At 42.2% G+C, this 70,885-nt stretch overlaps 5 protein-coding genes across 6 annotated transcripts in view; 1 reads left to right on the top strand and 4 right to left on the bottom strand.

Moving 5' to 3' along the window:
- Positions 1-8,896, top strand: part of LOC120785913 (C3a anaphylatoxin chemotactic receptor-like) — a 9,927-nt gene extending 1,031 nt beyond the window's left edge. The window contains exons 1-3 of one of the 2 annotated variants that reach the window (XM_040120893.1): positions 2,958-3,271; positions 4,577-4,763; positions 5,967-8,896. In XM_040120893.1, the coding sequence (XP_039976827.1) occupies positions 3,189-3,271; positions 4,577-4,763; positions 5,967-6,881 (1,185 nt within the window). In that variant the 5' untranslated portion in view covers positions 2,958-3,188 and the 3' untranslated portion in view covers positions 6,882-8,896. Of the gene's footprint in view, positions 1-2,957; positions 3,272-4,576; positions 4,764-5,966 lie in introns of those variants that run through there. The other variant, XM_040120894.1, reaches the window with a different exon arrangement.
- A 2,528-nt stretch (positions 8,897-11,424) lies between these two features.
- On the bottom strand, positions 11,425-18,243 carry LOC120786466 (chitin synthase chs-1-like). Its single transcript, XM_040121938.1, has 16 exons — positions 18,197-18,243; positions 17,889-18,063; positions 17,550-17,593; positions 17,233-17,420; positions 16,616-16,816; positions 15,939-16,054; positions 15,203-15,371; positions 14,563-14,742; positions 14,187-14,465; positions 13,882-14,062; positions 13,476-13,510; positions 13,293-13,357; positions 12,907-13,017; positions 12,582-12,796; positions 12,397-12,475; positions 11,425-11,511 (listed from the first exon to the last, which is right to left on the bottom strand). The coding sequence occupies exons 1-16, from the start codon at positions 18,226-18,228 to the stop codon at positions 11,425-11,427; spliced, it is 2,157 nt and encodes a 718-aa protein (XP_039977872.1). The 5' UTR covers positions 18,229-18,243.
- Positions 18,244-30,059: 11,816 nt separating this feature from the next.
- LOC120786465 (chitin synthase chs-1-like) lies at positions 30,060-39,510 on the bottom strand. Its single transcript, XM_040121937.1, is given in 22 exon segments — positions 30,060-30,856; positions 31,489-31,585; positions 31,704-31,918; positions 32,012-32,122; positions 32,427-32,491; positions 32,588-32,622; positions 32,716-32,893; positions 32,993-33,271; positions 33,411-33,590; positions 33,764-33,932; positions 34,118-34,233; positions 34,339-34,539; positions 34,664-34,915; positions 34,975-35,029; positions 35,120-35,294; positions 35,471-35,632; positions 36,054-36,143; positions 36,316-36,499; positions 36,959-37,838; positions 38,245-38,433; positions 38,774-38,909; positions 39,485-39,510. Coding segments are annotated over 22 exon segments (3,891 nt in total). The 3' UTR covers positions 30,060-30,760.
- An 11,300-nt stretch (positions 39,511-50,810) lies between these two features.
- On the bottom strand, positions 50,811-55,604 carry slc39a7 (solute carrier family 39 member 7; the record flags this gene model as incomplete). The annotated part of the gene is made up of 7 exons (XM_040122539.1): positions 50,811-51,172; positions 51,664-51,860; positions 52,235-52,351; positions 52,628-52,762; positions 52,968-53,048; positions 53,893-54,061; positions 55,395-55,604. Coding segments are annotated over 7 exons (1,164 nt in total), but the record flags the coding sequence as incomplete, so codon positions are not given.
- An 8,107-nt stretch (positions 55,605-63,711) lies between these two features.
- LOC120785903 (major histocompatibility complex class I-related gene protein-like) lies at positions 63,712-68,495 on the bottom strand. Its single transcript, XM_040120869.1, has 7 exons — positions 68,308-68,495; positions 67,813-68,082; positions 66,621-66,899; positions 65,553-65,855; positions 64,837-64,938; positions 64,465-64,482; positions 63,712-64,278 (listed from the first exon to the last, which is right to left on the bottom strand). Exons 1-7 carry the CDS (start codon positions 68,354-68,356, stop codon positions 64,229-64,231), a joined length of 1,071 nt encoding a protein of 356 aa, XP_039976803.1. The 5' UTR covers positions 68,357-68,495; the 3' UTR covers positions 63,712-64,228.
- Between the last annotated feature and the right edge of the window lie 2,390 nt (positions 68,496-70,885).

Genomic DNA, 70,885 nt, shown 5'->3' with positions numbered 1-70,885 from the left:
AGACTTGTGGTTTTGTCAGACGGAGCAGGACTCGGGACTGAAACTGTGTGTGGGGGATGAACTGCTGTGTGGTTAGCAGCGCCGCCCAGCGCAGCGACGCTAACAGACCCTCGCGGTTTCGTGCAGTGCACCGGTGCCTTCTGTTGAACGCCGGTGCACGCAAGCCTGTGTCAGAAAGAAAATGGTGGTATTTTGACATTTATTGGAGAGAGAAGCAAACAGGAAATGGACAGTGAGAAAGAGGGGTATGACATCCAAGGTCCCTGGACGCCTACAGAGCTCAACCAGGCCACAACAAGAACAGCCTCCGAAAACATTTCGCCTATGAATTCCAAAACAAACAAAAAAACAAAAAAAAACAAAAACAAAAAGAAGACTGAGGCAACTCCATCAACCGAGCTAAGACTAAGCATCAGGTTAACTTTGATCAGAACTAGCTCATGGGAAATCATCATAGTCAAAATGGGGGTAACAGAGCAAATTTTCCGACGGTCTCTCCCAGAAGACATTCATAGTGTTGAATTCGCTTGTTCACATGAAAAGTGACAGAAATACTGGTGTCAAGAATAAAAAAGAACGCTAGGCAGAGGAGCTAAAACCCAGGCCCCTTTCTCACCTCCGCACAGCGGAGCAGTCACTGCACGCGGCGGGTGTGAACGTCAGATTGTCCCATTTCAGACACGCACCCCTTGCTGTGGAACCCGTGTCGGTCTCGCGGCCTGCAATTTCCCTGGGTCGGGCCCAGTGACACATCCAATCCCTCTCAACGTGACACAAGCGTGGACTGAACGCCATCAGATTAACGTAAAGGCGGCAGCAGCGTGAAGTTAAACGCGCGGAGAGAGCGAGACAGAATGCGGAACCAGATTTGCTTTTTTTCTCTCTGAGATCAATCAGTCGTCGTCTCTTATGCTCTAATGCTAATAAACCAGTCAATCAAACAGTGTGAAAGAGCCAAAGGAAACCCCCCCCACCCCCACATACACACACACACGAGCTTCCTCAATCTGTCTGTAAATGCTAGAGAATAGATCTTGCAGGGTGATATTGTGGTTTAAGGTTGATCTCCTTCCTGCAGTCGAGCAGAAACCCAATTATTTTATGCAACGGATTACTATAAATAACATTTTGGGTGTCTTCTCTTTCTTCTTTCTTCTCTTGGAGGTTTCACCTCCATATTATTGGTTTAGATGGCGTAATGAGACATGGAATTTACAACCTGTCTGATCACCTGTAAAGGTCTCAAATCTGACTGCCAAAACACACAAACACGTAATAACTTACCTTAGGCTGTGTAAGTAACTACCTTGCCTAGTATCATCAAGTCATAATTTAATCCTTTTTTCATTCCGTTACTCCTCTTTCTTCCCCCTAAAGCAGCTTCAAGGTTGGGAAAATCCTCTTGTTGTAATTCCAGACTACTCGGCAGAGCCACATATACAGTCGATTCTGTATCAGCTTATTCCAGCTCTTTCGGAAGATCCCGTGAAACATTCAAACCGGAGACAGTTTGTTTTCTGCCGCTGCATCAGTTCATCACGAGGAAGTACACATTTTCCTCAAACTGCCCGAACGTCTGCCACATTTGGAAACTTTGAGATCTCTGACACATTATGACCTAGTGGGTAAATGAGGTTCAGGGCTTAATGTCGTCACGTTGTTAGCCGACAGGCACGGGTCCTGCTGTCTGATCATCGACTCGTCCACTCATCCAGCTCTCCAACGGTATAGGTAGCAGATGAAGTTAGCTCCACCTTCACGGACTACGACATTAAGGTAGCACCTACGTACGCATTGGTGCATCGGTGATAACGATCGGCAGCATAATAACAATAGTCAGTCATAAGACTTTTTGAGTTTGTTTTTACTTGAGTAAAGCGTGAAACAGATAAGTGTCACTTGAAATGCAGCATTTTGTATGGTGTGGTATCGTTGCTTAAAGGTGCTCCGCTGAGTTTTCTTGCACAGTAAACAAACACGTTTATCTCTAAATTCAGTGTTTCTCACCAAAACGCACCGTGTGTGGTCTTTAAGTCCAGCAAGCATGTTGGCCGCACTTCCTTTCCTCCTTGTTCCATTTTGAAACCTGAATTGTTTACATCGATCTTTACTTGCTGGCCCTTCTGTTTCTTCCCTCCCCCTTGCTGCCTTTCTTGGCACACCGCAGCCTCTGTGGCTGTAAAAAGGTGGCTCTGTGATACCACTGGCAGAAATGTTTGCAGGAAACCAAACCAAATGGGGGCCCACTCACAAAAAGATTGCTCCAAGATCGCTACTAGGAGCGAAAAACTCCACAGGGTACCTGTAATTAGATGATCTAAATACTTCTTTAAATGCTTCCAGCAACAAACTCCCCCCCTGAACTTCGTCACATGCTCCCTTGGGTTCGTCAGATTATTTAGGTCACCTCTGCCCCCAAAAATACTGATATTGCACAGTTGAAGGAAGCTGTTCACTTGCTTCACAGCCTTCCTCATTTCCCCTTCGAGGGCAGCAGCCTTACTTCTGTGAACTGCAGAAACTACCTCAGTGCTTGTCTGCTGGACCCTTTCTTTTCCTTTGAAGGTCAACTGCATTTGCTGTCACCGGTGAGCTCACTTTAAATTGACTTATTTTCGGCTAAAAGGTTTGCTGTTTTCGGGTCGGATTTCACTACATGTGTCTCTAGGTCTGATAAAAAGGACTCTGACCACAACGTGAACTGTCTGAAACCTGCCGGTAACTGGTTGAGCCGATAATACACCCACAACTCTGCGTCTGCATTTTATTGTTGCTCTCATGCTCAACAGCTGGTCTTCACGGCCCAAAAATCTTTGATCTGACTGTAACTTTCTTCATTTTCATTTCAGGGAAAGTCCTTTTTTTTGGTCATTTATGTCAGAATTTATGGCACTGTTGTGAAATTGAGGTGCACATGCAGGTTCTTTATCTTCCAAAAGTGTGAACATGTTCATTTGCAGTTACAGGTTACAAACCCTGATCTTTCCCTGACGTTGTCCAAAGTGCCTCTGCTGCCCCGACCCAACCGCAGACGGGACCGTGGATGCGAACTCTGGTCTCCGGTGTGTCAGTCGCGCGCTTCATGGGCCCGTCATGCCACCTCCTTGTGAATGTGGCTACATTCTCTGAACATGGATTTAAACACTGAATAAGTTTATTAGCTGTCGTGGAGGTTTGTGATTGTTAAGATGCTCGTCAACAATTCTGAAGAGAAGAACCTCCGCTGTCTCAGTTGCAATAGAGGTGACATTACTGTAAAGGAGAAGGCAAGGTAGCCTGACCCACATCTCTCTCACACACACGTACTGCAGTTGTATTGTAAGGCCGCGCAGACACACAACTTGACACATTCTCACACACTGAAGCACAATGACTCAGGCGCCTACATCTGACTTGTCAACATCACACACACACACACACACACACACACACACACACACACACACGGTTTATTCACAAACCTGCGTTGATTCATACAGTCCCCTAATGTCTATTTCCAGAGCATCATATGCAGACAGTGATCAGAAAGTTTGACTTGTTTAAGAGACGCCGAGTCCTATTTTTTTAAGAGCTTGTGACTCTTATCGTATTTTCCTTCGTCAAAACTGTCGGGAAGTGGAATGTTCTTAGCATGAAAGTAAAGGAGGAAGTGACCCAAATCCACACAGCATTGGTGAATGTAGCTGCTAAAATAGACATGTTCTTTGGCCGATGAACAACCTGCATTTAGTCTCCTCGCTGCTGCGGTGAAAAATAAAAGAAAACAGGAAGGAAACACACCAAACTTTCTTCATAACCCACTTACTACATTTAATCTCTTGCTTCCAAAATCGAGTTTATTTTCCCCTTTCAAACATGCGACAGTAAGATCATAATGATCTGAGTGATGGTTGGGTGTCTGTCAGACAGAGGGAGAGCCAACCTGACTCGCATTGTCTTGTTAGCTGGTCTTGGTAATAGACCCGTATGAAGACTTGCGGCTGTCACTCTGTGTTTCAGCTGAAAGCATGTCACACAGGTTAGCCCCTTGCCTGCTGCGTCATTGCCTCTTGCTGTGTACAAGTGCATTATGGGAACAACACCCTCTCCTAACATTCGGCGCTACTGTCCAGGGACCTGCAGAGAGCCATGATCGGGTCACGGAGTCAGCTGCTTTGATTTTACTGTATTTCAGCTGCATTTCTGAGGCGTACCGTGCGTTTTCTGTGCTGTCGTTGTGTAAAAAATTTACTCAACTTGTGTTTTTCGTTCTTGCCGGGGATAAAATATATTTATTGTCCAAATCCCCCTCAAACTCTCCTACTGTAACATCTGCTGAACATCTGGCATCCCTTAAAGTTATTTATGAAATAACACTGCCTTTGTTTTGTTCATTGGTGCTCAGGAATGATTTGAGGACACAAATGAAGTAATAAAGTTCTGTATCTTGATATAGCCTCTAACTGATCTACTCTGACCAACATGTCGCCAACAGTTCTCTGACTCACCGTCTGTTAGAAACAGGAGTTAATATAATGGTATATTTCTATAATTGCTTGTGTTATTATTATTATTTTTTTTTTCTCTGTGTTTGTAGCCACGCGATGTCCCCCAACGCCTCTGTGCCGGTCCACGTCCTCAGGTCCTCCAAGAGTGACCCGGCGACAGCGGTGGACATCGACGCCATCATGGACAACGTCACAATTGTTCTCTACGCACTGACCATCGTGCTCGGCATTACAGGGAACTCCATAGTGATCTGGGTGGCTGGATTCAAGCTCAAGGTGGACATAACACGTACAGTATATTGTGTTAAGCCTTAGCCTATTCTGCCGGCGGAGTACTGATGTAAAAGGATGTTTGCCCGCGCTGGTTGGAAAATGTACGTAATACATCATTAGTTATACTATATACACTCACACTGGCCGGTTCTCTGCATGGGGCACTTTTACTACTGCTACTTTAAGTACATTTTCCTGACGTGCGCTACATGCTTTTATTTAAGTGACATTTTCAGTGCCGGACTTCTACTCGTGACAGAGTATGTTCACAGTGTTGGTACGGGTACTTTTACTTCCTCCACCCCAGGGCTACACACGTGACATTGTGCTAACAGACTGCGCCTGAGGCTAAAGCTACAGTCTACACCAGCTGATTCATACAGAAGATATGGAAATAAGCAGCCATGTTTGTGTTTTGCAAGGTAGAGCTTTTTAGCCCAAGTACTATAGTAGGATCTTATGAATAAAAATGCAACTGAGGTGTAATTTGATCCTACTTAACTCTTGGATGGTTTGGATGCTTACTTTTAAAAAAAACAAGCAGCACAGCGGTTAGATTTATGCTTTTAGGTTTGCGTTTTCCATCAGTGCGCTTCCCTTTTAAAAGAGAAAATGGTTCGCCGATGAGAAATAACCGCTGAGTTTGGTAAACATGACAATATCCGATGCAAGTTTGGCTGGAGATGCTGGAGCGTTAAACTCACCCAAAACAAAGAGCAGAAAAGAGCCGCCAGGGTCACTCAAAACGCTGATACAGGTGCATCTCGCTCCTGAAGGGAGCACAGGTCATTTTCTAACATGACCCCGCAATCAAAAATGAGTCTAAAAAACAGACGCCACACTCTGAACTCTTGGGACACCAAGAAATCGCTCTTGATAGAGCCCCATGCATCGTGTTTCGGCATTTAGTGAAGTCAAAAGCTTGACGGACGCGCTGTGCCTATTGCCGAGGTATGATTGGACAACAGCTGTTTGGGGGTCTGGGTTAGTGATCCGTCAATTCTTTTTACAGTATACAAGATAAATTATGGCTGCATTACTGTTTTTTGACAGATGCTGTGTTGCTGTTCAATGGGGAGTTTTTTCTTTTTTTGGGGGGGGTTAGCTTTCAATACTTTGATCGATGTATGCGATACCTAATATTTTTCTTTTTCTCGTTTCCTTCTTCTTTGTTCCCGGCATGCTTTCTCTTTACTTCCTCCTCAGCCGAAGGTCACCAACGTGTGGCTGGTGAATCTGGCGATAGCAGACCTGATCTTCTGCTTCACACGAGTCTTTTCCCTCACCAAGAAGCTCTTCTTTGACCACTGGCCCTTCGGCATCTTCGTCTGCAAGTTCAACGGCTTCTTCAAATACGCCAACATGTTCTGCTCCGTCTTTCTTCTGGCTGTGATCAGTCTGGACCGAGCGCTCTGCGTCTGGCAGCCTGTCTTCACCAAACGACGCCGCAACCTGTGGGCCGCGAGGTTGGTGGCTGTCTGCGTCTGGGCCACAGCCATCTGTTTCAGCACTCCGTACTTTGTCTTCCGTCAAGTCTACCTGGGGAAGAACAACCTGAGTAAGTGCTCTGTGGACAAAAAGGAGGCAACAGAGGGGAACAACGGCACCAAAAGGGCTCTTTATTCCATCCGCTTCATGTGTGGCTTCATGCTGCCTTTCATGGTCATCCTCATCTGTTACATCCTGGCAGGCATTGGCATCCGACGCACCCGTCTGTCGGGGAAATCGCGCCCTCTGCGTATATTAGCATCACTAGTCATTGCATTCTTCCTGTGCTGGGCACCATACCACTGCCTCCTGCTGGTGAAAATGGTGGACAGCAAGAACAAGGTGGTGAAGATCTGGCACCCTGTGGCGAAGGGCATCGCCTACTTTAACAGCTGTGTTAACCCGCTGTTGTACTTCTGCATGGGGCTGGATGTGAGGGGGCGGTCCAGGCAGAGTCTGTCAGGGGTGTACAGGAGAGCCCTGGCAGACGACGTGGACGGACAGACGACTCATTCCAACGAACGCTCTTTGGACGACAGTACCGGTTCGAGACACACTACTGCTGCGGTGGCAGGAGGGAGTAAGGCGACAGGGGGTGTACCTAAAGTTCGAGTCTCTCCCAGCGAGCCCTAAAAGCCCGGAGGAGCGTACAAGTGGTTTTTCATGTTTTAACCGGCAGCAAAGTGGAAGTTAGAGCATCTCCCGTTTCCAAAGAAATAAGTCTAATCTATTGATTCATACCATCTAGATCATGTTCATGATTATAAAACTTTTCGTAGTATCAGTACTGGCTGACCAAGGGTGCCATGGGTGATACAGTAGGGTAGTAAAAGGTTAAACAAATTCCCCTCCCTCCAGGCATCAGCCGATTTCAGTTTACTTCAGTAAGGTACGAAAGTTGTAGAGATCTGAAACTTGCTTGAGGTGCATAAACCATCATGATCATCTCAGGAATACCAACGCGTGGTCTTTGTTTTTGTGTCAGAGGAAGACGATGTTATGATCCCCTCCTCTTTCGCTGTCTTTAACAACCACTGCTGAGTGTTCACTGAAGCGTAAAAGCGTTTAACTCTCTGACGCCCACATCCCCCATGAGGTGTCAGGCGTAAATACGCTGCTGTTCATTCTACATAGATTATTTTTATAACAGTGAATTCTTTATGAAAATAACAACAAAGCAAGGCAAGTTTATTTGTATGGCATCTTTCAACAAGGTAATTAAAAGTGCTTTATGTTTTGCTTGTCTAATGGATTAGATTTCGCCATGTAACACCCACATAAACCCACCAATACAATCATTCTCTACGGGCAACTTCTAGGACTTTCAAGTGTTTGAGAATTTGAAAGAAGCCACTGCTCCTAAACTGCATTGCTGCAAGTAACCGTAGAGCGAAGAGGCCGACTGGACAAATGTTCGCAAAACAAACATGGCATACGTCGATATACTGAGGTCATATTTCCCAGTAAAAGGTTTTTGAGTTGCGTTTTGATGAATGTAAATACAACCACAGATGAGAAGTGGAACTGTGATGAGTCTGGAGGAATAGGAAGAAAGGTGGAGGGAAGTGAGAGTATTACAAGGAAATAAAGTAATAACTTTAGTCATGACACTGTCTTGGGTGCAGAGAACACGCTGAAGGTGAAAGTCCATTGCATTTCAAATAACTGGTCACTTGGTTTCTATGCATATTTTCATTTGTACGTGCTCAGCAGATTACTTACACATCACAGGGACCTTTTATCTCACTGTTCTTTAGGTTTTATGGCGTTTCTGCTCTGCTGATTTTTGTAGCAGCAGAAACATGTCGAATAACATGGATTTAAGCTCACAGTGTTACACTTAACGTAACATTTTCATAATGTGATATTACTTTGTACATACTGCTATTAGTTTATATGCAAACTGTAAAATGAAAATAAAAGCTTTTAAAGTTGTGGGAATTTAAAGTTGTGTTTAAACTGTTTAATTGTGAAAAGGTGTCAACACAAACGCCAGAGGCTGAAACAAATTTAGCACTATTGGTGGGCCAAGTTAATAGTAGAGACGTTATCTGTTGTAGTGTCTTTAATGGTTTAAAGCTGAAAAATACAAGATCCCTCTTGAGTGTCTGTGTTTCACAGCAACCCTGTCTAAACTGTTTTCCCAATTACATTGTGTTAGCAAATGTAATCGCTGGCTGGCTTATATTCAGAGGCCAGGCTGGTCTCACCAAATTGCGTACGAATAACAGGCCAATTTTCTCAAACACATTTTTTTTTGGTTTTTCATGCCACATCATTTCTCTACTAGCACCTAACCCCAACCACAGCGGCACTAAATCACACGCGAAATGCCTAAAATGCGTAGAAATGGCATACGTAGTGTTCCCGAAAGTGGCCTGCTATTCGAACGCAGTGCCATGAGATCACACACAAAGCGTACGACAGTCACACCAGAGTCCAGGGTCTGCATCCTCGCTCACACCTGTGGCTCTGTTGAAGCAACAAAGGCATTTGAATGGAATGGTTTTGGTTAAATGTAATTAAACACATTGTGTCTGAAGTCACTGTGAACTACCAGACCAGGATCTTTCCCCAGATTTAATCAGGTGCTATGAGTGCCTCAACATAACCCTAAAAAGGTTGAGTAACCCTGTACTCACTACAAGTGACAAAGCTCAGCCTTTACGAAATTTGTTTACTTTAAATAAAACCATTACTTCTGAAAAATGCAGATACAGTATTTTTTTAAGAAAGGATATTCTGCCTAATAACTTATCAGTGTGGTATGGTAAGTTGCCTCCTAGTACTTAGTTCCTCTTCTGAAAAGCTGAAATGAGAGACGATATAAACAGAAAGATGAAATAGTGAAAAGAGGATGTGATCGTCTTGCTTGTCACTGGACCAGTTAAAAGGTTGTGACACCGTCATTTTAATTTCTTATACATCAGAAACATCTTCAAATTGCCCCCCTGCCTTTCAGGGGGGGTCGCGAACAGACTCAAATAACACTGGACTGACGTATGACAGTGTGTGCTACTCTCTTTCTCTTTTATCAGATACTCATGCACCGACTCAGAGTACAGTTTCTATACATGGCACACAGCTCACATCTACAACTAGCAGCACAAGGACGGAACTAATAATTACAGATAAAGAGAGAAGTAAAAAAGAAATATTCAGAAGAATTTGCAATGAAAAGAGAACAATACAAGAGCAATTAAATTACAAGGCAAGCGATAATCAGAGTACACACGACCAGTGTTATAAACTAACAGTGCAGTACTGTCTCAGGGGAAGTGACATAGTGTATATATATCTATATAATGTAATTAAACAGTGTAACATATTCAAATAATACAATATAGTATTATGGAGTGGAAAACATGTGGTGATATGTACAAATGCTGCTCTGTAAACACATTTAAAACCAGCACACTGACATCTGAAATACAGTAATTCAAGCTCAACAATGGAGCGAAGTACATAGGAAAGATCGCCAGGGTCAAAAGGAATGAAGGCTCTTTTCATGTTTTACATTGTGTTTGGCCGGGGCTGTTCAAACATTACAAACTGTGGATTTATCCAAACCTGTTCTCGCTAGCAGCTGTAAAAATTCAGTTCAAAGAAAAAAAATCATGCTGAAAGACTGTGTACAAACCGATGTTGTAATCGATGGTTATTTTCATTTTCAATTCCTGTTTTAATCTAACACTTGATCGATGAATCGTTAAATAAAAAATGTGGTGGGACATGCCCACCGCGGAAACCCAAAGCGACATTTTGATATGACATGTTATTACCAAACAACAGCCCAAAACCCAAACATATGCCAACTACCAATGACGTAAAAGAGATAAAACCAGCAAATCATCACGTTTGAGAATCAAGAACTAGTGATTATTTAGCTTCTTTGCGCCAAGAACCCCTCCAGGCATGTTTTATTACACATAAAAAATACTCTGTCATTTCTGATATGGTTTGTCCAAAAAAAAAAAGCTCCCTTCAAATTACATCCAATCATTTTTTTCATTAAAAAAACCTGATTCTATGAATATGTACTTTTTTTTTTCTCCTTCTTCTCTGAAAAGTTCTTTCTCAGAGTGTGTGCGCTGCGGGTTTCAAGTCTCCACATCACACCTGTTTAAGTTGCATACTTGACTGTTGATGGGCTCCAAACCAGCTGCGCTGTCACAACATAGTCTGGTATGTACATCCCTTACATTTTAGGATTCAGGACGAGCACAGGAAAACTTTCCCCCCTTCAGCGGATGAGCGTGAAAACAAACTCTGCACGTACATCGTTCTGCGCAGTGAAGCTCAAACATCACAATAAGCAGCGAGTGGAAGGGAGCAAAATGACTTAAATGGCAAAACAAAATTCTTGCCGGGTTATTTTCTGTAATCGACCGAATGCTTCGGCACTTTGTACAAACTTTAGAGGAGAAGTCAAACTACGAGTCCCAGGGTGCAATTCAGTGAGAAACTACACCACAGGGGTAAATTTATAAAGATTAAAGACCATATTAGATCAGAGAAGTTCATCACAAAGTGCTGTAATGAGAAACAGGGACGCTGTCATCATTGATTATTACTTATTATTACTTGACATACAGAATAGAAAAATATATTTCCTTCCGTAGGAGAGTCACTCGTGTAACACGCTCCATAACAATAACTTACACAATCAGGATTAAAGTGATTAAAGTGAAAAATGACATAAAGTCTGGTTTAATTCTCTCCACATCGGCCCTCAAAAACTTGAAATTTAATCTTCATATTGTGCTGCACTGACAGTCAGTGCAGAAGCCTTACAGTAAAAGACGCCTGAGATTAAAAGTTAAAAAAAAATGACTTCCTATCATTCAGGCAACGTGACAGTCGTTCTCTCGTGACAAATACCCTTTTGTTTTCCCTTGAGGCGGCCGTTCTCTGAATCTGACATTAATCAAGTTGCTCTCGGTATTTTTAATCTGTAATTTTTCTACATTTTGTCATCCGCATGCGTGGACTTACCAATGAAACGTGTTTGAGTTGAGCTCATAAATTTAAATTAAATACTTCCATGAGGGTGTTTTCATTAAAAACTGAAAGGAATGAGCCTAAGATGTCAGTCATCAACGGTACTTTGTTTAGGCTACTGCCTTATTGGTGTTGCTTAGGGGATTTCATTTGCAACAGCATGGCTGCTCTTTGTCTACACCAGAGTTCCGTGGTTGTAGTTTCTGTTGAGCACATTAGGATACGCCACCTCGTCACTGTCAGCATCTCCGTGGTCCTTTACCTGCGGAGGTTTCAGAAGATTAGTAGATATCGACGCCACACTACTGCACCCAGAGCAACAACTTGGCGCTGACGGCCTGCCGAGAAATTTTTTTTCCATTTTTCCTAACCGTAATGTCAGGAGGGCGGGGTGTGACACGCTATGCTGCCGTAAAGACTTCCTTCTGCCCTGATAACAATAGAGGTAGAGCTACCGGCCGTGGCATCAGTGGCAGTGATAGAAGTGGCAGCAGTGGAACACGTAGCGCGAGCAATGACAGCAGTAGCGTGACTAGTGACTGTGGCAGTGGTAGAGATATTATCGGTGGTGACGGTAATGAGTCAGTAGCAGTAGCAGTGGTAGTGGCAGTGGTAGCTGTAGGGAAACTAATAGCAGCGGTAGTGGCAGTGGTAGCTGTAGGGAAACAAATAGCGGTGGTAGTGGCAGTGGTAGCTGTAGGGAAACTAATAGCGGCAGTGGTAGTGGCAGTGGTAGCTGTAGGGAAACAAATAGCGGTGGTAGTGGCAGTGGTAGCTGTAGGGAAACTAATAGCAGCGGTAGTGGCAATAGCAGCGGTAGTGGCAGTGGTAGCTGTAGGGAAACTAATAGCAGCGGTAGTGGCAGTGGTAGCTGTAGGGAAACAAATAGCGGTGGTAGTGGCAGTGGTAGCTGTAGGGAAACTAATAGCAGTGGTAGTGGCAGTGGTAGCTGTAGGGAAACTAATAGCAGCGGTAGTGGCAGTGGCAGTAGTAGCTGTAGGGAAGCTAATAGCAGCGGTAGTGGCAGTGGTAGCTGTAGGGAAACTAATAGCAGTGGTAGTGGCAGTGGTAGCTGTAGGGAAACTAATAGCAGCGGTAGTGGCAGTGGTAGCTGCAGCAGTTGCCGTGGTATAGCAGGTGTGAGTACCTCTTTGACTTGATGTTTTTGTTTTTCAGGTTTGGACTCTGTGCTCAGAAAGGCCACATAATGGATCAGGGTGTAGATTCTGGGGCAAAAAAAACACAACATGGCAGTTAAAGTTAAAAAGGAATGACTGATCTATTCAAAAAAAAAAAAAAAAGTTACTCTTTTGATTTGATCCGACTGGTTACCTGTGGTACACCATGGCTATGAACTGGATGACAACCAGTAAGGCGAATGACAGAAGGAACATGAAGCCCAGCGGGTCGATGTACATGTACTCTCCTGTGAACTGCAGGTTTAAGTCGACCTTCGGCAACACGATGCGGATGTTATTTCCCGAGAGCTGCATGGTGAAGGTCGCTACGAGCCAGAAGGCGTTGATGATGAAGTAGGAAAACACTATCTGGAAATGAGGAGGAAAAAACACGGATGAACGAGTTGAATTTAATAACACATATCGAATAAACAGCGTCATCGTGGGATTTGACAGACGTGTGAAGTAATTGGCCTTACCTTGTTTCTCAGATCCCTGAGTCTATCAGTCATAATCTTCTGTTTCTTTTTGTCCTCAGGAAGAGGCTCCAGGTATTTTGCTGTCAGCTGTCTGAAGAACTGCTCCTCACGCTGCAGAGAAATACAGACACTCTCTCAGTTAAGTGTTAAACTGTACATGCACATCACGCCGCTTAGATTCACAGGTAGGACAGGTAAAGGATCATGCCCAACTAAAGTTTCAAATTATATAAGGAAGTGTTAATATCTTAGTATTTGATATATATATAAGTATAAGACTCAACAATGAATAGTGGTCACAGTCAAACAGACACCAAATCACACAACATTACTAAGAAGAACACAATTATAAAGTGATGAAAAAATAAATAAATAAAAATACACACCCGGTCAAGTATATCCTCCTGCAGGCGCATGTCATCAGATAAACTCTGTAGCTGCGTGACCCAACCTGGAGAAAACGAGCGACGCCGGAAAATGTTAGCTGACATGAAAGCCCGTGAATCGGCAATTTTGCAAGAGATTTCAGGCTAAATTTTTTTGCAAAATGTTCCCATATTAGAACTTACACTGGTTAGGGCAGGTGAAAGCTGGCTCCTCTTGTCTGAAAGAAAGTACAATTCAATTCAACTCAGTTCAAGGCTTACACCTCAGGATATTGTTTAATGTTTATTCACTTGTTATGGATTATACAATTTTAGCAAACATTACATTTGATGCTGAAGTTAATTCAAAGAATATATTTTATGCTGCAAAACGCCAATTGGGAATATGAATTTGCCTAAAACACGCTGCACCAAACCTCTCTTTTTTTCATGTTTTTCTTAATTAGGTAAGTGATGACTATTAGATTAGTTAACAACTACCAGCAAATAGTTAAAATATCTAGTCGTGAAACCTTGAGGTTGGTTTCATGCTGTGGAGTGGTTACACTTTTCTTGGCCCTCCGGTCAATGTTCCACCTCCAGATCTTACCTGTGCTCCTCCTCTGGCCACGTCTCATCCCCCACAATTGTGTTTTGGGGCTGAGGTTCAGGCTCTGCTGCCGCCACGGTCAGGGCCTCCTTACTGGCAGTGACCTCCTCTGCACTGCCTCTCCGGCAGAGTTTTTTACAGCATTTGGCCCGTGAGAGGAAGTGCGTGATTGCGTCTTTAGCTGCAAAGGTGAAAATGAGTTTCAGTTCAAGGCAATTAGGGGGTTGTTATTGTTCTCAAAATATATACAAGCGCAACAATCCACTCTAGTCATCTTTAATGTTTCAACTGCTATCAACTATTACCTTTCTGGTCTTTAGTATGTGGGGCGGCGGCTTCAGGTCTGGCCGCCCCGGCAGCGGGCGCCGTCTCCCTGGTGCCCCAGGACACATTGTTCATGTTGACCATGGAGTAAATAGCCAGCAGCAGGTAGGCACTAGGGATGCAGAGGATGTAAAGCAAGCCGTAGACCACCAGGCCGGCCTCCTGAGGATGCATGAGCGCAGTGATGAGGTAAAAGCCGGCGAGAGCAATGATGAAGAGGCTGCTGGGAGTCAGGATGGTTTTGTCCTTCACGATGTTGCCTGAGGGCGGATAAATAGATGGAATACGAGATTCAGAAACGAGAAAGCTTTTAGTTTTAGCAGTCTTTGTTGATTGTCCAGTTTTTGTCTAACATACCTATTATTACAAGTGCTGTTATCATCATGAGGAACGCGTACAGGATGCTCAAGACTGCTGCAATAAGGATCTGAGTGTCTGACTTGATCCTGAAGCTGATGCCGAGGTAGACAGCAGGAGGTATCACAGCCAGGACCAGAGCGGCGTTGGGATGAATTTTAAGCAAAATTGTCAAACTACCTGAAAGGAGAACAGGAGACAAACATACAGTTGTGTTACTTTGATCTAATCTGCTAAATCACAACCTCCTTCATTCCGTTAGTGGTTTACCACCTGAGCAATGAATGCTGGTATTCAAATGTGAGTTAAAATGTCTTTTAATAATGATGAATAATGACAAGAAAATTAACTCTATCACCTATTTGAACAGGCCATTGATAGTTAAACTGTTTCGACTGCATAGTGTCAAAGAAAAAAATGATAATGTCAGTACATATTCATTGTGAATTGGTTGCTGTCACTGTCTTGTTTTTTCCGTGAGGCACCGCGTCTTGATGTTGATTTTATTAGATTTTATTTTGAAGCAGGAAGGAAAGGGTTATAATTTTCCACGGGATCATGTTTCATGTTTTGTTTTGTTTTTGTTTTTTTAAATTTAGCACAAGAACAACATTAATTCTAACACCAAAACAAGCCTGACCTGCGCTCATAAGGACGACAGTGGAAGGCGCCAGGATGGATGAGGCCAAGCCGAAGAGCAGGTAGAGCATGTAGACTCTGGACATGGACGGGTTCCTGCTGGTAATCAGGCTGCCGGTGCCCAGCAAGTCCACAATGTTTGCCATGGTGGATGGTCCCCATCGACGGCGCTGAATGCCGCAAGTGAACATCATGTGGTAAAATGTTAAATTATTAGACCAAATGGCCGCATTGTCAGGGTATTTCTGTGTTTCTGCAGCTTGCTAAAGGTTCAGGCAAAGAACCAGCATGTTTTCGGCTAAAGGAAGAGTGAAAAATTGCTGCTTTTGGCACCATGAGAAAACCATTATTAGTATTTCTGTCTCCAGGATCAGTCTTTACTCAGTCTCTAAAAAAAGTTATCTCAGAAATTTTTTTTTTTTTTTACATATTCCCACTTTGAATAACTACATCTTATTTCACAATTGCATAATCACAGAGATAATGCCAAGATTAGAATAGGATCATTGTAACTGGACTTCATATTGACACAACACCGTAATTATCTCCTCAATGAAAAAGACTTTGCACAATAGAGTTCATTCCTTTTCAGAAACCAGAACAGGCAAGGCACAGTAGCAAACCTGGAACTTGTCCAGGGGTGTTGCATGAACAGTTTTCAGCAGCAGTGATCTCCATAACAGCCAGCCAAAATAAGCAGAATTAGAAAAACAATTTTGAGCAGTTCTTGTAATCACCTGGTTGTAAAACTCCTTAAACTCCTCTGGGGCGTTGGTGAAGGCATCCGAGGCTGCGTTGTACTCCACCCTCCATCCCTGCTTCAGCAGCAGAGTGCAGAGCCAGCGGTCCTCGCCTGCACAAATGATTGCAGAGACTGTGTTAGTGTAAGTTTGAAACGGACAAAATATACATAATAATATGAAAAATATATCAAAAGTGTTGCCCCTTTTCAGAGCCATTAGAAGCAGCTTGCTTTGTGCTTTAGACACAGACCCCAGCTGCATTCTTCAAGTATGCAAGGCTACTGTGCTGAAACCTGACTCACCCTCTGACTGTATAGGTGGCATCAGTACAGTACAGTTCAATTGAACATGATTCAGTTCTGTTTTGCTTTGTTTTAACTGGGAGCTGAAAATGTTTCCACCACATCTGGTCAGTTTTGTAATACAGCAACATCAGCTTGCGACCTTAATATTAGTGAGCCTTTAATTATCTAATTTGATTTTTCAGCAGACTCACCAACCTGGAAGCCAGTTAGCTAGCATCTAACCCTTGGAAACCCAAACTTTTACAGTGCAATCTTGTGCATTTACTCTACGACTGTTGCATTTAGCCACAGTCAGTTCTAGGACTGGGCCAGAAGAAGCTATGAAGCGTCTCTTTTCACCGACTGCTCCTTTGATTTTTCTGTCACCTTGGTCGTACTGGATGTAGTGTTGAGCCTTTGAGGCCTTGATGGTGTATTTTTTCATCACGTTGTCGTCCATCAGCGCCGCTGCTCTGAACAGACTGAAGCAGCCGGGGCTGCACAGCACGCAGCCGAACACGTGCTCCGCTGTTTTGTGAAGCCAGTGACCCACAGCATATTCAAACTTCTGGTACCAAACCATGGGACCTGCCAGGGAAACACAGAACTGTTATTACATAAACTAGGGCAAAGTTGCTAACGAGTAGACTCCAAAAAGCATGAGGTACGAGGAGGAATGATAAATTGACTGTACCATCTTGCTGCATTGATTACAGAGTATAATTTTGGCTTTCCTTACGAGTTCAGCAGTGAGGTCTTGCATCATTATGCTCAAATTAACTTTGGATTTAGGTCAATTCAAAGTACAGTATACACTAACCAATTGATCGCCTGCTTTTTAACCCAAAACACATAACACCTTCCTAGATCCAACTGAATATTTAGGTGCAATAGTCGCTGCCTTCTATCCCAAAAAAAGCATGGCAGCCATTTTTATTGTTGATAGAGTATTGTAATCAGACTCATTTTAACCAGTTCGCCTTTCTTAACTCTATTTGACCAACCTGACCCAGTGGGGTGGATCCGGCCACACACTGCCCCGACCAGCGGGTACAGTCTCATACGATCGATGAGCAGCATCACAGCAGCCGGCTGGAAGTCTGTGTCCCCATCTAAAGCCAGGAGGTAGGTGTTGTGCTTCTCTTTCTGGAGAAACTGGCACAATTGTACTGCTTTGCGAATGGAAATATATCTATATATATTTGTATGCACAGGTTCATATTTGCATGCACGTGTGTGATCCTGTGTTTTCTCACATCTCACCTGAAGCTCTCTTTTCAGCTCAGACTCGTCCTCTCCTTTCTCCTCCGTTTCATGATACTTTGTCACAACTTTCCAACCCAAGAGGTAGTACAAGTACATGACCTGTGAAATGTCAAACAATGTTTGGCACAGCCTCTCTGATAGAGACACATCTTTACGTGTCTTCACACGACTCATTTGCAACGGTTTTGATCAGACTTAGCACTTTTCACATTATAATCCACTAATTTAACAGGTTTATGTTGGATATGGATGGTAATAATATTTGAAATCCACCTATCTCCCTGCACAATGCCAATAGCCTTCTAAGGTATATTTTTATGCTTCAACCAACACGCTTAAGCTACAGAAGTTTTAAACTGGATCGAAATAGACCTGTATTGCATAATTTTCCCACCTGAGACCATCTCTTCTTGTGGCGGATGAGTTGTTTGTCCTTGAAGTGAACAACCAGACTGTTACCGTGAGGCATGGTGACCGCCACACGCCCCCCGTACGGTGTCCTCACGAGCTTTTGATCAGGGATCTGCGGCCGCTTTCCAAAGAGGCCTTCATCGATGTTCAAAAAGATGCTGATGGCAGAGGATAAAGGAGACTTCCACTTCATTTAAGGAAACAGTGTGTGAGAATGTGAACCTTTCAGAGATCGCTTTTCAGTCATTTCAATTTTCGGTGAACAAACTCTCACAGTTTCACATATTTTACCTGTAAACTTCTCTGATAATTTCCACAAGCATCTCTGCATATTCATTGACATGCCGCCCCTGACTCCCGGGAACATCTCTGAAGGCATCGTCAAAAAAGATGTGGCCTTCAAAGGTCACATCACTGGTTTCTCCTCCCTTCTTTGGATTGTACTTGTCCAGTCTAGGGAGTTCACATGAAGCTACTATGATGATGTTGAAGTTAAATCAGAAATCTATCACAATGAATCTGGAGGTAGTCACACTTCAACAGAGGTACTTTGTTAAAATGCCCCAAGGCTGTCTACTTTTTCCATGAATTTTCAAGATTTGAAAGCCCTAAAAGACAACTCAGGTGAAGAGACTTGACTGTACAATCGGAGATGGTTGACGAAAATTCTCTGGACAGCCGTGCTTACGTACCAACTGTCCTTCTGGATGGCAAGTGTTAAACTTAAGTGCCCTTGAGCACAAAATCCAAATGTATGGTTCCTCTACAGCTGCCAGCCAGTGACACTTTGAATAGTTCATATAATGCTGTGTATTGGCCATTTTTCAGAAAACCTACATGTACGTCAGCGTGGTAACAACCAAACTATTTACAAAAAATGTAAAGCTAAGAAAATTACTTTGCTAAAATTGGAAGAAAAATCACCCTCCATAACATGATTTTTTTTTAAAGGGAAACTTACCGAAATATTGAAATGAGTGCCTTCATCATCTCGTCGTAGGTCTCATGCCACATTGTCGCACAAAGGAACACTTTTACAGGGTCTAGTGGTCTGAATCTGGAAATGACAAAATTTGCATTGTAAAGAAAGCAATGCAAATTTTCAATACTTTTCATTCCAGTAAATGAATACATACACATCTGCATCCCTGAGCTTCATCTCCCGACTTATACCATATCCTCACACCAACATAAACCTCTGAACGAAAGTACGCTCCGGGGTTAATCAGATATCTTTTGAGGGATTTTTCTGTACACACTCTCTGAGCACCTGTCTTGGTGTTTTGCACACCTGTTGAAGGATTTGTTGATTAATACAGCTGGAGATGCCAGACAGGTTTTTGACTACATCTGTTTTCTGACTTTGTTGGCAGGATGCCTTGGAATCTTTTAGTTGAACATGAGTTATGGTGCTTCTTGGTGCCAGGTTTTTGCAGCTTCTGTTTAAAGGTCAAGCCTGTATTTACTGCATGTTTCCATAAGTGAGTGGTTCTCAAGTATTATGTGGCAAACCTTTCTTCCCTCAGACTTGCCCAGATTTGCAAAGGCTGTGCCACAGTTAAATGGTATTTTTCTACACAGTTAAAATAAATTTTCAAACAACTAATCTTAGCCTTAAACTAACCAGAAAGCAGAACCCTTGACTAATCTTAGCTCAAGATCTGTCTTAAAAACTCACCACACCACCCACACTTACTGCTTGGGTCTGTCAATCATCTGGATGTCAAATCGAGTGTTTAGAAGCAGCGATTGCTCCAAAAAGGTTCCCTCATAGAGCCTCCTGATGAACAGGTCTTGGGTCCTCTGGATGCGATACAAACTGAGGTACCAGAGGTGAAGCGTGGCCAACACAAGACCGAGCCACCAAGACACAGCTGAGCCTGAGGGAAGAAGGGTTGAAGGATTAAAGGAAAATACCAGCCTTAAAGTACACTCTTAATCTTGGGTAGCTGGAGTTATTTTATGACATGATAAACTTGCCACACCAGCTTCTACTTCTCTTAGTTATACCCTACATTTCCCATAATGCCTTAAACCATGAGAATAGGTGAGAACTCTCTGTGGGCTTTACATGAAGATGCTGAGAACCGGCAAAGGTCATATACTGTATGTTCATTACCCGTGAGTAGGCCAATGTCAGTTATTTTGGACATGTCCAGGAAGCACAGGGTGTGTGTTACATCCAAAACCAGTTGTGGGAACACACTGCCATTCAGGCTTCGGTCTCTTCCATCCACAACCACACTGCAGTAACCTGTGAAGTTGATGCTTGCAGTCCCGTTCAGACTTGTTTTGTAGTCCTGATAGTAAACAATGACGGGGATGACGAGCAGTGCCATCACAGCCAGTGAGGCCAGGTACAGAGGCATGATGAAGCATCGTCGCAGGGCATGCATCTTGCAGGCTGCCACAGCGAACCAGTGGCATAATGCCGAGGAGACCAGCTGGACCCCAACAGTGATGGCTATAATCCGTGTCTCACGGCTCGGGATGGAGGTCACGATGTCCCAGTCCATTTTGGCCAGAGGGACGTAGGCTCCGAGCACAGAGGCGGTCACCGCAATCCTGAGCAGGCTGGAGAGGATGTGCAGGATGTTCTGGCACTTTGTCACGTCTATACACAGGTTCTGGAGGAAGACGGAGCTGCTGTTCTCACCGATCACTCTGAGGTAGTTCTCCCACCAGTTGAAAGACACCAAGAAGGACCCACCAACAGCCAGTCCCACCCAAATGGCCATCTTGCTATCAGTAGGGTCCTTCATGATGTATAAAGAGAGGAACAGGACATAACCGAGCAAAATGAGGATAAAGGCGGTGATGGATGGCAGCAGGAGGCGGTTCCTTTCCATGGCAGTACACTGAGCGATTATCTGTAGGAGCGTAGCGAGGACGGCTACACCGTTCAGTATCGTCACGTTGGTCACGATGTCCAAGTGGGGCATCGCCACGATGGTGAGAATTGCTGCACCCACAGACACCAGAAACTCAAAGAACAGAACCTGAAGAAGAACAAAAGCAGAAGAGTAAGACATTTTAAAATATATTGAAAAAAAAACATATTATTTCTTTTACATTTTCCTCAGGATTTGCTTGGTGCACATATTCTGTTTCAGCACAAGTTAGACATCACTGTAAAAGGGTTTCACCAGTCCCTAACAGGTAAATATAAAAGAGCAACTTTTGGGCTGTTTGTTCAGGCAGCTGAGATACTTTCTGTATAAATTAAATGTTATGTCTTGGTTTGTGATATTAAATTGAACCCTAACAAAATCATTTCTTCGTGTTCATTTGACACCTAATAACTCTCCGTTTTCACTTCCAGAGCATGTGAAGCCACTCAACTGGTACTGGTATTACATTTTAAGTTTGCATCACTCCAGTCATCAAAAAAATTCCTAGCAGTAGTTTCTTTTTGAGTGGTAGTTTTGCATTTAAATACAACTATTTTGACCTGTTTGATGTGGAAATTAGGTGCTTAGGTTGCTGTGTAGCTGAAAAGAGAAGGAGGCAGTGAGTTAAGACATCTTGTCAGGGTTCTCACCAAAGCTACTGTTCTTCTGGCCGGCAGCTTTGAGGATTTGTAACATGCCTTCCAGATGCTCTTAAGTAAAAGAAGGACACTGGAGGCGATTAGAGAGCAGCCGATACAGAGCAGAGCAACAGGTCTCTGCTCTGTTCGGAGGGTCTTGGTGCCTTCATTGGCCAAGGTGACAAGGAGAAGGAAAGAAGTCTGGAAAAGTCAAAAACAGGACGGACATATAAGTGCTTCGTGGAATGAGGAAGGGAATCACAGTTTAGAAGTACAGACTACTTGTAAACCTTTTTCCCCAATATTTCTAAAACGTTTGAGAAGACAAATTTACACAGAACAAACCTTGCTACATAGCGCCAACCCAAACACAAGCACAGCGACTAAACACAGAGAGATGTTCTTTAAAAGTTTGATCAGTTTCCACGGTGTCTCTTCGTCTTCAATGATGGGGACCTCTCGACAGGTGTCCCATGGCCTCCTAAATAAAGACACCAAAATGTCAAAGTCTGAGGTGACTGTAGGGACGAAATTGCGTTAGTAGGAAATAATGGTGCAGGTAGACGACTTAGGAAATAAAGCAGGAAGGAAGCTCCAGCTGTTATACAATAGGCAGCATGTCTGGCAGAGAACTGGGTGGGAATTAAATCTTATCTTCTACTTTCATCTCAGGATTTATTTTTCTTCAGTGTCATTTCTTTCTTTTTTACACATTTATAGATTTAGAATTTAGATTTAGTTCTTATTGTCTTTGAGCATTGTATAAATATATTTCTCAATTTTCTTGTGCGTTTTTCTCTATCTATCAATCTATAAATCAATCAGTCCATCTATCTATCTATCTATAAATACAGCTTTTGATAAAAACAATCATAGCTTTAATATTAGTTTTATACTTTTTATTTTTTTCACATATGCCTGTCAGTAATCCTCTTATCTGTATTTTTTCATGTATCAAAGTTTTTAAATAATGTCACTGCGAATATATCAGTCAAAAAACTTCCAGCACATACTTTCTCAGCCACGGACAATGACTCTGTGTCCACTCTTTTCATATCTTGTTAAAAAGGTTTAAAACATCGAATTTCACAGGTAAACTTTTTTTATTTTCTCTTCATTCCTCTAAATTCCCCATCTGAAGTTGATGTGAATAACAATCTCCTTTAATTTATTTCTTTTCTTTAAAAGTGAAAAAGACTGAATAATAAATAAAATAAATAGAAGACTGTTCTGTCAATGGAGATGCTCAAAAAGGTTAAATGTTATTAATTAAGAAAGTTAATTTGTCATCAGTTTTAAAATACTCTAATTACTTCATATTTATATTCATACTGAACTTATCACTGAATAATTAAGTACAACTTTGGGTAATAACTGACATGTAAGTCACATTAGTAATAAAAATTGAGTAAATAATAGAAATACGTTATATATAAACATATAACACAATATAAGTTTTAAGTCTTTACTCACTTGGGCAAGCTCTTGTCTTCATCCATGTTTGTGACTTATGTGTCAATGTTGCTTGACTGCCCCTGTGTAGTTCACAGTGTACTGAACGTCATGTGTTTCATATCCAGATTTCATCATCATGACACCTGAACCACAGTCATGTTTTAAAATGACAACACCCTTAAACGTGTGGCTGCTGCAGATGAAAAGCCAAACATGGTAAAAGAAAACCGATTGTTTTCGTAGCAGATTAAAGTGAAAATCAAGCAAAAACTCATTTTCAATCATTAAATTGAACCATATATTGTTTTAAAACCGAAGATTCACAACGTCGTTAGTAGTGAACTAGGTACCTAAAAAATCTACCGTGTGTACAACGAATCACATTGTTATCTTTGGCACACTAATTAGGTAGAGTTAACATGTTCTCGCCCTGGAACACAGCCAGACCCATCGCTCCCCGTAATGTTCAAACTGTTTTTTCTTCACATTCTGCTGATAATTTTAGTTTTAAAGTTTTTTTTAAAGTTTTTAACTGAAATACTTACGTATAGCACCTTTAGTGTGAACAAGGAAATAAGACTGAATGTGCTTGTGTTTCTTACCAAGCTGATCAGTCACATTAGCTTATAATGTAATAATGATGCAACTTTGCAATTAGACAAATTACCAGAGTCCAATTGATACGCATTTTGCCTCGGGCTTTTTGGACCCCTGTAGGTCTAGGGCCTTGATGCATTGACCCGTTTTGCCCTGTTGGTAACTCAGCCTTGCAGGGAAACCACAACAGCACATTAATGGGACTTAATCACCTCTTTAATCTGCATTTGACATGTGTTTAATAGCCATAGGCGTTGTGTGTGGATTTGTATGCATGCAAATTACTTAACATTAACACTTAAGAAGGATTTACTACATTGTGGCTGAACACCTCTTAGAAGACTGAAGAAGAGCTGGATCCTGCAAAGGACATAGAACATGAAGGTGTGTGTTTTGTCTGAAAGTGTGCCTTCTCCCCCAATGACTTGGTCTACCACAGTCCAAAACTGATGATGCATCTGGGTAGCTGCTGTCTATTCATAATGTCAAAAATTCATCACCAAGAATTTGATGTTAGTCAGTCAAAAGTACATTTGTTAAAAGAGCACTCCACTGGTTTAGCATTGACTCACCCCTGTACCACCCTCGGTGTCGTGATGCACACTTAAAAAAAACAAAGAAGCAAAATTGATTCAGCAGAACCGGAAACACAGTGTTTGTTTTCTCAAGCATTTTTCTCTTTTGTCAAAGCTTAGTGCCTGCACTAACCACAATGTAACTCTAATTTGGGTGTATTATGCAATGTAACCTCAAGCAGAGATTAGGAGCAGGCTACAGAGGTCTGGCAAGCTCACTTCTTTCTAACTCCACAACCCCAGATTTTTGGCATTCTCAGACCTGTCTGCCCCAACACACTGAATTTATCAGACTTTCTGCAGCTCCCTCTGGAGCTACAAAAGGCTTTATACAACTTTCTTTCACATATGCAGTGGTACTTCCAGTGACCTGGGAAGAAACTTTGATGTGTAAAATCGGTTCCCCCTTTAAGTTCCCCCTCATCCTAGTGGTGAACAGGGACAGACTTCAGTTTTTTGGCAACCGGTGTACCAAATTAACAGTAAATACTGTATGCATGAAACTTCCATTTATCTTTTTATCACAACCAAATGAGTGTTAATACCTAGACAGTGCATATTGTGAAAGGGTATTACCACACAGCGCCAATCAACTTTATGAGTTGATGGGGACCTCGTCCATCACTGACCACTTCAAAATGCATTATGGGATACAGAGAGCCAAGACAGCTACACCAGTAGTGTTGTCAAAAGAGGGCTGTGTTTCTCTGGAGCCTTTAAAATGGGAGAGGCTTTGTCACCTTTTTATGATGCGAAACTCGCCCCATTCTCCGTCACTAACTGTAGACCTGTCTCAAAGTTGCCCTTCACTTCCAAAATATTTTCCAGGTTTATAGCTAAACAGCTGAAAATATCTCAGGGGCCTAAAGTAATTTTTGTTAAATTACAGCCTCGTTTGCACCAGATGCATGGCTCTGAGTCTAAAATATCTGACATCATATTTATGTATGATATGTGTGCTGATGCTGGATGCATCACTTACATCCACTTAATGTAAGTGATGCATTTAGCTGATCACGATGTTCTTGTTCGTATTCTCAAGTGGCAGGTGGGCTGAAGAGGAACAGTACTGGAGAGGTTCTCATCCAGGCGTTTTTCATTCTCTACAGGGGATTACTTGTTTTACGCTGCTCTTCGTTCTTGTAGTGTTCCTCAGGGTTCAATTCTTGGTCCCCTCTTGTTGTCTGTTTACTACTGATACTACTTCTATTGTTATGGAGACAATACTTAGCCCCACCTTTCCTCTAAATCAAATGAAGTGCGACAGGATGGATCCAAATTCTGGTTAAAATCAAATTTATTAAAATTCAAAAGTATGGCAATATTGTGCCAGAATAGAAGCCCTCATTAGCGTTTATAGAATTACGATGTAGCTGAGCCTCAGTCTGCTTTTAAGTCTACACCAAATCATGTACTAAGAACTAATAGGGGCTACTTTTGATGAGTATATTAAAGAAAATATTTAGACATCATCTTGTTCTTGTTTTGTCCAACTCAAAAATGTTTATAAATTACAGTTTATTGTCTCGCACTTGGCTATTAGAGTAAATTATTCCATTGTAACTTGTGCGACACATACAAGCTTAAAAACATAATCAGTGGAGAAAATTTTACTGATCCATCAAGACTAATGTAAAACCAGCCACAGGTCAAATCTTCAATGACCTGGTTATTTACTTTGCTGAATGCCGGTAAAAGAGTGAATTCACATGTCTTCTAAACACCCTTAAAGCTCCTCAGACACTGAACAAACTGACACAAACTGAAACTCCTCAGGCACAAACTGCTGTGGCTCCCAGGCTCTGAAAAAGACATTTTTACCCATTTACACCCGCCATTAACATGCAATCTGTACCTAGATTGATTACCTGAATAAGGAAAACTGCATATTAATTCCAGGTCTAAATGAATGCAGAACGCATTTGGATCGAAACGCGATCAGATCAGCCAGACCAACTTTGCACTGTGTTCTGATCTCAGCCAGGTGTAAACGCAATTCATATAATGTGACAAAATAGAAGAAAAAAGTCCGCCCTGCAAGTTGAAAGATGGCCTGACTTTGCCTCCTCCTGCTAGCTTAAGCAAGCCCAGCAAAAGCTACACGGAGTATCAGTAGCCAGCCTGGGTCTTCCCACACAAAAATTAGTGACGTCTGTTCGTGGCATTGTTTGCCATTTCCCGGGACGTGCCATGGCAATTGAAAAGTCCGCCAGCCAGCCAAATTAATTTGCATATCCAGGCCCGATCACAACAATTGGCACAATTGAGATAAGGCATTCTAATACCAGGTGTAAATTCAAAGAGCGATGGATCAGAGGTCATCGTCACAGCACGTGTAATTACCAGGTGTAAATGGGGCTCTCGTAAACATGAGGTCATCTGATAACTTTCTTGCACAGACAGCGGCACTTAGTATAAGCATGTGCTACATAAATAAGTAGAAAATGTGCTCAGTAGACTGCAGACCTCCAACAAGGCCAATGTCAAACAACGTACACCAGACTTCAGAGGAAAAAAGTCGAATTTTATAGTAAATGATCTGGATCTGCCCCAAAATTTAATGGGTACTTCCATGTCCCATGTCCCATCCCTCCACCAAGTTCGGTGCAAATCGGCCCAGTAGTTTTTACAAACCAACTAACAAACAGACACGGGTGAATACATAAACTCCTTGGCAGAACTAATGAAGTGCTTCCACTTCGCTGCATCGTTTGATGGTAGAGCAACATAATAATAACGACACACCCAAATATGTACCTGATTCAGTGTTCATCATCAGTAGAATCATGTTGGATTGTAAAGAAACAGGTACTTCAGGCTTCGATCAAACAAACATGAAAGGCGTATGCTCTATTGTTGTGTTTTTCGTTTGCGTACTGCTTCTATTCTAAAAAAGAACAAGTGTGGTAGGTATTGACTTCCTTGAATGCACATATGAAACTGCCCTGACGAAAGACATACTTTTCCTGTTGTTTCACTTCAGTCCGTGATACAACCAGAAAGGTATGTCAAAACACACGCCCATGCATGTTCAGGAATTCATTATTTAATCATTATAACAATTAATACATTTTGGTGTTTCATAATGACATTTGAATAAAAAGAACAACACACCAGTCTTTTTTTTTTTCTGCATCTAAATCTACATCAAAATACACATTGATATGGTGACTCTGTATTTGGAACAGAATTTATGCTTTGGAGGAGATGTAAATTGTAATGTCAAGTTTTTAGTGGTTATGCTTAGACTCTCATAGCGCTTCAAATAAAGTGATACTAAAGTCAAAGATCCACCTCCTTACTATGTGTATGCAGTACATACAGCAGATGTAGCCTTTTATTCAGTGGAAAAATGTTGCCAGTGGATTAAATCCAGGCAGCCATTACATTTCTCACCCCGATGTAAGTGGAAAAATAAATTAGCGTTCCATAAATATAACTTCCAGGAGAAAGGGTTGTGAAATATTAAGTACTTTTTGAGTTATCCTGCTAATTGAGAAACAGATACATGTAAATGAATAAATACAGAACAAAAATATGAAATGATATAAACGGCTAGTGCGTAAAGTTGTAAACGTTTCCTTGGTTTAACCTTATTTTTTACGTTTCTGTGGGAAATGTTCTTTTGGCTTTCTGTATTAACATGTTTGTTTCTCCCGATCACAGATTTCAGGGGGATCTTGTTTTGTTTTAAGGCTCCGCTTCCTGTTTTCTTTCTTTGCTATAACAACTTGAAGGATATGGCTGGTGCGACTCAAATGCCATTAAAAAGTCTTAAAACCAACACTGTGTGAAATCTGTTTCTCGGTACTTTCCCTTCCCCTTTTTGCTCTCAGCTGCAGGCCCATTGGTTCCAGCTGAAGATGTACATCTTTAATTCAAGTCAAGTCAATTTATCGATAGAGCACATTTAAAAACAACAACCCTTGACAGAGAGATTAAATTATGGGATCATTTGATTGATGATTGCAATCAAATACAAACACAGACATAAATGAGAGGAGACAGGTGAATTAATAAAATCATAAAATAAACCAGCACTGTGTAGAGAACAGATAACATGCAGACAATTAAAAGCTGGAGTGTGGTCAGAGTGGAAGGCAGTTTATTAGCTCCACCAAGGAGGTTATGTTTTCACCCGTGTCTGTTTGTTAGTTGGTTTGTTTGTTTATTTATCAGACGGGTTACGCAGAAACTACTGGGCCGATTTGCACCGAACCTGGTGGAGGGATGGGGCGCGGGCCGGAGAAGAACCCATTAGAGAGACTGACACTGGGGCCCCCTGGGTCGGAGAGATGTCGATTGGCTTGACGTGATCTATCCATACCGGCTGAGAGCCACTTATTGGCAGGACGACAGTGAAAGGTGCACGTTAGCTACCTGGTAACTGGGCCAGGTATAGTTTCAATTACTGATTGTACACACTCAGATTTCCCTTTTTAAGAGAGCAGGGGTGCTGCTTTGACGTTTTTATTTTCTTTATTTGTTTGGGGGGGGGTGTTTTGTTCTCTTTAGTTTTTTTTTTGTTTTCATTAAGTAAGGTCAGATAGTGAGGTTTAATTTCCATTTCAGGTTTCTTTTAGGAAAGTTACTTTTGGCCCCTAATCTTAACAGTCCTCCTTTGATTATATATATTTCTGTGATCTGAACAACAGCCACGAGTCCCTTTTTCCTCTTGTGGTTTGCCTCGCGGTTGTTTGGTTGTATCAATTACCTAAGCTCCTCGCGAATTAATAGCTTCATTTTACCGAACACGCGCAGAACGCAAACACTGGTTTTATGTCGCTTCCCTCTCCCCTAGCGAACTGGGCCGTACCACTCTCTTCTCTTAATGGCTGCCATCAGCTGCTGCTGTCGAACATTCAGAACATTCCAACATACCGTTGTACCGAGGATCTATGATTTTATTGTTCTTTCTGCACAGACCTGTGCATGATTCATATGTTACGCCCCATGATGACCTCAGGGAACTTGCTGACATGACTAATCATTTAGATTTCAACCAAACAGAAAATAAAATATATAAATATAAATATAATACATATTATTGCATGATGACCTGAAAGAAATAGAGGACAAAAGAGTAATATACAGCACATTTCAAGGTAAGCTAATTCAGTGTTAGAGTAGGCTTTACGATATTGAAGACAATAAGAAAAAACAAAATAAAACGATGAGGGGAAGGAGCACAAAAAATAAATACAAGATTTTTTACCATAGTTTAACTGTATGAATATGATAAGGCTTGTTTACCTGTACTGTACACAGTGGTGGAAAGTAACAAGTACATTTACTAGAGTACTGTACTTGAATGAAACACAGAAGATATTTAGAATATGCAAAAAATAATACATGCACTAAAAACTGAAATTGAGAAATGTGAAACATTAAAACATTAAAAGAACAAACACATTAACTTTTCAGATAGCATGATTTATACATATTTATGTGCAGCTTCAAATTAAATAAGAGGCAGTGGAAAATAGAGGATTTTAGCTGTGACTTTAATTTTTAAATGGATTTCTGATTTCCTGAAAGGTTTCTTGCAAATTGTTCAGAAGTAGATCAGAGATGTGTTTCACTTCTAATCCACTTTCAATGACACAAACAAACAAACAAACAAACAAACAATGACACTAGTGTGTCTACAACATGTTAAACATGTTTTATCTTAAACACTGACAACTACACAAATGATTACTTTTCTGTTTTTGTACTGAATAAAAACAGCCAAGTTTTCTTGAAAAAATTTGTGTTTAAAATCTTTTTTTTAGAAATAAGGACATATCACACAACAAAATAAATGCTGACAGACAACTCTCATTATTGCTTACTTTGTCTAGGTAGACTTTTTTCTAATTCATTCAAAAATAAATATAAATGTAGATCATCATCATTCATTTTTACCAATCAGAGAACAACTTTCTGTGCCATTAAAGCAGCCAGAACTTTACATATTTGATTTTAAACTTAAATGTTTATCCAGGAAATTTTACACAGAGAGTAGAAGTAGAGCAAACTGCACTAATGATAATTCCATTTTTAACGTAATTACAAGCAACTGACAATGTGGGTAGTAAGTAGTCAATCAATCAGTTAATCTCTCTGATATTTTCATGAGAAAAGTCCAAGATTTAAGACTTTCCCAGATTTTCAGGATTCAAGCGGTGATCTGCCAGACATCCAACCAGACATTTGTCTCCATTAGAAGAACTTCATTCATTTGTCTTTGACATTAGCCAGAGACGGTACCATTCTTCCTCAACTTGTCCACACTGTTTCTGAACCTCATTCATTCCTCTTCACATTACAATGCATTAAATATAGATGCAGCAAACTCAGGATGTACAGTTTAGCATAAGGAAACAGATCCTTCATAAATAGCATTTACAATGTTTCATATACTGACTTGATGTTGTCTGGTGCTTTCATTTGAACACAACACACATACAGTCTGCACGCACAGATTGCGTCGTTTTCATCTTACAAATGACACATCTCTTACATAGATTTGTGTAAATTTGTTTTCTGCAAAGTCTTTTGTGCCAAACTGGTTCAGTGAAAGTTTTTAAAAAAATAAATTGCACATGAATACATGTAAACAAAACATAAATAACACACACACAAATGTATCAATCTCACATACAGTGAAAATTTCAAAGTGCTAAAAAGTTTTGTTTGTGGCGAGAGTCTGTGTTTTTACACGTCCTCACTTAGGCTGCTAAAATCTGAGTAGATGTCATCGTCACTGTCTACTGTTTCAGAGTTGGACTCGAAGTTGGAGAAAGACTGGGCCTGGGGGGAGGATAAAATGAACATCATTGCACATAAGTGCCACCGTATGTGTAACACTTCTGCAAGGTCACAAAACCACAAAAGCAGGAGGGTGCGGCTGAAATCATGTCAGTAGATTTAGTTGCCACCGGTTACAATAATAATATAGTATTTGCTCGTCAATTTATTGTTTTTCTCTTTCATTAGAAATGTACGTAGCATAAGCCTGGGTGATTAGAGTGAGCTAAACTGTGCTTATGTTGTCCTTTGTGCAGATTAAGATTTTCTAAGACTAACAGTGAACGCTGTTTGATGTAGGACACATCAGGATTATGAATGTCAACACACAGCAACTCACACAGGTTCACTGCTTTTCAACCCAAAGTATATTAAAATATCTAGGCAATAAAAACAAGTATAATATCTTGCTAACAAGGCAGGAGCATTTTAGCAAGACAGTTATAAGGCAGACTTTATTCCGCTGCTAACGTTTCGGCAACAATGCGCCTTCCTCAGAGCTTTGTAGAAGAACCTGCCTTCTATCAAGTCATGTCTCATCTTCAGCAGTGCTTCATTAATTTATTTGGTTGTGCTCCAGTTTCTCACAACTCAAGATTAGTATTAGTAATAACAATAGTAATAGTTGGAAATACCTTTTTGCCCTGCAGGTTTAACTCTTGTTGTTCTTCAGATCTTTGCTCTTTGGGCTCGGTATCCAGAAAGGCAACATAATGGATCAGGGTGTAGATTCTGTATAAACACAAAACAAAGGATGTCATTTTTTTTTTTTTTTTTTAAGGTAGGATGCGTGAACATCATGAGCATCACAACACTGGGAAAAAAAACAAACAAACTAGGTATATGTCACCTGTGGTATAGCATGGCAAAGAACTGGATCACGACCGACGTAGCAAATCCCAGAATGAACATGAAGGCAATGGGATCGATTGTTATTTCTTCTCCGGTGAGTTCAATGTTGTGGTTGACCATTGGGATCTTGACGGAGATGACGGCACCAAAGACCTGGAGGGTGAAGGTCGCCACCAGCCAAAGGGCATTCAAGATGAAGAAGGCGAAGTTGATCTGTGCGTCATGAGACAGATGAGATTAATTTAAGATTAACTGCACAGTGGTCTCCTGTTAGACATGTACCGCAGTTCAGCTCCCCACAACTACCTTGTTTCTCAGCTCCCGCAGGTCACTGACAACTTTTTTCTGTCTCTCTTTGTCATTGGGCAGAGGTTTCAGGTACTTCTCTAGAAGCTCTTTCCAGAACTCCTGCTCCTCCTGCAGAGAAACACAAAAACCCTTTCAATTAATTACTCTCAATATTTACGTCATATTGGTTAAAACTAATATAGATAAGGCAGGAAACTAGCCATGTGCACACATTTACCATCACTCTTAGTACGGTATGAACCCACTTGGCTAATGAAAGATTTGTGTGGTGTGTCAAGTGTCCATTTTGTAATAATCATAAATAATATTAACTATAGGATATAGTTCATATTTGTAATAGTTGACCCTGCAAAGAGGTGATTAAAATGTGATTCAGAGGCAGATCACCAATAAAACTGATAAAGCAAGACACCTGGTCAAGTGAGTCCTCCTGCAGTCGATTGTCATTGGACGACTCCAGTAGTTGCGTGACCCAACCTGGACGGAAGAGTAAGACAGGAGGGTATTAGATAACGTCACATTTTCAAGTGTGTTGGATTTTTTGACCAAAAAAAACAAACTGTAAGGACTTACATTGGCCAGGATGGTCGAAAACAGGTGGCAATGGCCTGAAACACAAACAGAAAAATTATTAGTATCATCCCACACTTTGTATGACTGACACATTGCGTTTCAATCAATGTTCCACTTTCGGAACTTACCTCTGCTCTTCCTCTGGGATTTCTACGTCCTCCACAATTGTGTTTTGGGGCTGAAGTTCAGGCTGTACAGACTTTGAGGTCAAGCTCTCCTCGTTGACACTGAGTTGTCGTTCTTGAGAACTCTGGCTGGATCTTTTACATTTAGCCCACGCAAAGAGCCGCTGGAAGGTGCTTTTAGCTACAAGAGTAGAAATCAGCTTCAGTTCAGTCAGCATTGACAATAATACTGATCTAATATTGCACTGTAAGTGGCACGGCAATAAAGTCCGCCATCTACCTTTCTGCACTGTTGTTTGCTGGGTGGTGGGTGCAGGTGTGGCAGCCCCAGCAGCAGGTTTCGTTTCCCTGGTGCCCCAGGACACGTTGTTCATGTTGACCATTGAGTAGATGGTGAGCAGTAGGTAGGCGCTGGGGATGCACATGATGTAGAGTAAGCCATAGAACAATAAACGGAATTCCTGAGGATGCATTATTGCAGTGATGGTGTAAATGATGGCCATGGCGGTGATAAAAATGCTGCTGGGTGTCAGGATGGTTTGGTCCTTCACCATTGAACCTGATAGAAGATAAATGGATGAAGAGCTTTCAGTATTAAAGTAGCTTTAAGCAGCTCTTCTGAAATGATGTGAAAAAGTCCAAATAAAGTAGCTAAACGTTTGACTGCATGAAGTTATACCAGTTTGAACATAACTTACCAATAATGGAAATCGACACACCCACCATGAGGAATGCATATATGACACTCATGAAGGCTGCAATAGTGATCTGAGTGTCTGCCTTTATCTTGAAGCAAAGACCCAGGTAGATGGCAGGAGGTATCACAGCCATGACCAGAGTACCAGCACCATTCGTGCCCCAGAAGAAGGTCAAACTACCTGGAGGACGCAATGGAAGGGCTGAAATTTTACATTTTACTTTTGCCTTTGAACAAAGGGTTTCAATTGCACTTTATGTTTACATTGCATGGAATAACCATGTGTTCAGTGGACACCAGTTGATCTCACAATTGAACAAAAGTTCACTCAAAAAAACACAACAAAACACCAACCTGCAACCATAAGGCAGATGGTGGCAGGCGCCAGAATGGCTGATATGATGGCAAACAGCTGGTAGAACATGAAGAGTTTGGACATGGATGGGTTCCTCTTGGAAATAATTGTGGATGAGCCCAGAAGATCTACCACATTGGCCATTGTGGATGGTCCCCATCGCCGACGCTAAAAATGGCAGACAAACATTAGCAGGACTGATGACCAATGAGATTCACATTCCTAAATGTAAATGATGATGATATGCAGATTCTGAATATTTGAAGTACATATGTCAATTTGTCAAATATTTGTGGGTATTTCATTGCAATCATAATATTAGTGGGGAGAGTCTCATTAGCTGCAGCACTTACCTGGTTGTAGAGTTCTTTGAAGTCTTCAGGTGCATTGGTGAAGGCATCAGAGGCTGCGTTGTACTCCACCCTCCATCCCTGCTTCAGCAGCAGAGTGCAGAGCCAGCGGTCCTCACCTGCAAAGAACAGAACATGTGAGAGGAGGAAGGAGAAACTGATGGCAGACTCTATCACCAAGATTGATTGAGGGACAGTAAGTTCTACCAAACAACAACTGTTACCTTGGTCGTACTGGATGTAGTGACTAGCCTCCATGGACTTGGTGGAGTACTTCTTCATCACGTTGTCGTCCATCAGCGCCTCTGCTCTAAACAGACTGAAGCAGCCGGGGCTGCACAGCACGCAGCCGAACACGTGCTCTGCTGTCTTCTGCAGCCAGTGACTGACAGCGTACTCAAACTTCTGGAACCACACTGCAGGACCTGCAGAGGAAACACAGAGGTATTGTAAACCTTGACACAACTCTCTACATTATCCCTTTTCTCAATTGTTTCTTTTTTCTTTTACTCAATTGCGTCTTTTTTTTTGTTTGGACTATGTGCCAACCTGATCCAGTGGGGTGAATCCTGCCACACGCTGCCCCTACACGTGGGTACATTTTCAGACGATCGATGAGCAGCATCACAGCAGCCGGCTGGAAGTCTGTGTCCCCGTCTAAAGCCAGGAGGTAGGTATTGTGCTTCTCTTTCTGGAGGAACAGAAACAGTTTGCTCTGTTTTACATCTTTGCTATAGTAGTCTTTTATGTTTCATAGAGACATTGCGTGCATTGATGTTGAAGATCATCAAGAAAATGTTTCTCTTATCTCACCTGGACCTCTGCTCTCAGCTCCCTCTCATCCACTCCCTTCTTCCAACGTGCATAATATTTGGTCATGAGCTTCCAACCCAGAAGATAGTAAAGGTACATGACCTGGAAAATGAGAAATGACAGTTAACTAAAACCAATATTAGTAAAAATGTAATTCTAACTTCTGGGGTCTGTAGTTTGTTATATTCCTACCTGAGACCATCTCTTCTTGTGGCGGATGAGCTCTTTGTCCTTGAAGTGAACCACGATGTTGTTCCCGTGAGGCATGGTGATGACAAGACGACCTCCGTAAGGTGTCCTTATGACCTTCTGATCAGGGAGCTGCTCTTGCTTTTTGAAGAACTTGACATTGATGTCCGTGAAGATACTAATGACAGAGAGTGAGAGACCGCTTTGATAGTAATTTGTATTCGTTGAAAAATGTCCTTCTCTGGTGGTGTGCCAAACGGTAGTGTCAGGAACGACCTGGATTCTGTGGTCATTTATGAGAATTAACACTGAAATGCAACCTAACTGTAGATCTGTTGTACGAATGGTTCCTACCTGTAAACGTCTGAGAAGATCTTCACAAGGTTCTTTGCGTATTCGTTGAGGTGGCGCCCCTGACTCCCCTCAATATCTTCAAATGCGTCATCAAAAAAGATGTGGGCTTCGAAGGTGAAATCTTTGAACTTTTGCTCTTTCTTTGGTCTGTACCTGTCCAGTCTGTAGTGATCAGAGAAACATAAAGAGGAACTCTGAGGAAATACACTGTGATAAAGTAAGACCACACTGCTAAAACTGGCTCTGCCAAGGATATAAACTCTTGGAAAATAAAATTCGGTGACATCAACAAACTTAACTGAGCAATATGGTTGAAGGGGAATTCCCTTTTCAAATTGTTCTTGCACTCAAATTAAGCAACTATTTTTTGCCTTTTCCACTACAGGTAGCATTTCTTCAGCTGAATTGCAAGGCTCAAATTCTTTCGATAGATACTATGTTGAAGTGTTTTAAAGCAAGAAACTGAATTCATGCTATCTCTAGCAGACCCAATGCTCAGAATTCCCTGTGATGAGAGGAATTCGAGGAAAGGCAAGATGATATATTATTGAATGTTCCTGCAAAAAGAGTCTGTTTAACTCACCTGAATAACGAGATAATGATATTCATCATCTCATCGTAGGTCTCGTGCCACATGGTCGCACACAGATACACCATCGCCGTTTCAAATGGCCTAAAACTTGACATAGAAAGATGTGCAAATTTGAGAAACATACTTTTGTTTTGTAGAAGAAACACTCTATCTAGATTTCAACCTTAAATATAAACCCAAGCCTAAGCACACTTTGAAGAACCAATGGAACAAAATGGAACACTACCTCAACACATGCACCACAAACACTTACTTATTCAAACTTTTTTTGGTCTGGATTTTGAACCGGATGTTGAGTAGCAGGGACTGCTCGATAAAGGCTCCTTCATACAGCCTCCTGACGAACAGGTCTTGGGTTCTCTGGATACGATACATATTGAGGTACCACAGATGGAGGGTGGCCAACACAAGCCCAAGCCACCACGACACTGCTGCACCTGAGGGAAGATTAATAAAAACAATAGCTGAAAATTCCAACTTTGGATACTGCAAATTACCTTTATCTCTACCATAGGATGAAGTTTTGGAGTTCAGAGAAAAATGCAGCATTGATGACAAAATCTGCATGCAGTTACTTTTAAAAGCAAAAATACATTATGATGCAAGGTTTGAGTGTTGATTTTCTTATTCAAAGCAATGGCTCCTGCACAAAACACAGTATTTTGGCTGACTGGTATGAACAGGGTGTGGTGCCTCCGAGGACATCCACATGGATACTCAAATTTTGCCCTACATGCAAACAAACTATGTGTACTGGTCTGATGATCCCACTTTAAAAACACATAACTCTATAGTAGCAAAAGTCTGAGACGGTCTCAGACTTTTGGACCCCACTGTATGTATGTAGAAGTAGTGCTGAATTGCATTGTAACTTATACCAGGCTCCAGTTCGTTACCTGTGAGTAGGCCAATGTCAGTTATTTTGGACATGTCCAGGAAGCACAGGGTGTGTGTTACATCCAAAACCAGTTGTGGGAACACACTGCCATTCAGGCTTCGGTCTCTTCCATCCACAACCACACTGCAGTAACTTGTGAAGTTGATGCTTGCAGTCCCGTTCAGACTTATTTTGTAGTCCTGATAGTAAACAATGACGGGGATGACGAGCAGAGCCATCACAGCCAGAGAGGCCAGGTACAGAGGCACGATGAAGCATCGTCGCAGGGCATGCATCTTGCAGGCTGCCACAGCGAACCAGTGGCATAATGCCGAGGAGACCAGCTGGACCCCAACGGTGATGGCTATAATCCGTGTCTCACGGCTCGGGATGGAGGTCACGATGTCCCAGTCCATTTTGGCCAGAGGGACGTAGGCTCCGAGCACAGAGGCGGTCACCGCAATCCTGAGCAGGCTGGAGAGGATGTGCAGGATGTTCTGGCACTTTGTCACGTCTATACACAGGTTCTGGAGGAAGACGGAGCTGCTGTTCTCACCGATCACTCTGAGGTAGTTCTCCCACCAGTTGAAAGACACCAAGAAGGACCCACCAACAGCCAGACCAACCCAAATGGCCATCTTGCTATCAGTAGGGTCCTTCATGATGTATAAAGAGAGGAACAGGACATAACCGAGCAAAATGAGGATGAAGGCGGTGATGGATGGCAGCAGGAGGCGGTTCCTTTCCATGGCAGTATACTGAGCGATTATCTGTAGGAGCGTAGCGAGGACGGCTACACCGTTCAGTATCGTCACGTTGGTCACGATGTCCAAGTGTGGCATCGCCACGATGGTGAGAATTGCTGCACCAACAGACACCAGAAATTCAAAGAACAGAACCTGAAGAACAAGTAGACAAAAGAGATGATGAAATTCAACAACATGGTAAAAACAAAACTAAATGCGCCCAGTAGAGAGCATAACTCCACGCTCTCCGCCAAGGCCAATACCAAACGTCATAAACCAGACTTCAGAAGAAAATTCAAATTTATAGGAAATTATCTGCCCAAAAATTTGCCCTGGCAAATGCCCCGTCCCTCCACCGAGTTTGTTGCAAATCAGTTCAGTATTTTTTTCTGTAATTCTGCTGACAAATAAACAAACAAACAAACCAACAAACAAGCAGACACGGGTGAATACATGACCTCCTTGGCAGAGGTAAAGAGGGACACGATACCTGCCAGGATCTATTTGATGCATGAGTCAAAGATGAGATAAAGTCCGGAGATAGTGATTCTTGTCTTACCAGGGCAATAGTAGTTCCTCTCGGCAGCTTTGATGTTTTGTAGCATGTCTTCCAGAAGCTTTTGAGAAACAGAAGAACACTTGAGGCGATGAGAGAGCAGCCGATACAAAGCAGAGCGACAGGTTTCTGCTCTGCTGGGATGGTCTTTGTGCCTTCATTCGAGAAGGTGATGAGGAGGAGGAGTGAAGTCTGGAACAGAGAAAAAAATCATTTAATTAGTTAATGAATACTGCAGTGTGAGGGCAATGTGAAATCAGCAGCTGCTCTAAATTACTGGGCTTCTAAATTAAAGTAATTCTAAATTGGGTTATTACAATGAAATTAAATTTATAATCTAGGACTGGTAACAGGTATGGAGTTTTTGATTAGAAATCATTTATGTCAGCAAAGTAAGTGACCCATTTCTGTCCATGAAGCGGAGACCTTATGCAATGCCATCCCAAATGTAAGGGTCATTTCTCCACTGTATTGCTGTCGTCAGATTTATATCATTAATGCCATGTGAAAAAAATTTATAAAAACAACAAACCTTGCTACATAGCGCCAATCCAAACATCATCACAGCGACTAAAGAAACAGAAATGATCTTCAGTAGTTTGATCAGTTTCCAGGGCGTTTCTTCATCTTCAATGATGGGGACCTCTCGACAGGCATCCCACGGCCTCCTAAATAAAGACACCAAAATGTCAAACTCGGAGATAGGAAGTTATGTAGAAAAGCAACAAAGTAGAAAGTTGATAGATGAAATTATAATAAATATAAAATAAAACTTACAAATTTAAATCTACGAATACGAATAAATACATCAGAAAATAATGATACATAATGTGATAGATAGATAGATAGATAGATAGATGCATAGTTAGATAGATAGATAGATAAGTAGATAGTGTCCACTCATGGACACTCCACCTGCTAAGTGTCGGTTTGAACAATTAGGTAATAATTATGTAAAATATATCTTCATATTTGAATAATTGAAAAAAACAAAATGATAACTTCTGAACATATTTGTCATCATATCTGATTAAACTATGTTATGCTGTGTTATAAATAATTAAGTAAATGTTTATAAACTGCTTTTAAATGATTTATAGGAAAAATCTTCAGATTTTCTGCATGAACAAGTGCATAACTGAGTTAACTTATTTCACTGCAGAAAAATATCAAATTACAAAATTCTATTTTAAATTTCATTATTTTCACACTAGTTCTACTTCAATGAGCAGTTAGGACTTACTTGGGCATGTCTTTATCTTCTTCCATGATGATGACGGCAAATGGATTCTCTGATTGAATGTCAGTATTTAAAGCTAAGCGCCTGGATAGATCTTGGTCACACCCGTGGGAACCACCCATCTGTGCTGTCGCAGTCTGCTCAGGTGGATGGAAATCACAGCATGAATTCCATGTTTCAGGTGATTGCAGTTTAGGGGTAGGGCTGGATCCTCAATGGTTGACTTTTCCTGGGAACACCAATAGAAAGATGTTTTTGTTGGATTCACATATGAAGAGTATTGTCTAACTTCTCCGTCACTGAATTCCCAAGAAAATGTCTATGACACATTTTTTGCGCAACTTGACTAACATCACACGAATGTGAAGCATCACTTTCATGTCACCTCACCCACATTTTATCAGCTAATAGTCATAGTCAGCAAAAATGTTATCCGATTTAGTTGGAATTTGGAAGCTTTGATTAAAAACGTAAGGTGAGATGCTCAAAACTAAGCCTTGAAGGTTGAAGTTGGAGACATTACATAAGCACGAGTTCATTCAAGAGAGCACTTTTCGTCATTTTCTTCATTTTCACACCAACAATGCTACGACATCAAACTTGCCCATGTTCAGCAGGTTTGTCCCTATGACTCTGAGGCAAGAAACACAAAACTTACTGGTAGTGTTATTAAAAAAATCATTGGAAACTCAATAGAATCAGCATTTTCAACTATGAATGTTGTGAAAAACGTATACCACAGCTAACTCAGTATTGAACACTATGTGACCAGTGTCTCGCCCGGGCCATCACAACTTTTTTGCCCAAGTTTAAAGACCTAAATACATAAATGTGCTCTGTGCACACAGTTCTCGGGTCTCTAGAACTTAAATGTCAGTTGCTTAATCCATCTCATTTCTGGGCCTTTGACGCTGGACAAGTGACAATTGCACCTTGAGTACCCCCGCACACGCGGATACATGCTAAATGCCTTGGTGACCCTCTGACTCCTCCTCAAGCGCCACCCTGATGTTGACTTTTGAATTCCTCATGAAGTATCTCAACAGTTATTCGACGGACTCGTGGTCCCGAGAGGATGGAATGCTGCTGCTGTCAAAGGCAATTGTTTGGATGCGCATTTTTCCGAACAAACATTTTGACCTAAAAGTTAGCTTGAACACTGGTCTGGAAGCTTTTGTTTTTTAAAAACACAGGCGGTTCTGAAGTGATTCGGGACACAAGCAATATTGTGCTCTTGTATTCTTTACCATACTACTGTAGTGGAGTAATAACTCCCTCATGGCCTCCTAATGTCCCTGGAGACCTGATTTCTTCCACCTCTGCTCTGCATTCCTAAACTCCGACTTGCAGCTGTGAATACCGTGATTTATCCAGAGCTGCTTTCTTTGTGTAGGGTTGGACCTGACTTCAACGAAGCATTATTATTCAATATGGACGCGCATACAGTTAAACCAGTCTGTTGATTCGTTGGTATGACAGTGTTCAGACAGGAGTGGGCTGCGGTAATTAAAAAACTCTGAGACGCTTTGTTCTTTAAAATCACGAGTGCAGGTAGAGTGGGGTTGGACAGTGCTGATGACATGAAAACCATGCTTTTATGGTCAGACACACACGTGTCTATCGATTCCACAGGTGGCGAACTGTCGCGCCCGGCGTTAAAACCAGGTCCCGGGTATGACCACGGTTTATTTTTGTCCACAAACATACTGTTTAAGATTAGAGGATAAATGTAAGGTTCAGGTATTTGTGGTTAACAAATGAAAAAACTCTTGACCAGATATTTCGTGGACGTTCTGTATCCTTTCGGGCTGCAGGTTTGAAAGGTCATGACACTGACAGAAAAGAAGTGAAACCGCTGCGGTGTGCATTACATTTTGATGACCTAACATGTTCCAGGATCTTTATTCAAGGAATCCAAGGCTTACTTTCCTTTGGCTTGTTGCCTGTAGCAGTAAAAGATTAATATGTTCTTCTGAAAAGTCTCACATATTTCCTACAGGAGCTCAACAAAGGCTCAAACACGAAGCCCCGTCAGACTCTATTTCTGCTGGAAACTGAAAAAGAAAACCAATGTGATTATCATATTAAATTTTATACCACCTTGATCAGCTAACATTCAAATGTTTTTCACATGTTAACGTACGCTACAGATACCAGGATGTCCTTGAGTAAGCATAGGAAAATTTAGCAAATATGTTATATACTAAAACACTTATCTGCATGAGTACGTGTAGTTTTGATACTTTAAATGAATTTTGCAGATAATACTTATGTACTTTTTTTTTTTAAAGTAAAACTTTAAATGTAGGACTTTTACTTGTAATGGAGTGTCTTCACACCGTGGTATTTCCTTAAGGTTTACTTAAGGAAAGGATCTCAATACTTGTTCCACCCCTGGTGACTATACACACACGCACACACACACACACACACACACACACACACACACACACACACACACACACACACATATATATATATATTAGCATGATACATCTGGGTGGGGAAAGTCAAAGAACAGCACTTGCCACTCACACTGTGTGAGTGTGAAACTGCCCTGAATTAATAAAGGTTTTATGAGTTGTTGAAGTTCAGCTATGTTTTACACATGAAAGCCCAACTCATGCCTAGAACAAATACAAACCTTTCTGAGAAAGAAATCACAGATTTGTTTAGAAAAAAAAGTTTCTTTTAACATGTGAGGTAGACTCAACTAGTTGTGCGTAACCTAATCGCTCGTTTGTATCTTTGAAAACACATTCGAACGTTCCTCCGGTTCATATATTTGACTGTTTTGGCAGCTGTTCTGTTTGTCTTCGCTCTTCTTGCTCCGTCAGCATTTCACTCTAATCCGTTGGTTTGGATAACGCTGTCGCACAAGCTGAAATAAGTGTTTTCACTTGTTTTGCAGATCCGGCGACGACTCTCTCTCTGTCTCTGTTCCTTCATGCGGTGCTTTTTTTTGGAGGGTTTTTTTTTTAATGATACAAACCAGTTACAGGTGTCGACCTGTATGCTTGCTCAGACATTTATGAAAAAAAGAAATCCAAAAAAAAAAGAAAGACTGCAATCGTTGACAACTTTTTTAGATAGCACGGTTAGATGAATGGAGAGAAGAATTTAGAAGGTGAGATTAATCAGCTATGAGCAATGACGGATTTTCTAAAGAAATGCATGGGTTGAACACCTGCTGCTATCTGGTTTTAATCGGGGGGGGGGGGTTCCCTACGTGGTTTACCATGTGGAGTTTTTCTTGCTTGTGTGCGTTCCGCCTTCTGTTTAACAGCAAGGGGTCGGAAATTGCCCACGAAAAGTGACACGCGACGAACAGCTGCCGACATCAGCAAAGGCACACGATCGAAGCCTCGTGGGTCTCTGCTACTGCTGCTGCCGGATCGAATTTCCATCGCTTTACAACTACAAATTGCTACCTGTCGAGCGGAAGCGCGAAGTGACATGAAGCTGTAATTGATCTTACCCCTGCAGACTGTTAAACTATTTTCGCTTTTAAACGCTTTCCGGTGAATCTCGTGTAAAACTAATCACCATTTTCCCAACTAAAATGGCTGACCAACCATTTGAGGACAATACTTCCATCAGAAAACTTGCCCTCTGAGAGAATTCAACAGCTACAGGAACATTTAAAGGGGGAAATCCAGCGATGGGAGTAACAACAGAAAAAAAACTGCATTTAAAAAAATTATATAATATGGGGGGGGGGGCAAAGGCTCATCTAAACAGGCAGGTGAGACGCCCACAGTAGCCTGGAGCAGCAAGAACCAAGCAGCAAGCCGTGATCAGACAGCCTCAGAGACCCACTGTGACTATAGTGACTTGCATTCTGAATTTGACGTTTAGCCAGGGTGAAGAAAATCAAGACACGTTTCCCCTGAGCGCTCCCCGGCCACCTGGCGGTTAGAAGCCTCGCAGCGGCCCCCTGGAGCACTTGTAAACAATGCAGGGATTTCTCGCTGCAGCAAGCGAACAGGAATTACAACGGTCTTGGACGACGGTCTTCTCAGTCGGAGCCACTGTTCAAACAGCTGATTCCGACACTACAGATTAATTTATATTAGAACCTGGCTGCAGAGATGTGTTCCCATTAGCGAGGCCCCACACCGATGTTGGGTGAGTGGTCCTGGCCTGTAGCTGGCGCTCCGGCTCATCTCAGAGGTGCTGGATTGGGTTGAGGTCAGGAGCTCCGTGGAGAGCCAGTCAGGTTCCTCCAGACGAAACTGGGTGCAGAGCTGGCTTTGTGCACGGGGGGGGCAGCAAATATTTTTTGAAGGAAACGTCACGCCGTCCAGATGATCATTTTCTGTTAACATAATGAGGAAAAAGATTTTAGCTTGCGCCTAACACAGCTTTCTAGTGCTCGATTATCTTAATTGCAACTAATTTGCTATCAACTGTGCGTAAATTAGGCCTTATTTCGTTACTTGAAGGGGAAAATATGCAGATTTTCCAAATGAAGACGTTCATTCATCAGGAGGAGTACTTCTGTCTTCTAATGTCATCTGTCTCTCCCCGGAGGAGCTTTTTAAAGTCTAAAACGTAACCCCAGTGATGTCTTAAAATCCTGGCCCGAGTCGTGTCCCTTGCATGATTTAGTCACACTAGCCGCTCCTATGGCTTATCCTGCTTGAATCACAGTCAGGATACGACATGTGACATAAAAAACCCTTGTTTTACGCATCCTTGTGTGATTCTACCTCGATCAGGTTTCTGGTCGTCTTTGGTGCTTCCGCCTCCCAGGCGGTCCCTCCTGGGACACATATGATCCAATATTCGTTTTAACAGTTTACATGCCAGCATTTAAATTAGTAAAACAATTTAGATATGTTTCGAAGCTGAATAACTGGGCATTAAAACAATATAAAGTGTTGGGGTATTTTCAATAGTGCCCTATGGCATATTCCATGATTTCCACAGAGGATGTCAGTTTGAATCTGTTGTTGCAGTACGGTCTGGACAGGACACTGGTTAACCTCTGGATCGACAAGACACTAAAGTTTTCAGCCGACGGCGGCACTTCGGGGGTGTGTTTACTCGCAAATTACGACAGAAAGGAACGCAAAACGATGCTGGACTATGCTAGCTGTCATGGAATTGACGGAAGCTTTTTATTCTGTGGTTTCTGTGGCTGTCCACGGTGGCCACGCTGTGACCTTCCGTGTTTTCATGAAGCACGGTGGGGCGACTCTGACAGCGGTCGTTCCAGGCGCAAACATTTGGACTGATAGCTGGGAGCTTATAGCCGGTAACCGTCATTGAAAATGCCTGGAATTGCCTGGCGCGGGACATCAGCTCCTCCAGTTCAATTTCAGGGTTTGGTTATCACTATAGATTATATTTCGTCAACCCGGTTATGAGTCTTATTCTGGTGCGAATATTATGACGTTTGGTTGGAACAGAACCAACCTGGTGATTTAACCATGATTCTTATACAGCAGCCGCAGGGTCACGAAACATCGGGGTTTTCTCGGTTAAAATCTTCAACAGAAAAACCTGTATTAAAAAAACGGAGGCACGGGGTTTGGAAGAAGTGGGTATCTTGGAGGATGGGGGCCGTAGTGAAAGAGGCTATCAAGAAATGTGGGAGTTGGTGTTTTTGGATATTGAACCATACTAAGGACTAAAAGTCAAGATATCTCCACCCCTGCTGCTTAAATTTTGACCCTCTTTTTTTTTTTTTTTATCTGCATCTGGTGTGTCACCAAACTTTATGGACGTGCAGCACGTCACCGCTGGAGTACACCTCTAAAATGTAAATCAAGATGGGGGAGAGCACGACACTTCTTAAAAGCGCCATCGCCAGGACCTCTTATTAGCAGCACACACTTACACAGAGCCTCTTCAAAGGCCACCGGAGGAACTCGTTACAGTGAATTCATCACTCGAGGGTAAGTAGGTAAGAGAAAAAAAAAAAAAACACTTTCAACATCCCGCACAAAGAAATTAAATAGAAATTTGCAGTCTCCTTCCTCGTTGAGTTATTTATAGTTTCCCTTCCTCATAACTCTGAAAAATAACTTCATTTCTTTTCTTGCTTTCGCTTTTCTTCCTCTGCGGCGGGGCTACTTTAACCCTCGTTCCCGATGTCTTTCTGAGTGTATGCCGAGACAATTTGATGGGCTCGCGTGTTGCCAGGGCAACTCAATGACTGGAGAAGCGACGCTGGTCAAGACAGGTGTGATCGTCTCGGTCTCACACGAGTGCACATGGAGTTACTCACAAGTTCGTTGTCAAAGCAAACTGTGCTACACACCTAATCTCGTGCTTTACGTGAGGCTTCATTTGCATTTTCGGTAGCTGCTGGATTGTGGAGGGACAGGTACTTAATGATCTGATCAACACACAATGTTCTCTTCTTTTTTGTTTGGGGGGGGGGGGTTTACGTCATCTGAGAAAGAAAAATATATTAAGATGTTCACATAAAATACAGTTTGTTTTGAGGAATGAGCAACAATGTCCCCTCCTTTCAGACACCGAGATGTCCTCGAGCAAGGCACGTCTTTTAAAAACATCCGCTGGATTTGCCATCTTTAATGACAAGGCAGGCAGGGATGCGTGCAGTGGCGTTCTTAGATGAAAGTCTACGCAAGGCCTTCGTGCTCTTTCAAGCTCTACGCTTAAATGAATTCAGACAACTGACTGTCAGGTTACTGTGACCTGATGTTTGTAACTACAAATCCAGGTTTTGTCAACTGAGATAAGCAATAAAGAGAAGCCTGGTTTCCTCGTCAAACCAGTTCATCACGCAAGTTTTTTGGTTTTTGTTTTTTTTGTGGAAATTTGGGGATTTTAACAACTTACATCTCAACATATTTTTTTAAGAGTCAGCGTCTTTAAATGTGACTGATATTTAGCAAAAGAATAAGTCCAAATTACAACAAGGGGAATGGCTTCTTGAAATTGTTTGAAGCAGTGTTTAGGCATTCACATGGGGAGATCAAATTTACAGAGAATCTAAGTGAGCGCATAGATAAGTAAACAGTGCGTGAAAAAAAAATTCAAACTTAAATTTAAACTGGGTTCACATCCTCTACCCCAGGTGTTGCCACTTTAAGGTTTTTCACCTGCCGACACAACAGCTGATGTAGTTTCAGAAGGTCAAGTGAGGTCCCGTAGCTGCGCAGTTCACAGTCTGATTGAAATGGACAGTTACGGCTCGTTAAAGCTTGTGTTAAATACGGAGCTGAACGGCTGAATATCTTTTTCCAGCCATCTGTGGTGGAAATACCAGATCTGGGAACCGCGAAGTCGATGCGGCCGAACAAGGAAGGGTAGTATAAAACGTAGCACCGAATCCAAAAAGCACGCTCAGGATAAAGTGAGGACACGTTTCCCGCTTGGTAATAATCGGCTTAACATTCGAGAATTCATTTTAAATGGGAAGTGCTCGAAATAAATAATCAAAATAGAGGAATAAAACCTTCAAACCACAGGTAATAGACAAAGAAAACGAGTCACAGCTGTTGGACTGCGGCAAATGTTGGGATCACACGCCTTGCTCAAAGGCACCGTGACAAAAAGGTTCATTTTAATGGCTCAGGGTGCAGGTCCGAGGTTTTCTTCACCTGAGAGTGTAGATACGTGTATGAGTGAAAACAATCAGTGAAATTTCCTGATTTGTTTCAGTGTCGAACATAAAAACATGAGATTACAGTCCACGTGAAAGACCTGCCAAAGCCTTATCTGGAAACACGGAGATCCATTTGTTCTGAGCAAATATTGACGAGGGGAAAAAATGGAGTATGCATTTTCATTCTAAAAAGATACACCCATATGTAGCTTTATTAAACCAGAGGAAGACACGACGACGACAACTGTTGTCTAACCCGAGTGTTGCTGGTTCACAGCAGCGGTGACCGTAAAAGGTGTCTCCACAGATAATGGGTAAGTATTCTCTTCGCTTCAGGAAACAACAAAGCTTACGGGGAACGTCATCTCAGTAATAAAAGAACAAATATGAGCAAATACCACTGCTGTCAGACAGATGCCTCCGAAGTTGTCTGTGATAAAGAAAGGCACCTTAATTACCATGTTCATTCTTCATTTACCATTTCACTGCACTTAAACGACTGTGAGCTACTGCATGACTAACCTGTGTTATTGACCCGTGGTTTAAACACATTTCTTCGCATTTCGAGCCTCGCCTCATATTTCAGTGCAGTATGAAAACTATTTGAAAAACCGAACCACGGCGGTACCAGAGAGGACAGCCCCAGCAAGCTGAGGGTTTGTTGTGTCCCGGGTTTACCTCTAAGTTTTTAAAGTCACACCACTTTTTTTTTTTTTTTTTTTTAATATTAAATATAAAAATGTCCTTTTCAGGTTACCATGCAAATTTTGTTGTTACATTACCATGGACACCCTCGGGTAAAGGTGCGGGTGTGTGTCATTCTTGAGCTGGGTAATTAAACATGCGCACGAGAGGGCGGGCGTGCAAATTCATTCCGTTGCTAGGGGTGATCACACCATACCTCTGCGAGCGTCACGCGAACATTAACAGGCTCATTTTCCTTGTTATTTCATTTAAGTGTGCTCTTTCATTTATGGAGCATCTGCGTTGATTTACAACACCCCCCCACCGGAACCTTGTTATTTTTTCTTCTCCCCATTTGTGATAAAGCATCTGTGTGTGTCGTCGTTTTTTTTTTTCTTCCGTTTTTTTTTAAACTTTTGTTTATTCATTCTTCAGCTAAAACATCAGCTGCATGAGTCCTGGAACATGGGACGTCCTCACGGGGGCGTTATGTGGTCGCTCCATTTTCCCCCTTTTTTAATTTTGTTATTTCAACCACAAAAAAAAATAAAAATAAAAATACGTATATATATGGCTGAACGAAGAATTAAAAAAAAAAAAAAAACAACCAATCATAAAACCATCAGGACAAAAACATAGGGTATGGGTGCATTATAAACCGGAGGGCAATAAAATAGATGGGCCTTACATCACCTTAACAGTCATATAACGCGACAAGCTTTAAATTTGTGTGTGTGTGTGGTCACTCGGGGGTCGGTGGGTTAGATAGTGACGGACAGCTCTGAAAGGGATCCTGCTAAACTGAGTGGTAATAAGCAGTCACAGTGAATATTATTTTATATATTTTTTATTATTATTTAAAAAAAACCCTCTATATTACTATATTGGACTCTACGTTACTCTGAAGACCACAAAGGTAAAGCAGCGACTGACGCTTTGCTGAATCTTTGTAGCCTGATATGTCCCCCACCTTCCAAAAGAAAAAAAGAAACAACAACAACAACAAAAAACTTCCTGACTAATTTGAGAATGAGGAAATGAGGAAAAAAAAAAGGTCTGAGGTGGCTGATCAGATCAAATAAAAGCCACAGCGCGCTGGAGACACGCTACTGGCGCTGGCGTCTGGTTTTTCCGCCGAGTCATCCAACAACCATCCGACGTCCCGTCACAGAGGAGCGACCGGACCGGTGAGTCATTTTATTTACCACGTTACAAGCGAACCAAAACGACACACACAAATACACACCTCTCTTCGGACGAAGTGGTTTCCCTTTTGAGTTTGCCTTAATCACTGTGACCAAGCAGACCGTGTCCTCGGTTGAGATCTTGGGGGGGGGTGGGGGCCTAAGGGCGACTGTAAGGCCTCAACCCCTCCATAGGACGCTCCTCTCGGTCTCCCCTGGAGTCTCCGGGCTGGAACAGTGGATGACACAAGGCAGACTGACAGCTGAAGTAGCAGGCTGCTCGTCCATGTTTTTGCCCCACACACACACACACACACCAACGCGAGACCTCTTCATCCTCACGACACGAGCACGTACTGCGACTCCACCTGCGATTCCAGGTATCTTCGGATTTATTTTGCCGACTTTTCTCTAATCTTTTTTCCCCCCTGACGTAAAACTGGATCGCTCGACCTCCCCGGGCCTCCGACAACCGGTTAAATAACAGTCTGAGAAGAGAAGGTCAGTCTTTGACTGAACCGCTCACGAGTTATGGACAGGGGTCATGTGACAAGGGCTCGTGAACAGAGAAATAAGAACCTGGTTTGGTGCCAAGATGTCGTCCAGTGGAAAGGGTCGACAAGAATGCACCGACCCGCTATTTTATTTATTTATTTGAGTTTGTTACTTCCGTTTCGAGCTTCAGCACCTGGGTTCAAACTTAGTACATCTCCCGGCCGCACCGGAAGGATTCCAGCGGCGGGGGCCAACCGGGGCGCCAGGACTCGTTCACAGCCCGTCCAGTGAAAACCTGGCGAGACCCGTCCGTCACGTAGCCTTCACAGGAATTGTTGAGGCTCCTGAAAAAGCCAAAGCACCAATAAATTCTCGTGTTCGGGTTTGTTAATAGAAGGTAAAATCTTGTTTGATTCAGTTCAAACATTTACATACTATCACAGTACAGTGTTACATTTTCAAGTTTGTGTCTTTTTAAATACAGAATATGTTGAAAAGTAATCGTCACTTTGAAGATTATGAACCTTTATTGGGAATGTTCATCGTCACTGTCGGTGTTTGCGTTTTTTTTAGTTTTTTTTTTTTACTATCCATCAGTTGGGAAGTTTGTGTAGTGTATGTTAAAAGTCCAAACAAGTTTTCCTTTCTAGACTCGGGTGAGATTTTAATAATTTGAGAGTAAACATGATGCCATTTTGAGCACATCTGTAGAAGCCACAGCATTTACTTTTATTTTGTGGAATGTAAAAATATTAACATTCAGTATCCTCAAACGAAACAGACATTAAACACGTGTAACTGAGCAGGTCACTGTAGTGAGAACAACTGAGCCAGGCCATCGCTTCCTCTGCTTATTCACCGACCCGACTCTGAAACGTAGATTTAAGGACCGGCCACTTGTCGAATGACAGAAAATTTGGTGTTACGGCTGGGAAATGTGTCGACTTTAAGCCACTTTTGGAGGGAGGTGACTGTCAGTTTAAACCGCGGTCAAACCGCAGCCGATCCGCGTACTGGACGTGGCATGGGGGTCATTTTTGGGACCGGTGGACGGGAAGATTTCACCTCCTGTCCTGATGGTGGCCCCCAGTGAACAACGCAGCAGTCCTCGAAAAACGTTTCCGTCCGTTTGTTTCTTCCCCAGCTCTCAGTCTCCACGGATCAGTTTTTAAAGAAGCCCACACTTTTCCTCCCAAAAAGAAATAGTAACGCAAATCAGGGATGTGACCGTCGACTGCTAAAAAAACACCAGGCGACAAAAAGCATCCGTTTGCCATCAATGGGTGATGTTGTCCCAAAATAGAAGACTAAAAAAAAAAAAAACAGGACAACACACCCCTGCCAAAAATACCCCACATGAACTCACTCACTTAAAACCGCCTTTTTTTTTTTTTTTTTTAAACCTTTTCAACCTCTTCCCTCTCTGTCTCTCTGTTCCCTCCCTTCGCGTCTCGCTCCGTGAGGAGTTTCTGTCCTCCCTGCTGCGTCTCACTCGTACTCGGCGATCAGCACCATCATGCCGACTCCGAACAGCAGGGCCAGAATCTCCATCAGGGACTGGCCGAAACTGGAGCGGCCCACCAGCAGCTCCGGCAGCACCGTCACCGTGGCTATGTAAACAAACCCGCCGGCTGTGAACGGCAGGATCCAGGCGGTCGCCGCGGCGCCCACGCCTTCCGCCATGAGGGAGCACGCCGTGCCGGCCAGAGCTCCCAAGGCTGTCAGCAGCTGTAGACACATGGCCTGATGGGAAAGAGGAAGAGGATTTTAATATTAATATTATAATTTCCATACTTCCTACTAATTTAAGTGGTTCTGCTGGAGGGTCAAACTATGACCAATCAGAGGGGCGAGCTATGCCTCTTAGACTCTACTGGACCATCAGAATTCAGAGCATTTAGCTTGTTTCCTTCTTAATCTTTTCAAAACACCATTATACAATTTTACACTTTACTAAAAAAACAAAACAAAAAAACATTTTCTTTGCAAATAATGCTGCATAATAATTCAGACTTGTTATTTAACACCGATTTGGTTTGGGTGCTCCCATAATCCTAAAATTTTCTCCCAGCTCATTGTGGATGTTCTGACACTCAAGTGTGAACAAACTTACAAATGTCAGTTTCCATGGAGGCGGCGGCGTCATGAGCCAGTGTTTGCCAGTTGTCTGTGGGATGAAGGTTATTCCTTCTTACGCGCGACTCTTATGAACTACAGCTCGAGTAGTCAGCTACCTTTTTCTTGGTGCAGCCGGACTGTACAAGGATGGCAAAGTCTCCGATCTCGTGGGGGACCTCGTGCAGCAGGATGGTGAGGGTGGTGACGGCGCCCACTGCTGGGCTGACCAGGAATGAAGCTCCGATTGCCAGGCCGTCAGTGAAATTATGTGTGAAGTCCGCTGCCAGGTTCAGGTAACCTGACACCTTGATGTCTGTATTAGGGGAGAGAACAGAGAACAAGTGAGTTTAAGACCTTGTTTGGGGCCTTTGTGCTTTTTTGTTATTTTGAAACATATTAAAATATCGAATCAAAAAAGTATTTTACCTCATCTTTAAGTTTATGCCTTTTGGAAATTATATATTACATTATGTCATATCATATTATATCATATCATATCATATTATTAAACACTCCCAATAGAGCCACCATGTTAATTGCTGATTGCTGCCACCAGGTTAATCTGCTTGTTTTTTTTTTTTGTAAACATCTGAGTCCCCTCACTGCAGTTCAGTAACTGACCAGCAGAGATCAGAGTTCATCTACCCTGTTTCAAATCAGTCTATATAACATCACGGTATTGCTCACCTGTGCTCTTTTTCTCCTCTTTCTTTGGCATCTTCTCATCTTTGCTTCCTTTCTCCTCTTTCTTCTTCCTCTTTTCCTTTTCCTCCTCTCCGTCACTGTCCTTTTCCTTGGGAGCAGCTGAAAATTTTACACAAAACAAAGTTCATTTTAGCCCCAGTCATCAGATTAGCTATTTAGATTACAAGTTGTGAAATCTAGAGTTTCTTGGCCTCTTATACTAATTTAGAGAACACAGATATTTTTAATAAAAAAAAAAAAAAAAAAAACTAAACAAAACTACAAAATATTACCTGCTAAAAACTGCAACCAACAATTTCAGACGCAAAGAGAATATTTGTGTTCATGCATTTGGAAAAATATATATATTCTGCAGACGAGTGTCCACTGACGTACCGTGTGAGTGGCCATGGGAATGTCCATGGCCGTGCCCTCCCTTCAGGAGACGCACAAATTTCTCTACAACCAGGAAGGCGATGATCCCACCGAGAACCCACAAACCCACTGACATCATGTGACCGTGGGCAGCTCCTGTGCAGGTAGAGGACAAGGAACACTGGTTGCAACTGTGATACATGAACAGTTTGATCCATCCGCTGCTTACAGCATACAGCTCAAAGTCGTACGTCACCATAGAAAAGTAGATAAAGGGCATTTTTTTGGCTTCTTTAAATTTCTTTGGCTGATTTTTGAACTTCTATGAGGTCGTCTGTCAATAACTCGAGTACCAACTGACCGTGAGAGTGGCCGTGGTCATTGGACTCTTCATTTGCATGCGAGTGTCCGTGATCATCTTCTCCATGATGAGAGTGGGGCTCTGTGAGGAAAACAATATGAGGAGATTACGGCGAAACAGACACTGAACTCAAGAAGACAAGCTGAAGATCCTGCTGCCGTGTCTGTGTTTTCAACGAGTCCTCGGCTGACCGAAGTCTTTGCTTGTACGTGTAATACTTCATTATGTTTGTGAGTGTTGTGTCTATTCATGTTGAGGAATCACTGACCCAGAGAGTCAAATCTGAGTTGCTCATATGTACATTATAATAAACAGGACAACTTCACACTTTTGTAGCACCACGTTGAAGCTGTGAAAATCGGAAAGAATGAAAAAAAAACTCTGCTTTCCTCAAACATATTTATTATTTCATTTTTTATTGCTCTCTCTTTATTGCTTTATATGCTCCTTTCAAACCATAGGGTCAAAAACTGTTCGAGTGGTCTATCACTCATGAGTATATGAGCGACAGACCAGTGTGTCAAACTTAGAGGCCTGTGCTTAACCGGGCAAAATAACTCTGCTAGTGAGTCTCCAGACAAAAAGATAATGAGCTATGAGGAAAAAAAATTGTGTTTCTTAGTTTTCCTTACTTGCTGTGCGTGGAGTCGATTACCTGATAGAGACCATAGCAGAAATTACTGGAGCAAAATAAGTGAATCTCCAGTATTTTAATCAAGAGGAGACAATTTTCTCTGTCGTAACCTCATATTTTAGTACATGATATTACAAATGCACCTTAATAATGCTTTTGGTCAAGTTAACTTACATTTTATATGAAGGAGGAAATAAAAACTCAAAGCTAGAAAGTTTAAAAAAAAATAAAATAGAATAAAAAACCCAGCCAGAGAGAGTAAAAACAGACTTCTATGGATCAACTACCTACCCAGAGCGTGTGGTATGAGGTGGAGGAAGGCGTCACCCAGCAGTCCGCCGGAGGCAAAGCTGAGCAGCACCTTGAGCAGGTTCTGGTGCTGGTCGCTGTTGGACTGGACTGGGATCAGAAACAGGATGAGGAAAGGGGCCGCGCTGATCAGCAGGGTCGCTCCGACAGCCTGCAGATGAGGACAGAGGCAAGTTTACTTTTCATTAGCGTCCCGTGGGAGAGAATGTCATAAAACTGCAAGATCATCAGGGATGCCACACGGGGAGAAAAACAGGAGTTGGAAAAGGAGGAGGGGGGATGACTCAGGTGTCTGTGTGGGGTCTAATTTAGCAAAAAAAATGTCTGAGGTGCTGGGACTTCTAAGCTCAGATCTGTTTGGATCCGATACCTTTAAATAAATAATTACCCGGAAAGCCTATTCCTGCGAGGCTTCTGTAAGAGGTTCAACCGCTACCAATGGCAGTATACTGTACAGTAAATCAAATCTGGCATGTTGTCTGCACTGGCTCTATAGTGAAAGAAGGAGTTCATCTGTGTCTACTGTGGATCTGTTCGGCCAAAGGGTTGCCGTGCACACAGAATCTTTCGGCAACCTTACACACCCACGCATAATCACACACACAAGTTACACACACGAGCAGGAAAGAGTTGCATGCAGTTAACAAGAAAAAGCCGTTGTCAGGTTATTAAAATGGAGAACAATCTGTTTTGGGAGAGGGACATCTGAAAAAATAAGGCTAAAATGCTTCTGGCACAGACAGCAAAATAACATCTGGATACCGACTGCGAGTCCAGCTTTGTTTGTTCAGTGGCTTGCATGCCACATGGTGGGTTTTAGAGTACCTTCGGGAACAGACACGACAAAAAAGTGTTGCGAGTTTTACAAAACTAATTAAAACGTCTTTGGGAGGAAACTGAAAATACAAGGCCTGCAACAAGTCACGACACTGTTAAAAAGCTACAAGCTGTAAGAAAATTTCTGCTGTCCTGTGTGTGCCCACTGCAGCGAGGAGAGCCAAAGGCAGCGCTTCTTTCTGGCGCCAAGGGGACATTTTTCTGGTGAGAACACGCCAGATTCCATTTTGTCTCTAGAACGGCTGTTGAATTCACTACTGGTATTACTGTTCTCAACTGCGTTACATGCGTTGTTGTATGTGCTCAGGTGGACAAAATAGCGTGATCACTAACAGCGGATGACGAAAATGAAACACTACAAACTATGGCTTTCAGATGTCGATTTCAATAAATGATAGTACACGCCGAGCCCTTAAAAGGAATAGTTTGACATTCTTTAAGCACCCTTACGACGATATTTATTCCAGTAAGTAACATGTTCTAACTTTAAATGTGTAGCTGCAATGGAAGGAAACAGACATTCATACATTTTCACCGCAGGGCTGCTCAGTACAGAGTCTTATACGGCATGACCCTGACTGCCACTACAATATTCTTCACATTTCAAACCGGTAGCCCATCGGTCCCATTCTAACCCATGACCGCACCTGTGTCCAGAGCTCCACCATGTCCCTCTTCTCTCCTTCTGCCTCCCTCTTCACTCTCTCCCCTCCGTGCGAGTGCCCATGGCCACTTTCCTCCTTTTGCACTCGAACAACATCCTCATTATGAGCGTGCCCATGTCCGTGGTCATGAGCGTGGTCATGTCCGTGGTCATGGGCATGTGCGTGTGCGTGTCCGTGGTCATCGCGTGTGTGTGTCCGGTCCGTGGTCGTGTGTGCGTGTCGTGTGGTCAGCGGCGTGTGTGTCGTCGTGGGTCATGTGTGTGGTGTGTGGGTGGGGGGTGGTCATGTCCGTGGTGTGGTCATGGTCATGGTCCGTGGTCGTGGTCCGTGGGCGTGTGCGTGTCATGGCGGCTGCTCGTTCGCGTGCTCGCTCATCCATACATCTTCAGGGAGGTTGGCCGCCTTCCCTTCCATCGCTCATCTTGAGTGGGGTGGCGTGATGGATGTGTGTGTGGTGGGGGCCTGGTCCGTGGCCGGTGGTGGTGGGGGTGGTGGGGGATGGGGGGGATGGGTGGGGTGGTGTCCGGGGTCTCAGGTGGGCAGATGTGGGTTGAATGGTGCCAGCAAGCCAGCTACAGCCCATATGGCCAGACAAAGTGAAAAAGAAGAAAACAGCCCATAGAAAAAGTATAAATAAAAAAACAAAGAAAAAAAGAAAGAAAATAAATAATAAATAAAAAACTCACACTTCATGTGTCTTGTGCATGGATGCCAGATAACAGAATAAGAATTATTTATGTCCTGCCTTTCTACATCATAAACATTACTTTGTCAAGCAAATAAACCTATAGCTTCATTTTCCTGCTGGGTGTAAAAATTACTGAATGTACAATGAGGTTAAAACAAAAGCAACTATCACTTTGTCCCCAGCTAAATTTATTTATCTTATACTCATATGCACACGTCTGACAACGACAGAGGCATACACCATCTATTTCATGGCACATGTTAATTGTTTTGAGAGTTTATGCATTTACAGTGGCTACATATCAATCAGTACAGCAAGTGACACTTGAAATGGTAGTGGGCAGAAACTGGCTTAAGAAAGGGCCTGAAATTAGCCGTCTTTGTCCCTGAGACATTGAAGAACCAGGAAGAAAACAGCTCCAGCGATTGCAACAGTCGTGATCACACAGGAGGCACAACAAGTTATCGCAGCATTTACTTCATTCCTGATCCGTGCAACTTTTGAATTATCTGTGTGGAAATGAATTGTGGAAAAAATGCCATTCTGATTTTATTTCATTTGGGAAAGAGTGGCCACTGCGCTGCTACAGAGGACTTTTTTTTTTGAAGGGGGGGTGTTACCTAATCTCGTGTAAGGACCTCAATGCTTGCTCCAAGTTCTTTGGCATCAGCAGATAAACTGTCCGGGAGATTTCCTGTGTTCCACTCGCACTGAAAGCCTGACCAGGTGGTCCGCTCCACACGGTCAAAGAGGCATTTCCATTCAAACTGCATTACACTATGTAGTCAAGATGGGTTTCAGATTACCACCAAATCTGGTTTAAGTGAGGGGACAGTAGTGCATCTCATGCGAGACTGGGGTGTGATAGCCACTCTTCATCAGATCAGCCAGTTTGCATTCTATTGCCAACCCGGCAGGTTTTCAAATTGCCCGGGGGTTTGGACACTGGACTGCCTGAGAACTGGACTTTATCAGTGAAATACAACTACAAGACACAATGACTGTGCAGCACAGTTAGCATCTCGGTGGGCTGTATTAAGGTGACGCTACGCTAAGCATTCATTAGCTGGTTTGCGCCGATTTAATACTGTTCTAATAGCGTGTACAGTATTAGAAACAATGAACGATGCCTGGTGATGTGTGCACGCAGTGTGAATGTTACAACTGCAACGATGCTTGCTGGCTAACTTAACGATTAGCCCTTTGACTCTGACTGAGCTCTGCCCTGTGTTTGTGTTCATTTGGTGCCGGCTTCACGCACCGGACGTGGCTGTGAAGCGGATAATCTCTCACTTTTCAAAGGTGTCAATTTTAATCTCACAGTAAACAGTGAAAGCCTGTCATCAAACAACGACCACTGAGCACCGATTCCCTCAATTGCGACGGAAGCCCGCTAGCAGGCTAAGTAGCTACTAACCAGCCTGCTAACATGTTGCTGCAGCGGGAGCAACATCACTAAGTGCGAAACACAATGAAAAAAACAAATAAAGAAACTCTTACCGGATTGTGTTGGATGTCAGTGCCTGTTGGGCCGCTGAATACCGCTCTGTCCTGCCTGCAATGTGTCTGCTAAAGTGCTAATATCTCTGGCAACGTTGATGCTACCGGTTGCAGTGTATAAGACGTGGCATTTACTCAACTGCACTCGTTGAAATCTCGCGGGAACGCGTTTCATTTCAAACGTGCCTCCTTCTGCGCTCCCTCGTCGTCTCCGTTCAGGTAAAAAGCAATTGTTTGATTTTTCGTGGGACTGCTACAATACCATGTAAACGTATTTAACAATATTTGTAGTAACTTAGGCCTCCACAAATTACGCAAAACGTGATCTGTGACAATGCGAAGGAGACACAGTAGGGGTGATGAGGGCTCGATAGAAATATCGCGAGATGAATCTAGTGTGAATAATCCCTTCGGTGCATCCTCCGGGAGAACAGGATGCGGATTCGTTTGTCTGTTGCCCGAAATTCATGCAGCCTGCTTAAAATTGTCAGTGGGGAAAAAGGGGCGTTCAGCCTTAAAAACAGCTTCACAACCAATGCAAGTTTGTATAAATGTAATAGGTATATTTTTGGAAACATATATATATATATATATATATATAATATAAACCCCCCAAGGGGGGTTGGTGGTGTGTCTTCCTCAAGCTCAGGTCCTCTACCAGAGGCCTGGCAGTTTGAGGGTTCTGCGCAGTATCTTAGCTGTTCCTAGGACTGCGCTCTTCTGGACAGAGACCTCAGATGTTGTACCCGGAATCTGCTGGAGCCATTCTCCCAGTTTGTGGGTCACAGCCCCCAGTGCTCCAATTACCACTGGCGCCACTTTTGCCTGTACTCCCCAAATCTTTTCTAGCTCCTCTTTAAGCCCTTGGTATTTTTCGATCTTCTCGTGTTCCTTCTTCTCGATCTCGCTGTCGCTTGGGATCGCTACGTCTACCACTACTGCCTTCTTCTGTTGTTTGTCGATCAACACGACGTCCGGTTGGTTAGCCATCACCAGGTTGTCGGTCTGGATCTGGAATTCCCTCAGGATCTTGGCTTTGTCATTCTCAACCACCTTAGGAGGTGTTTTCCATTGTGACTTTGGGACCTCCAACCCATACTCAGTGCAGATGTTCCTGTACACTATGCCAGCCACATGGTTATGGCGTTCCATGTACACTGTTCCTCCCTGCATCTTACACCCTGCTACTATATATATATATATATATATATATATATATATATATATATATATATATTCACTGTGTGTTAGTTTAGGCAATTCCAACAAGTTACTTGGCATTATTTCAAATAAGGCTACAATAATGAGATGTGTGCTGTAATTGCTTGTTTTCATTAAAACAAAAATAATATTAACCGGAATGGGCCTATATCACATTCTTTTGTAGCCCATTTGGATTAAACAGATCTTAAAATGATCTTTTTAGGGGGGAACTGACGACCAATTAACCATCCTCCCTCAAAAACTGTATAAAAATGCTGCTGAAAAGCTGAAAACCTTTTTTTGTCTTGGTGCGTATGGAAATATGCAGAGATAAATTTATATGTTCTCATAGATGCCCTAGGTCGGGGGGGGGGGGGGCCTCAGAGGGTGCCTCCCAGTCTGAAAGGGGAGTTAATGCTTTGTGACAGAAACCAGACGTTGGTGACATTTCTTAGGAAAACACGTGCCTCATTTAAGGGTCGGCGGTCAAGGCTGATTTTCAGAGTGGTTCATTGGCCTCACACCCTCTCACAAGCAGACGTGCAGGTGCTCGACTCAACGCTGTACTACTTTGTAATTACGGTGTTACAAAGAAGTACGGCGTCCAGTACACCGTGCAGCTGACGGTGTCAGCGGAGTCTCCTTCCTCCTCTTCACATCATCATCACCACCTAATAAACTACAGTCCCGTGGCGAAACGCTCCCTGAAATACCACTCATCCATTCAACCACTGCAGCACCGACGTTTGTCGAGCGTGGTGTCAGTTTTGCCACCTAACCCCCAGAGTATTACCCGAACCATCGGAGTATTCCTTTGATGTTTGGCATCCCTTCGGGAGCGGCGCTAAAAGTGTGTTTAGAGCCCCATATCCTGGCGTCGGCGTGGGCGCATCCAGGGCCACTCGGCGAGGCTTTTAAGTGGCGAGGGTGTCGGTGGGCCCAGAGTGCGAGAGTTCACTTGCTCTGACTCCAGCTCGTTCTCCGGAGTCCCTTGCCAGTGCCGTCACCGGAGGCGTTGTTGTGGGACTGCTACCCCCACAGTCTGCGTCAGCGGACTCGGACCCGAAAAACCTGCGTGGCGGACAAGTGCCCCTACACGTACCCCCTGGTACACTTGAAAAAAAAAATAAAAATAGGATGATCGGAGGGTTTGAGAAGTGCCATATTGTTAGACCGCGCTCAATTATACTCGATACTTAGTTACAACATACAGATTTCCACTGGGATTTTATGCTTTCTACAGCGCAGAAATAGCCAATAGGAAACCCAACAGCCAAGTGGGGAGAAAGTTTACGCAGCTACCCGCACGCCAGAGCGTCTCTAACCGGCCAAGTAGAAATAATAGCGAGGAAACCTTTGCTCTGAAAGTTGTATTTTTATAGCCCAATGTTCAGGAAACGGATCGATCCGATTTTCGCAAAACCACGCCCGTGGCAGTGTTTGATACTCAAACGTCTGCAGGTCGATACATCAGGTGAGTGAGTCCGGTAAGAGCGCACAAGTTGATCGGTACCGCAAAGCGTCTAGCCCTAACCCCAGGGGTAGGTCACCGGGAGAAAGGCACACGTTTAAAATGAAACCGGGCTGATAACAGGTGGAAAAAAAATGTTCACCTCGTTGTAAAAGAGAACAAGAAGAATTCAATTTTACAGATGCACTTGCACGCACATGTATCATTTAATAATGTTTATTTAATGATTGGACTTATTTCACTGGGGGTCCAGCAGCTTATTTGATTTCCAGTTCTTGACTTTCTGTCACATGAAGCATGTTAGGTTGTTGCAGGAGGGTCTCATTTCTTGTGAGCTGCGGTGAACTAGGTCTGGGTGCGGCCAAACCTGGATCACGGGATGGAAATCAGCTATCCTCTCGAAAATCTGCATATTGCTTGGTGAGAACTGGTTAAAAGCCAGGATTATTAGCCCTAGCAATAAAACAAATAACACGGGCTACAATCTCACAAAAACACTGCAGAACTTGACGGAGGACCTGTTTCCGCTGCGGTGACCCGCTCCCTGAGTGCATGGAGACCAAACCTGGCCAGAGTTTGTTGGTATTGCGATGGTTGATGGAGTTGAGGGGATTTACTGTGACAGCAACATCGGGAGAGCTGAACCCAAACAGCACGCGGACTGGTACGCCGAGCGCCGTGCTAGTCGCAGCTCCTTCAGCACCGCCATTAAAAGTTTGATGCGAAGCTTCAACCAAGCTGGTGGTATATTTATGTTTCTTGTTTTGTTTCCGCATGCGGGGAAAGAGGAACACAGCCTGAGCCACACAGACAGGCTACCTGTCAGAGCTGAGATGAAGAAGACTTTCGCCAGGTGTCTAGCCTTGTTTTACTCATTTACTGATTTCACTGAACCTCCCAATCGTAGCCCATTGACAGGCAGCCCAGGGCTGCAAACCCGTACCTGCCTCAGCTCAGTGACGCTTTCGACTACAGGGTCCTCAATCCTTGATCCAGTGACATGAAGAATCTCTATCCATGTACAGGTCAACAGCACAACCAAGCTTAGGGATTGAAACCTTGTCTGCGGCCTCCAGCTACAAAAACAGCCCCGGCACAATGACATTACCATACAGTAACACTGTAACAATAATACAGTAACACCTTCATGTGAAAGTAAGCCACGGGTGAAATGTTGGATTTTAAATGCGCAAATATTATTACATTCCTTACACAGAGACAATACTTTTATAGTCTTATTCCATCAGGATTAAAAGAGGCGACTTTGTGATGATAACTGGAAATAAAAATGGCCTCTGTTGTCTTTTATATTAAAAAATAATCCACGCAGTTAAATACTTCCCATGATTATTAATGCAAACTTTTCGGTGAGATAGGCCTCTCTGCTTGGCAGCAGAAACAGTCCGAAATTACTTTCAGCTTTTTTTATGTGCATCACGTCGTGAAAATAGTTAATCATCAGACAAAAAAAGCTAAAAGTACTCACTCCATTCTCCAGACATATGTAATAATTCCTTTGCTTTTCTAATGCCTTAGCCTTGCTTGAACACTAGTTCTAGTGTTTCTAAGGCTTGTTGTTCAATTATGTTCTATTATTTGATTGTATAAATTGCACCTTGTTGACTATCACCTTTTGCTGTCTCTCTAACCGAACTTCCCCACGGTTATATCACCGTTTCAACTCATTTCATATTAATCACTTCATTCCTGGGTCTGACCGTATCACTTGTAATTAGCAACTGCACTTCTTAATCAAAGTATCAAAGTTGTCACAGTTGTAATTGTCAGAATATATCAATACTCAAGCTGACAAATCAGTTCCCTTTACCTTTCTGTTTACAGGACCATTATGTATACAGCTAACTTGCAACAGCAAATACATTTTGGAGGAAACGTAATTGCTACCTGATCCCTTTTTCTATTAAAGTCATGAGGACGTGTTTTGATAGTGTTGGCCTTGCATTGTTGACACTCCTCTTTAGTGTCACATAGACAGAATGGCTGTCAGGACTGATGGTCTGTATTTTCAAAGATAAGTGCTTTACCACTGCAGAGTTAAAGGTCATTGAAAGTGAACTTTCCAAAAAATTACTGCGTTTGCAGTTTTTCTCTTCTCATCTTGGACCACTTCGGGTTCAAAACTGTGGACCTAAATCTATAAATCTAACCTTGAAAAAAATTTCCTTACCCTGATGTGTATATTTAAATTTAAAATGAAACAAGACCAAATTGGAAAAGACCCAAGGATTAGTAAACCCGATCTAAACTGCAGTTTTCAGAAGCCCAATCTCCAGATCACAGTCCACTTCTGTCCACTTGTATGGAATCTCAGAGAGCTGAACGCACTGCAGATTCAGAAAACATCTTCACGACTTCGACATCATGATATCCCATAAGAAAAAGGCTATTTCTTCATGGTTGAGGAGGGGCAACAGAATTCAGCTAAACTGACCTATCAACTTTCAGAAGAAACATTTCTATGAGCTACTTCTGAGCAGAAAAAGCACTCGTTGCTGAAGGTAGTGTATTGTGGGAAAAATCGTCTGTATTAACATATTAGAAGAATAACAAGAATCTGTGTGATTATGTGCACAGTGGGGAAAAAAAAATTACTACGTGTCAGCTAGCTTTGAAGTTGTTAGAAGGCACCTGTAACAGAGCCACTGGCTAGTTGCTTTCTCCAGTGTTCATGATATGCTAAGCTAAGCTTGTCTGGCAGCTAACTATGCTCAGAGTTGACACTCATATCAATCTTCTCATCCAACTCCTCTGTGAGAATGTTGAATGCTCAAGTAATATTCATATTACTGCAACTAGTCACAGATGAATATGTGGATTTAAGAAAAAAGCCAAACTTTTGAACATTTGAGTCTTTATTGAAATGTGAAACATCAGCACAAAAAGAGAGCAATACAAATGATTTTTGGCTGAATATCCGTGACGACGTGAGTGAGAGAGTGACTTGAGTTTGTGATGAAGTTACACCATTGGTCAGCCGGTCAAGCGTTTGAGTTTTGAATTGGCTGTTGCCCTTTCAAAATGAATTGGAGCAAACCATTTCTATTACGTCACCAGGGAGATGTTTACAGGCAGTGTTGCCAACTTAGAGCATTTGTCTTTAGATTTACCGACTTTTCACACCCCTTTAGCGACTGTTTATCAAAAAAAGCACCTAGCGACAAATCTAGCCACTATGTAGACAAACCTTAGCTATTTTCCGTAGAAGAGAGTCTCCAGTAGTGCAACATGATTATGCCAATTAACGTATTACGTTATCGAGCAGTATTTAGCAACTTTTCCAGCAGGCTTTAGCTCCTTTCCAGTTGTCTGACAACAGAAACAAAAAATGTAAAATGAGAACAGCTTTATGGGAATTTTTAAATTAAAATAAATAATAGGTGAGCACAGAGGAGAGAGAAGAGAGAAAGAACGAAAGTAGTTGTTTCCAAGACAGTTTTCAACTGTCGTTCAACATACACACTCCGGCCAGTCTTCACCCAGTCTTGTTTGATCTATCACTAGGCCCTGCGGTGGGTGTCAGTCTGTGTTTTCATGAATCTGCTGAGCGCTCCGACAGGCAACACCATTCTGTAACTCTGAGCTAACGCTACATGTTCAGTGTGTACATGTTTACAAAAACCTGTAGTTCATGGAGTTATTGTAAAACCATAAATTATCATTCAAAACACATTATTGCATCGATGTCAAAATTGATCAAATAAAATATAGTCATGCAAAAATCTAAACGTTTTAAAATTTGTCAAAGTATAAATTATACATTTATACTGTGAAATTAAACTACTTTAACATTTACTATTCAAGCAAGTTTGTTCTTTTTCTTCATTTCACTTTTTCAATTTTTTTTGCAGGAAACCATCTTTTAGAGTCTTTGAGCTGTGATGCGACACATGTTTAAGTGCTGACTTTTTCCATCTCGTTGAGTGTGTCTGTCGCTCAGGTTTCTACATTCAGTTTCTCAGAGAGCTCAGAGCCGGTGTCAAGAGCTGTAAGATCAGAAACACACTCTGTGACACTGCATCAACTCACCCAACAGTGAAGTCTTCTATACAGTAAATGCAGGAAACTGTCTTGAAAATGTTCATCTACACATTGATTTGAAACCATTTTTAGTCTAAAGCACATATAGTGTGTTAGATTATTAGAAATAGGATAAAATGAGATTTACTTACAAGATGGAGGGCGTTTAGCTAAAATCAAAAGAAAAGACAAATCATTTCAGTTACAGTTGTAAAAACCAGGATGTCTTTCTTCACCTTGTCCCCAGTGAAAAAGATCCCCTCCTCTACTCACTCAAACCTAAAAGTCAATCAGTTTTACCCTTCTGTTGATCCTTAATTTATTTCTTTTCTTCTATATGTGTGAAGTGACCGCGTGTATATTTCATGTATGGTGTGTCTCTGATTGTTTCTGTGCTGACCACAGTATGTCCTAAGTGTGAAAACAAATCTCAACAAATCAGGATAAAAGCATCAACACAAAGACTAAAATCAAAGCACTGAAAAGTCAATTAAGCAGATTATCTTTCCGTTTTTATCTCTCACCTTTCTTCTTTTTGTACACCAAGAATCCAGTGACAGCTGTGACAACAAGAGCGACAACAACCACTGCAGCGATGATGGATGGGGTTATGATACTGGGCTTCTCTGTTGAACGAGAAAAATTAGGACTGGTAAAGAAAAAGCAGGTTAAAACAGAACAGTTCATCCATCCATCCATGAATCTATTCATCCTAATATCTTAAAAGCGTATGAGCATGAAAATGTATTAAATCCCTAACGTGTTGGACAGACACTGTGGGAAACAGCAAAACATGTTAAAAACAAATGAATAAATACATTCATAAATAAATAAAAATGTAACTTTAACACAAAGAAACAAAACTAGCAAAACCAGTGTATTTAAGAATGATCAAGAATAAAGTTCACTTCAGTTTAACAAGTAGATACAACAGAATAAAATCATGTCTTATAGGTTTCAATACTGGTTAGATTCTGTGTTTTTCTGAGTTAAGTAAAGAGTGGACAGGCAGCACAAACCTGTTATTTGTGTGGTTAAAACAAGGATCTGCTGGAAATATTATGATCTGAGCAGTGATCTTGGCCAAAGGAACGTGAACTGGTTTAATCTAATTGTTCAGGTTTATAATTATGAGTCTTGTTGAAGATGAATTCCCAGCTGAACTGGAGAACAAAAGCTAAAATACCCAACAAACCACAGACATGCAGACACATTCAGCGACTGCTGATCTCACTCTTACCCCAGTTGGTCCTGATCACTGCTTTGTCCAGTGTGGTGATGGTGTAGTTCTCAACACCGGAGAAGTGAAAGACACATTCGTAACTCTTCCAGTCTTCAGGAGGGACCAGTGAAATGTTCAGGTCAACGCTCATCTGGAAGGTCCCATCATGGTTGGGGAGGATCTCTCCTTGGTCCACGTCCTCATGAAGCTTCTCTCCACCTTTCCTCCAGAACATCACGGCCCTGTCAGGGTAGAAACCTGTAGCGTGGCAGCTGACTGGAGAGGAGGGGGTCTTCTGGAGGAGAGACACGGAGGGAAGCTCTGGGGAGGGAGAGACAGAAGGTGGGAAATAGAGAGATAGAAACATGGTGGTAGAGAGAGTGAGAGAGGGTGAAGGGGGTTGAGAAAGATGAAACGTTACATAAGGAAGGGAAAACAAGGGAAAAGGAAGATGAAAAAATTAAACGAGGAGATATCAAGGTAAACATTGAAAAAGGTTGAGAAAGAAGAAATTAAAGACATGCAGTATTTGTGTTAGCTGAATAGCTGTAGCAAATTCCAGGGAAATCGACCTCCCTGTTGTTGAGGTGTTTTGAACCAAAGTGAAGGACCAGTGGATCAACAGACCGACTGGCATTGCCATCCCTAGAGCCATGTTGCTAATAATGCTACTAATAATACTATTTTTGATGGAAATCCTTCCAAAAGGTTTGTTTCCTCTGAAGGACAAGCTCAACATTAGTCTATGTATGTTCTGTACATGTGTTTGCTTAACTGAACTCAAGACTCAAGACTCAACAGATAAGTTCAGCTCACAACATGTAACCAACTCTTCTTTCAGGTAAATGCATTTATAGACCCATACATTCATCTTATGACTGAACTACATAACAACCCCTTTGCTACACAATCCCCACAACATATAAAGAGAGAAGGGAGCTACATCAAATCTGACCGCCACAGAAAACGGCCAAAAACAAGGTCATGTCAGACTGGTTGGAGTGATAACACAACGGTAATTCAGTCTGAGTAGTCTATATGAATATTGTTGTGTTCATGAAACTACATCAGGTCAAGGGATTCTACCTTTTCTCAGCAGGGAGCTCTTCCCATACGCCAAATACTTCTTCAGCCACTCAGGACAAATCTGAGTGCAGAAGTTCTCAATGCGTTTTATTCTCCCTTTATCAGCGTCCCATCTGTGTTTGGTGACGAAGGCCTGTGGTTTCGGAGCGATCCATGTCAGCGTCTTCAGGTCCAATGATATGAAGTCTTCTCCATCATAACCAAACTGCATAATACCAATAACCTTTCCAGTCTTTTCATCCAATTCACAACCACTTGTCCTTTGTAAAATGTGGACACCTGAGACAGAAAAAAACACAGACAAAAGACACTAAACTTAATGATGTACAGATGATGTCTCCACTGGAAAGATGATCTTAAAAAATTTGCAGTGCATGATTCACAATTTTAGATTATTTTCACAGTCTTGTGATGTGTTAATGATTCAGACAGATAATCTTTGCACTTTTTATGTATGAATGATGAAACCAAATTCATCACTCATAGGGGAGCAGATTCTATCGTGCTTCTCATGTGTAGAGTCTGTTTCCTGGGCCCAGAATAAACACATTCATTTAAGACAGCAGAGACTGACCACATCACTGCATTAAAACTGTTATATACACAGAGTCACACCTGTCTGGGTCCACCCCTGGTCTAGTGATTAAGATGCCGGCCATGAACTGCTACGTCCCTGTTTGGAGTCCAGCTGAGAACCTTTACTGCATCTCTCTCCCCATTATTTTCTGTTGTCTCTTAACTGGTGCTAATAAAATTCAATTAAATTAAAAAAGAAAAAAAACCACACCAACAAGATCAGCATTAAACCAAGAAATAATAGAATTATAATCACTGTGTTGCATGACTTCTACTGATTAGCAACTGGGCAAAGTGGTAAGCTGCAGAACTCCAGGGCCCCTTAAACCTCGAGATTTACCATGTCATTTAGTTTGTACTCATTTGTGGGAAACTTGGGAATACGCACCATTAAAGCACAATACAAACTGAAATGATAAGGAAAACTATGCTTTATTTCAAGTTGGGTTTTATTTTGGTGACTCTTGACATTCATTCCATTGGTTATGATAACCCTAACCTGATAACCTGAACCTAACCAGTTATTATTATCTTGAGACCCCGTAGAAGGTCACTTTACTTTACAACACAACAGTTTAGCAGTAATAAGTCAGACAGAACATGGCAAATACTGTACCTTCACTTTGGTTCAAACGCTGCTTCAAACTTTGAATCCTGGCTTTGAAGAACTTGGGCAGAATCTCAAAACACTCTCCAGTGTACCAATCCAGGTGCTGAGGGTCGTTATCGAAATATGTTTTCATCCAGTCCTGTTTTGCTTCTACTATTTTTGTGTCGGTGTCGCAGTAACCAGCCTGAATATCATCAACCAGAGCAGCACCCAAAACATCAGGGAAGTTTGGGATTCCAGAAGAAGCAGTGAGAAAATACTTCAGGGAGTGTTTCACTGTGGGACAAACATGATTTATACATCCAGTATAAACATCCACACGACATCATACACTCATCATAAATACGACCTACTCGGCGGGATTCGGTTAAAACGTACTTCCCTATTGAGTTCAAGTAAAAGTGAAACTAAATTACACAGGAGTGTGACGCAGGTGCAAAATGCAGAGCCGAGTAGAGAGTTGAGTAAAAAGTTAACTAAATATTTCAGACGTGGTCCCACCTGGTGATGAAACGTGACAGAAAAGAAGCAGCAGAAATAACTTTTTCATCTTGTTTTCATGAAGACGAAAGGGTGAAGGACCGAATCAATTCAGCTGCTTCTTCCCCCGTCCATTGCTGTTTCCACACGAGCAGGAAGTGTTTGTACCCCCATAGACTTGCCTGAACCTTGGCATGGCGCACTGGTGGCTATGGGTAAGGGCGGGCTCCGAACACCTGAGCATGCGCCTTGCCCACCCAATCAAAATGTTTAAAAAACGAGTTCAGCCAATGGGAAAATAGCACAGAAATACCAGTACCGTTTCTAACCTCTGATTGGGTAGGCAGCCTTACAGCCCGTCTGCACAGTAGCCCGAGGCCTACCCCCTCTTCTCAGAAGCAGACCCGTATTAGTAATTATTTCATAGTAATAATAATAATAATAACAACAACAATAATAATAATAATAACTGCGGCGTAAGAAGCGGCGTCCTGAGATTTTTGCGCCAGTTGTTCTACAAAACGCGATCGTCAAGTGACGTAATTTGGCCGCTTTAGCTTGCCATACGAGCGCACATTACAGTAGCCTATCCGCAGACTGGGAAAGGGCGGGCATCTCCGCGAGGGAGCAATTCCGCCCCCTCGTGCACGAACGCAATCCTGAGAGCACGGGGCTGCTCGCAACGACTCAACGCTTGGACTGCGCGTCAAGTTGACCTTTGAGACGTTTGTCATAACAACATTCGCAACATTTTAAAAGCTGGACTGGATATACGTTGCAGATATCTGTAATTCTCTTTTTCCTAGTCAAAGAGAACATTTCAGATTTCCGCAGTAACATTTTTGATATCCAGAATAAACATTTGCACAAGGAAAAATCATTTCTCCCACTAAGGCCACAAGTCCAAATGCAGTCCAGCAACCTCTATTCAAAATTTAAATCATGTTAAAGTGTGGAAGTGTTATCAGCGATTTCTGGAAATTATCAGCAAAATATTAAACGTAAACGCAGTCATTAAAGAAGCAGCAGAGCCCCAGTCGGTGCTACTGTATCTGAGTATAATTATAATATTAGCGACACATCTTCCAAACTAAACAACAATGCAGTCCGTTTGTCATTGCCTTCAAAAAGAACACGTCCACCACCCCTGTGGTTAAGGTTAGGTCAGGTTGAGGCACCAAAACGACAGCACTTGCTCAGTGATGGAGAATAACTTGAACCAAGCGCTGGTACAATTCTTAGGTAGTTCTACTTTACTTCTACCCCACTATAGATTATAGGGATATGTTGTTTTTACTCCACTACATTTAATAGCTGCAGCCAATGGTTATTTTTCAGATTAAAATTTTTTTGTTTGATGCCCCACTCTGGGCATCAAACTGTTACTTAAATGAAACCGTCTGAGATGTGTAGAGGGGAAATATCTCATTGGTGGAACTGCTAACAATTCATTGACATCTGACACATGTGACAAGGGGCCTCTACTGCTTTTCTGTAAAGGGCCACAGTCCAAAAAGGTCGGGAATCACTGGTTTGTTTCTCCCTCCGTGACCTAATAAAAGTCTGATGGAAACCCATTAAGGGACGTTTTTAATTTGTTCATTTCAGATTTCATAGTCATTTTTTGATCTGTTATGGTTTGTTTAGACATTTTCGTTGTGATGTGAAAGATGTAACTTATATTTCCAAAAAAGGAGAATAGAGGGGGGGAAAAAAAGCATAGGGCTGCAGATGGGGGAGGTTTACGGTCGCCTGTGTGAAGTAGACGTAGAAGATTGTGTGTGTGTTCTGTATCTGGTAAAAATGTGTCGCAACTTTTTTAGACATGAGAAGCAGCAAATGGGACCAAAAACTCTTTGTTAGTCACGTTTTTAAAAAAAACAATTTTTAGCATGTCCAAAGCACGATCCTCGTATCAGAATTGTCATTTTTATAAAACAGTTCTTTAAACAAAATAATACCAAAAAGGTTATAAATGCAGCATTTCTTCTAATCGACAGTTCAGGTACAACAGTATTTGTTTTCTGGCATTTTACAATTACGTCTCTCATGGGGTTCAGATGGCACAGAAGTCTGAGGTTCATGGGAAGCGTCAAAAATATTATGCTCAAATTCAGCAAGATGATGTGCATTTAGGTTAGAATATGTCCAGTGTCCAACATGATGATGAATAAAAACTGTTGCTGCTTAACTTTCTAAAGCCGCTAACGGGAAAAGGCTGTTTTTAGAGCCTGAAACTGGATCTCGGTCCAGCGTTAAAGTCCTCGTCAGCCACTGGGACAGATGCGCTCCGTGTTTTGATACTGTGTCTATCAAAGACAAAAGCACGCCCGTCCAGAACTGGATGCTGATGCTGGTGCTTCTCTGTTTCCCTGTTCTTTGATATTGTTAAATTCTGTCCACATAAGGTGAAAGATGTAAAGTCAGCAGACGGCGATAAATGAACTAACATTCTGATTTTAGCTGGGAAATGAGGCAAATGTTAAATGCAAGTAAGTAACAACTGATAGCAGATCATTTTAACAACTAACACATATTAAAACATCTGCTCACACTGTATGTGTCAGTCATGTTCCGTCATTTCTTTCCAGTTTTAAAG

The sequence above is a fragment of the Xiphias gladius genome, chromosome 24 (assembly GCF_016859285.1).
Source record: "Xiphias gladius isolate SHS-SW01 ecotype Sanya breed wild chromosome 24, ASM1685928v1, whole genome shotgun sequence".
Lineage (NCBI taxonomy): Eukaryota > Metazoa > Chordata > Actinopteri > Istiophoriformes > Xiphiidae > Xiphias > Xiphias gladius.
The sequence above is the reverse complement of the archived record's forward strand: the minus strand, read 5'-3'. Positions and strand labels throughout refer to the sequence as shown.

What these genes read in the sequence shown, in the direction of transcription:
- LOC120786466 (XM_040121938.1), bottom strand. Translation starts at nt 18,228, where the DNA reads ATGCTTGTGGAAATTATCAGAGAAGTTTACAG. An exon ending in ACAAGAAGAGATGGTCTCAG is followed by an intron (nt 17,594 to 17,888) that starts GTGGGAAAATTA and finishes GACATTTCACAG; the next exon opens with GTCATGTACTTGTACTACCT. An exon ending in TTTCACCTGCCCTAACCAGT is followed by an intron (nt 13,358 to 13,475) that starts GTAAGTTCTAAT and finishes CGTTTTCTCCAG; the next exon opens with GTTGGGTCACGCAGCTACAG.
- LOC120785903 (XM_040120869.1), bottom strand. Translation starts at nt 68,356, where the DNA reads ATGAAAAAGTTATTTCTGCTGCTTCTTTTCTGTCACGTTTCATCACCA. An exon ending in CTGTCACGTTTCATCACCAG is followed by an intron (nt 68,083 to 68,307) that starts GTGGGACCACGT and finishes TTTGTCCCACAG; the next exon opens with TGAAACACTCCCTGAAGTAT. An exon ending in GAGCTCCCTGCTGAGAAAAG is followed by an intron (nt 65,856 to 66,620) that starts GTAGAATCCCTT and finishes CTCCCTCCCCAG; the next exon opens with AGCTTCCCTCCGTGTCTCTC.